The sequence below is a fragment of the Coregonus clupeaformis genome, chromosome 13 (assembly GCF_020615455.1).
Source record: "Coregonus clupeaformis isolate EN_2021a chromosome 13, ASM2061545v1, whole genome shotgun sequence".
In the NCBI taxonomy this organism is placed as follows: Eukaryota; Metazoa; Chordata; class Actinopteri; order Salmoniformes; family Salmonidae; genus Coregonus; species Coregonus clupeaformis.
In genome coordinates this window covers 34,110,117-34,172,878 of record NC_059204.1, presented here as the reverse complement: position 1 = coordinate 34,172,878, position 62,762 = coordinate 34,110,117, and the positions used below count along the sequence as shown (strand labels likewise).

Here is a 62,762-nt window from a genome sequence, read left to right as displayed (position 1 = left end):
AGTAAACTAGTGAACAACAACGCTTAGGCCTCTACTTCCAGCTTATACATACTATATACATTTTATGGACACAGTCAATTTTACAATAATTATATTTTGTTTGTTTTTACTCCTGAACTTCCTCTACCCTCAACCTCTCCGATCATTTTCATGTTATCCATCCGGTTTGCTTCTATATGCCATATCTTTCTAACTGTGCTTTCACAAAAGCTCTCAACCTATAACCTATATACTTATTATGGACACAGTACGCTTTACATTAGTTATCTTGTTATTAGTTGTTATTATTCCCATCCTTCACCTCCCACCTATCTGTTAACACCATCCATATCGGATTTCTATTTTTCAACTGTACTTGGATGTTTCACAAAAGTTCTGAACCCTTCTATTCTCATTGTTTCTACAGATTGTAAATTGAAAATAAACATTTTTGCTAAAAGTATTATATTATTGATCGATTGACTATGACTTTTCAGATCACCCAGTAGTGCTATCTGCAGGGTTAGCTCCAGGTAAATATTGCAATCCTTCAGCCATTCCTGGACCTGTGACCAAAATCAAGCTACAAATGGACAGTACCAAAACAAATTATCTAATGATTCTGTCTCTTCAAGCTGGGAAGATTGTATCCCCCATATAAATAACATTCTATTGGTTGCAAGAATTTTGTATAATAATTTAAATTGAAGTTTTGAATCCGGCGTCATTTTGCGTATCAGTTCATAAGCACTATGCCATGGAATCGGTACGTCAAAAATCTCTTCCCAACTATTTTGCAATCTATATGGGACGTCTGTCAATAATATAATATGCCATTTAGCAGACGCTTTTATCCAAAGCGACTTACAGTCATGTGTGCATACATTTTTACGTATGGGTGGTCCCGGGGATCGAACCCACTACCCTGGAGTTACAAGCGCCATGCTCTACCAATTGAGCTACAGAGGACCACAATCCTGGTATACTTTATTACAGTTTTCTTTAACCAATTATGTTATTTAATGCAGGGCCGACAGACAAGTGCCTTACTTTTTCCCCCTTCCACTTTCCTCTTCCATTTTTGCGGTAATGCTGCAATTATTTGGTTGTAATTTTGGGTAGAGCAGACATTTCCATTTGTTTTTGTTACCTGCATGTGCGACATAACTCCACCAGTCCTACCTATGATATCATTTACGAAGAGTATACCTTTTTTTTTTTTTTATTCAAAAAATGTTTTTTAAATCAATTAGTATATTTGAGTTTAACCACAATATTTGTTGCATTATTTGTCCTGTTGTTTCTGGAGGATTAAATTGAAATTGCAACCAACTTTCTATGGCTTGTTTTAGGAATAGTGATATTTGGGAGATTATTTCCTTTTCAAATAACTTAAAGTGAGAGGTTATTTCCAACGCAAACAGGGGGGAGTGTGTATATAATACAGGATCAAAGCAGAAAAAGGAATTGATAACACTGGGCCCAGGGAAATTTGGCTTGAATAAAATTAAAGGGAAAATGAATAAAATAAAAGAATAGACAAGGAACTAAGGAAAAATTTATACTAATTAGGACGTCGCTGATCTACGGAAGCCCTCAAACGAGGCGATCATTAGATGGGCCACAAATCCTGTGAAGTCACTAGGTGAATTTTCGGGTCAGTTCCAAGGGACTGTGAGTTTGTAGAATATACATTCAATTGTATGTTACCTTACGAGGTATATAGTTGACGAGGTATATGTCCGAAGTAGCCTCTCATTGAATATCTGCAACTCAAGGTAGCACAAATTTAGGAAGGAAAATAATAATAATAATAATAATAATAATATAATATGCCATTTAGCAGACGCTTTTATCCAAAGCGACTTACAGTCATGCGTGCATACATTTTTGTGTATGGGTGGTCCCGGGGATCGAACCCACTACCTTGGCGTTACAAGCGCCGTACTCTACCAGCTGAGCTACAGAGGACCACAAAATAAGGAATAGGAGCGACGGAAGCATGCTTTTGGAATTGTATGAATGGATGCATTCTGGTTGATTGAATAGTTTTCATGTGTGTGTGAGAGAAAGAGTGTGTGTGTGCGAAAATAAAGATGTCTCTGCTGTGTTTCAGCTGTGTGGATTGTATAGAGTGTGATGCCACGAGAGGCTACCGCTTCCAGCGGGGTTGCCCAAGTAGTGCAAGGAGTCCAGGTTCAACCAAAACAAGGATTTTTATTAAAGGTCTTCGGCAACTAACGAAATTATAACACAATTCTCTTCTTCCCCGAGCCCACCCTCCAGACCGTGTCTCTTCCCTTCCAAAACAACTCCAGCCTATCAGCCCCTGATTGGTTTCAGCTGCGTGGGAAGATTGGCCACAGAGGGTTGGAGTTCCCGACCATACCAGCAGATGGAGCCATAGCTGTCTGGGTTTGCAGCCACCTCAGGGGATGTAACGTCCCTCCAGGACACAGCCTCTCGTGACATCACACATCCCCCCTCCTCGGGACCGACGTCCTCGTCGGGGTAAAGGCAGTGAAGAAGGCATCACGCCGGGAGAGGGCGTCCGCATTTCCGTGGTGCTTGCCAGCCCTGTGGACAACCGAAAAGTTAAACGGTTGCAAGCTCAAAAACCATCTGGTTACTCTACTGTTTGATTCCTTGTTCTTGGCCATCCACTGCAGAGGGGCGTGATCAGATACCACCATGAAACGTCGGCCCAGGAGATAGAACCGAAGGGACTCCAGGGCCCAGACTACAGCCAGACATTCCTTCTCCACCGTTGAATAGTTCTTCTCTCTTGGAAGTAACTTCCTGCTTAGGTAGAGAATGGGATGTTCTTCCCCGTCATGTGCCTGGGTGAGGACAGCACCCAGACCCATCTCCGAAGCATCCGCTTGGACCATGAATTCCTTCTTGAAGTCTGGTGCCACCAGGATCGGACTGGAGCAGAGTGCTCGCTTCAGGTTGCGGAAAGCCGCCTCCGCCGCAGGGTTCCACTTCACCATTCGTGAGTGGCGTTTGGTCGTCAGCTCCGTCAATGGTGCCGCTATGGTAGCAAAATCTGCAATAAAGCGTCTATAGTAGCCAGCGAGGCCCAAAAATGACCTTACTTGCTTCTTGTTGATGGGCTGCGGCCAGTCCTGTATGGCCCGCAGTTTGGCTTCCTGTGGTTTGACCAACCCCCGCCCAATGGTGTACCCCCAGGTAGTTTGTCTCACTGAAGGCCACCTTGCACTTCTTCGGGTTTGCCGTGAGCCCTGCTTCCCTGAGCGAATCCAGCACCGCTTGTACCCGGGGTAGGTGGCTGGCCCAATCCTGACTTTGTATAACCACATCATCCAAATAAGCCGCTGCGTGCCTCTTGTGGGGCGCAAGGACTCGATCCATCAGGCGTTGGAACGTGGCAGGTGCCCCGTGGAGACCAAACGGAAGTCGGGTATACTGGTAGAGCCCCTCCGGGGTGGCAAAGGCTGTCTTCTCCTTAGACGCCGGGGTCAAGGGCACCTGCCAGTAGCCTTTTGTGAGATCAAGAGTGGTTATGAAACGAGCATGCCCCAAGGAGTCTATTAAATCATCGGCTGGTTTCCCACACTGCCAGGAGATATGTCCCATCTCCCCACACCGGTAACACTGTCGAGTTTCCCCCTCCTGGTGTACTCTTCTTGGACCCGCCTGGTTTCTGGCTCCCCCTGGAGCCGGGATAAGTCCTGACGTGGCTGGGTTCGAGACCTTGGGGTCCTTTGGACGGGTTCTTCCCATTTGTGGTGGGGCCGCCCTCCTGGGGTCTTTTCGGGAAGCATTCAGCATCTCCGCTGTGGCCTGGTACTTTTCCACAGCTTCCACGGTCAGATCAGCCGTGGTCAAGGCCTGTTGACTGATGAACCGTTTTGCCTCATAAGGCAGGGCGCGTAGGTAACGATCCACCACAACGGCCTCCACCACCGCCGCTGCTGCATTCCTCTGCGGATCCAGCCATTTCCTTGCGATTCGGACAAGTTCATGCATCTGCGCCCGAGGAGGTTGGTCTGGTTGGAAGGTCCAGCTGTGAAAGCGCTGGGCCATACCAAACTTTGTGAGTCCATATCTGCTGAGGATCTCAGACTTCAGGGCATCATAGTCAGTAACCTGGTCAGGGCCCAGGTCCCGGACAGCATTCAGCGATTCCCCGGTTAGAAAGGGGGCTAACAGACCAACCCACTGTTGCTTGGGCCAGGCTTCCCTAGTGGCCGTGGCCTCAAATGCATGCAGGTATGCCTCAATGTCATCGGTAGCTCCCATCTTAGATATAAAGTCACTTGCCTTTATTGGGCGGGTATTTTGGACCACCCTCTGTCTCTGCAACTGCAATTCCTCTGCCTTCAGAAGGTTGGCTTTCTTTTGCTCCTCCAAGAGAGCCACGGTTGCTTGCATCTGGGCTTGCTGGCCAGCAACAAGGGCTTTCAATATGTCCTCCATTTCAGTCGGCGGGGAGCCTACGGCCAACTTGGAAAACTGGGTGATCAAACCTTCGGTATCCTCCTCTGACATGCACTATTAACGCTTGAGCGTGCCTGTATTCTCCACCATCTGTGATGCCACGAGAGGCTACCGCTTCCAGCGGGGTTGCCCAAGTAGTGCAAGGAGTCCAGGTTCAACCAAAACAAGGATTTTTATTAAAGGTCTTCGGCAACTAACGAAATTATAACACAATTCTCTTCTTCCCCGAGCCCACCCTCCAGACCGTGTCTCTTCCCTTCCAAAACAACTCCAGCCTATCAGCCCCTGATTGGTTTCAGCTGCGTGGGAAGATTGGCCACAGAGGGTTGGAGTTCCCGACCATACCAGCAGATGGAGCCATAGCTGTCTGGGTTTGCAGCCACCTCAGGGGGATGTAACGTCCCTCCAGGACACAGCCTCTCGTGACATCACAAGAGATATATGTTTTGGTTGAGAACAGGGGTTTTAGTTTTTTGTAAGGAAATCTGTTAATTACTGTTAAAACCTTATTAGTCGCCATTTGAGAGAACGTTTTCAAATTTGTTAAAATCTATGAGCCCCCGGGAGGACGTTATGATTGTATAGAGAGGATTTGTAATGGATAAGAAAATAACTATACATCTGCAGATTGGAGTAGAATGGGTGAAGAAAGAGGAGAGAGAAAATAGACTAAAGTTAAATTAAGTAACTTCGAAGTAGGATTTGTGTTCTATGTTTTGTGTTGGTTTGTGCGTTTTGTTCAGTGTTACTGTTTGTCTGTGTTGGAAAGAACGGAGGGACAGCTGGTCTGTCTGCTGTTTGACTTAGAGAAAAGTTACTTGCGGGAGCGCTCCTCTCACCCTGAAGTCGCACTAATAAATGAACTGCGCATGTGTGGAGTTCTAGGATTTTGTAGTTAACCAGAGCGAGTATGCCACTCCCCTGCCTGCACTGAGCTGCTGTGACACGCAGATTTATAGCTGAAAAAAGAAAGGGGGAGACTTTGAGTACACACAAATAAAGTATTCTGTTTGTTAAGTGGCTGTTCCATAACTATGAACCTATTTGATTGAGATCCATTGAATTTATAAATGAGAGCTATGTTGACGGATTAAAAATAAATAAAAATAAAAATGTTATTGCGCTATTTATAATATTCCTGAGTTAAGCTGTTTGCTTATTTCTTAGCGCGATATGTGAACATAGGTATGTCTAAAAGGGTATTGTATGGTTGAAATAACCCAGTAAGTACATCAAATACTAAATTATTGTCTGTTTCTTTTGTTCTCCTGTGGTGTGAGAGACGAGAGGGAGGAGACAGAGAGAGAGGAGGTGCTGACCAGTGCGTCACGCGACAGCATGGGCTGTCCCGGATCCAGTCCAATTAAGGCCAGTACTGTTCTATCCACAAACTTACTTTCCCTTACAGGATATTATAGATGAAGGGCATTTATCTGTTTGTGTATGCCTAAAATATTTCATGTTGTGACCATTTAACAGGGACTTGGCAACAGACTGATCAATTGATGTAATTGAGAATTGCACATTGAAGTTTTTTTGTGCATGGGTTGTTTTGATTAGAGTTGTGTTGGAAATCCAGCACTGAGATTATTCTGTAAAATTAAGGTGATTGGGTGTTTATTAAGCAATTGGTTTGTGGGTGCTGTAGTGTTGCTGGATTACAGGTCTTTCTTTTTTGATTGCTCTGAAGTTGACTAGTTTCCTTTACTTTTCTTTATCGGATGTGGTAAGATTGCCACTAATCAATAATTTGGTACAGAAAAAAAATTAAATAGGAGGGAAAGATAAGCAACATAGCTTAAAGTATTTTTTGGTTTACAAATTAATTAGTTTAAAATAATAATTAAAAATAATAATAATAATTCACAATAAAGGAATATAAAAAAGTTGTTACAATGGGGAAAAAGCACATAAAAACTATGAAAGTAATTACTCCTGTTGATGTAGTACAAAATAGTAATCCTTTAGTTAATGGTATTGCAAGGTTATCTGAAAAATTGAATAAATGTTGGCCTGACATTGAACAACCATGGCCAGTGGAAGGGACTCTTAACCCAGACGTAATGCAAGTGCTTGTGTCCAAAGAAGGGGAAAAAAGGGGAACAACATAAAGAAAAGAGACAAAGAGAGCTGGGTGTTCTTAAGTTGTTTGAAAATGAGGGACAAAAACTGATAAAAGATACAAAAGATAAAAGAGACAGAGGTATAGAGAAAATGGCAAAAGAGGCGAAGGTAACAGAAAAAACTAATGGCAGAAGTCAATACACCTTTCTCACATAAGGATTCAACAAAAAGACCCCCACCTTACGAGGAAGAAGTAGAGTTTAAGGACGTCTATCCTCAGCTTCCAGTGATCATTCAGGAGGGTGATTATTGCATCAGAGATGAAGATGAACGAATAATAGAGAGAGGACAAGCAGAAATGACCATAAAGATGAATCCAAACTCCAAAAGTAAGAAGAAAACGACATGTCTGGAAACTAAGGGTAGAGTGAGGTTCAGGAGGATGGAATTTGAAGATGATGATGATCAGAGTGATTCAGAAGAGATCATGGGTGGATATGACCCTGTGATCAGACGGAGGTTGGCTAGAGCGGAAAGAAGGGGTGATGGAAGTTGGAAGAAGAAGGATACAGGAGATTCGATCTCTGATGAAAGTGAAGATGGAGACAGCGATGAAGATTTGGAGATTAAAGGTGCTTCATGTTCAAGAGGATTTTATTCTACAATGACTAGTACAGAAGAAATAGAAAGAGATATGGATCGATGCATATCATGCTTGGATAAGGCGAATAATTTAGAAGAAGTAAGAGAATTGGAAGAACAACTCAAGAAGCTGAAGATACAGAAGGAAAAACTGCTGAAAAAAGGATCCCAAAAATTGGAGAGGAAGTATACATTGCGGACAAGAAAAGGGAGCACAAGTAAGAAGATGATGCCAGTGATAATTCGAGGACAGAACCTGGAGTATAAGCCTTTGCAGAATACCGATATGTCAGATACAGTGGGGAGAACAAGTATTTGATACACTGCAGATTTTCCTACTTACAAAGCATGTAGAGGTCTGTAATTTTTATCATAGGTACACTTCAACTGTGAGAGACGGAATCTAAAACAAAAATCCAGAAAATCACATTGTATGATTTTTAAGTAATTCATTTGCATTTTATTGCATGACATAATTATTTGATACATCAGAAAAGCAGAACTTAATATTTGGTACAGAAACATTTGTTTGCAATTACAGAGATCATACGTTTCCTGTAGGTCTTGACCAGGTTTGCACACACTGCAGCAGGGATTTTGGCCCACTCCTCCATACAGACCTTCTCCAGATCCTTCAGGTTTCGGGGCTGTCGCTGGGCAATACGGACTTTCAGCTCCCTCCAAAGATTTTCTATTGGGTTCAGGTCTGGAGACTGGCTAGGCCACTCCAGGACCCTGAGATGCTTCTTACGGAGCCACTCCTTAGTTGCCCTGGCTGTGTGTTTCGGGTCGTTGTCATGCTGGAAGACCCAGCCACGACCCATCTTCAATGCTCTTACTGAGGGAAGGAGGTTGTTGGCCAAGATCTCGCGATACATGGCCCCATCCATCCTCCCCTCAATACGGTGCAGTCGTCCTGTCCCCTTTGCAGAAAAGCATCCCCAAAGAATGATGTTTCCACCTCCATGCTTCACAGTTGGGATGGTGTTCTTGGGGTTGTACTCATCCTTCTTCTTCCTCAAAACACGGCGAGTGGAGTTTAGACCAAAAAGCTCAATTTTTGTCTCATCAGACCACATGCCCTTCTCCCATTCCTCCTCTGGATCATCCAGATGGTCATTGGCAAACTTCAGACGGGCCTGGACATGCGCTGGCTTGAGCAAGGGGACCTTGCGTGCGCTGCAGGATTTTAATCCATGACGGCGTAGTGTGTTACTAATGGTTTTCTTTGAGACTGTGGTCCCAGCTCTCTTCAGGTCATTGACCAGGTCCTGCCGTGTAGTTCTGGGCTGATCCCTCACCTTCCTCATGATCATTGATGGATGCCCCACGAGGTGAGATCTTGCATGGAGCCCCAGACCGAGGATGATTGACCGTCATCTTGAACTTCTTCCATTTTCTAATAATTGCGCCAACAGTTGTTGCCTTCTCACCAAGCTGCTTGCCTATTGTCCTGTAGCCCATCCCAGCCTTGTGCCGGTCTACAATTTTATCCCTGATGTCCTTACACAGCTCTCTGGTCTTGGCCATTGTGGAGAGGTTGGAGTCTGTTTGATTGAGTGTGTGGACAGGTGTCTTTTATACAGGTAATGAGTTCAAACAGGTGCAGTTAATACAGGTAATGAGTGGTGAACAGGAGGGCTTCTTAAAGACAAACTAAACAGGTCTGTGAGAACCGGAATTCTTACTGGTTGGTAGGTGATCAAATACTTATGTCATGCAATAAAATGCAAATTAATTACTTAAAAATCATACAATGTGATTTTCTGGATTTTTGTTTTAGATTCCATCTCTCACAGTTGAAGTGTACCTATGATAAAAAGTACAGACCTCTACATGCTTTGTAAGTAGGAAAACCTGCAAAATCGGCAGTGTATCAAATACTTGTTCTCCCCACTGTATACTTGAGAAGCTGCCTACTCTTCAAGATGGAGCATATCCTTGGATTTCAAAGTTGGAAGAAATTACAGTGGGAACACAGTCTGCCATAGGAGACATTAAGAGACTTTTGGCTAATCTCCTTGGGATTCCAGGTATGGAAGACATTTTTCAGAGAGCTGGACTTAATCGATATATGGGGACTGCGGTGAATGACCTGATTTGTTAGCTGCAAGTAGAAATAGGCTGTGGAGAGCACTGAAAGATAAGTTTCCAACAAATGTGCATCCTGACAAAATTCTGATTGACCCACTAGGACAACAAGAAAATCATAGAGCCTATGTGTCAAGAGCTCATCAAGTGTGGAGAAATATTACCGGAAATGATCCAGATGCGAGTCAAATAGAGCAGTCAATTTTGCGAGCTAAACTGCAGATGGGGCTGCCCTCACCAGTAAGGAGCAAACTGGCAGAGGTGGTTGGACTTGGATCCACCCCCATGCTTCATAGTAGGTATGGTGTTCTTTGGATGCAACTCAGCATTCTTTGTCCTCCAAACACGACGAGTTGAGTTTTTACCAAAAAGTTCTATTTTGGTTTCATCTGGCCATATGACATTCTCCCAATCCTCTTCTGGATCATCCAAATGCACTCTAGCAAACTTCAGACGGGCCTGGACATGTACTGGCTTAAGCAGGGGGACACGTCTGGCACTGCAGGATTTGAGTCCCTGGTGGCGTAGTGTGTTAGTGTGTAGATTTTTGCTCACCGTTCTTGTGATCATTTTGACCCCACTGGGTGAGATCTTGCGTGGAGCCCCAGATCGAGGGAGATTATCAGTGGTCTTGTATGTCTTCCATTTCCTAATAATTGCTCCCACAGTTGATTTCTTCAAACCAAGCTGCTTACCTATTGCAGATTCAGTCTTCCCAGCCTGGTGCAGGTCTACAATTTTGTTTCTGGTGTCCTTTGACAGCTCTTTGGTCTTGGCCATAGTGGAGTTTGGAGTGTGACTGTTTGAGGTTGTGGACAGGTGTCTTTTATACTGATAAGTTCAAACAGGTGCCATTAATACAGGTAACGAGTGGAGGACAGAGGAGCCTCTTAAAGAAGTTACAGGTCTGTGAGAGCCAGAAATCTTGCTTGTTTGTAGGTGACCAAATACTTATCTTCCACCATAATTTGCAAATAAATTCATTAAAAATCCTACAATGTGATTTTCTGGAGAAAAAAAATTCTGTCATAGTTGACGTGTACCTATGATGAAAATTACAGGCCTCTCATCTTTTTAAGTGGGAGAACCTGCACAATTGGTGGCTGACTAAATACTTCCCCCCCACTGTAACTATAGAGAACATACAAAAATAATATGGTAATACAAAATGTAAGTTTCCACACTCCCAGGAATGTCATACATGATGGATCATTAGCTTATACACTACCTTTCACACATCTAGATGGCCGGGCGGGATGGGTGTGGAGCCAGAGACAGCAGTGGTGCAAACTGTAGAACCCAGTTCCTACATTTGAGTATAAAAATGGATTCATCAAACAAAACTATGCTACATTTTATCTCTGGGAACCCTTAGTATGACAAATCAGAGCAAGATTACTGAATGCAAGTACATTAATTTACCTTCAGATATGAATGCATCAAACCAGTTGCCGTGATAAGTTGTTGTTCTGCACTCTCCTCAAACACCAGCATGGTATTTTGTCACTAATAGCTACTGTAAATTGGACAGTGCAGGTAGATTAAGAATAATTTAAGCTTTCTGCCCATATAAGACATGTCTATATCCTGGAAAGTTTGCTGTTACTTACAACAGTCATGCTAATCACATTAGCTCAACCGTCCCATATACTGGGAAACCGATCCTGCAGAGGTTAAAACCTCTATACATCAGCTAAGTAACAAAATGATATGCAGTAATTTGGTCAGAGTACATTTTGTATCCTTGATATAACATCAAGTCCAGTCTGTCTTGAGATCATGGGAGTTCATTCAGAATTAGGTGTGCCATGTCTCTGCAGACTAATTATACAAATATTTGATTTACAAATATACATTTAAAAACAAGATGCTACAAAAATACTATACATTGAAATCAAGCCTAAACAACGTAAATCTCAATTCAACAATTAACCTTCAATTTGAACATGCTCTTTTCAAACAGTCTGCATGGTTTGTCTGAATATTGAATCAAACTACTAAATACACTGACATCAGCCATTTAAATGTGATTCATAAATGATTCTGATCCCAATCCGACAACTTCATTGAAAAGTTACATCCTAGTTTTAAAATACATCTGCGTCACTGGTGAGCAGTTAAAACCACTTGAGACACAAATTAGATCACTAAAGTTAGTGTAAAGATTACATTTTATTAAAAAGATACCGCCATTTACATTGAAATAAAACCCCAAATCATTCAGAAAAAAACAAAAAAATGGCCACTGACAAACTGGATTAAAACGCACAGAATGCAAAAAAAAATTATCCTCAATGCTGTAAAAGGAGCCATTGAAATGTACATGATGGGAAAAGGACAGTTTGGGAATCCGTTGTACATACAGATTAAATAATAATGCCAAAGCCAGAGGATGAAAACCAAGGGATACATTTTTAAAAAATGACAGGAGGAGAAAGATATCAAATACATTGACAAAGGTGTAAAATGGCTTCAAGCCCCGAGGCAAATAGGGACAGCGGAACAGAAGAGGGCTGGGAGCGGTCTCACCCCCATGGTCAGTCGGCATCAGGTGTAGGGCTTTTCCTCTGGCTCGGAGACCTGGATCGGCTGAAATAAGGCAGGAAGACAGTTAGCATTTTCAGCGGAGCATGACCTTTGAAACAAAGGAAGAACATTAGCATAGCTATTCCTTCAGCACAGTGCACCAGGCAGTGTGGAGAGCTCTCAAACCACTACTCCTAATTGAAATGATCATCATGTTTCGATACTGGGGACAAAAAAGGTAGAAACCGAAAATTGCACAAGCATCTGGAAATCCCCATTACTACACAATAGCAAGTAATCTGGGATACGAACTGGAAAAAGAGGACCACATCTGTGGTGCAGAAGATGGAAAAGCAGTGTAGACTGAAGTTTAATACCTGTCCCTCTTGGCGGTGGCGGAGCGGGACTTGGACCGGGAGCGAGATCTGGAGACGCTGCGCGCCCTGGGGCGGGACACCGACCGGGAACGGGAGCGAGATCGGGAGCGACTGAAGAGGAAACAGTATGGTTGTCAGTAGGCAAGGAGGGGCCTCTAAATCCTCAATGCAATACTGGTTATTTTTTGTACTGGCAACAGTTTTTATTCCATTTCAAGCACTAGCTAGGTTTCCATAAATTTTTAAAGCAAATATTATAATATTAGCATTTTACCGATAGCGTTGTTTACATCAAACTGGCTTCTTGTGAATAAAAGGCTGTGCGTAATGACGTAGTGAACAAAAAAAGCACTTTAATATAACTTTCATTTACTGAATAAAAAACAAAGGCAATGAGTTTCCATCCCCTTTTTTACTTTACATTTTAGTCATTTTATCCAGAGCGACTTTCAGTTAGTGAGTGCATACATATATATTTTCATACTTTGTTCAATGTTCTGCCACAAAAAGTATTTGATACACAGCAAATGTGCACACTGGTCTTGGCATGCGCTCTAGCCAACAACTAGCAGATATGTGTAGAGGGTAGGCTAAGAATGGATAAGATCATTTGTATTTGTCAATTGGCAGCCAAACACAGATAAACATCCATCTATTGGAAAGGAGCATCAAGCTCATCACAGTGCACTTTCACCACCCTGTGAAGTTAATCACAATTTATTGAATCTGTAGCCTAATATACTGTGCATGCTTTTAAGTCGAAGTGAGAGGACCACACTGCAAATTTACCGCAACAGTGTTATTCTATCAACAATGGCAAAGACCATGGCTAAGATGGCGCGAACAGAGGGCGCCTCGAGCTCCGATAAAACATTGCAGGTTTCTATTTTGTGTTTTTCTCTAATTTTCTTAATCAGTTTGTTTCGTGCATTACTACAAACCCACACACGGGTAGAACTATTGGAATACGAATCACTGGATACTCACCGTCCACCCGACCTCCCAGAAATCCCTGACTCAACAGAACAATGGATTAGCTTCTTCGGCGAGGAGCTTGGGAGTCCTACCCGAGAGTAGGAAGTGAAGATGCCAAAGGAGAGGCAGACGTGGCGGGGTCTTAGTGAGATTAAGACGACGGGCGACCCATCCTCTATTACCAATTATACTACTCGCCAATGTTCAATCATTAATGACCAAACTTTAAGAACTCCTTCCAAAGGGACATCAGATCCTGCAACACACTTTTTTTCTGAGACTTTGCTTTCCTCCGACATCCAGACGGATTATATACAATCAGCGGGTTTTACAGTTTTTCGAGCTGATAGGAAGCGGACTCTCTGGCAAGAGCAAGGGTGGTGGGCTCTGCTTTATGACAAACACATGGTGCGACAGGGGAAACTTACATGGAATACTTGGTCATAAAATGTAGTCATTTTTACCTTCCGAGAGAGTTCAGCGGGATTAACCGCCATGGCTGTGTACATCCCGCCCCAAGCAGACACTAAAAAGGCTCTCAAAAGGTCTTCATTGGACCCTGAACAAACTGGAGACTGCATTCCCGGAGCCAGCTTTCATTGTGGCGGGGGACTTTAACTTAAGTTATTTGAGAACCGTGCTCCCAAATTATTACCAACACAGACTGTCTAACTCGCGGAAATTCGACTCATGACCATTGCTACACACCTTTTCAACACGGGTATAAGGCCCTCTCCCGTCCTCCTTTCGGAAAATCCAACCATGACTCCATCATGCGTCTCCCCGCCTACAAACAAAGACTCAAGTTCCGGTGATCAGGTCGGTACAGCGTTGTTCTGACCAATCAGAATTCACGATCCAAGACTTTTGATCACGTGGACTGGAATATGTTCCGGGTTGCCTCTGGAGATAATATCAATTAATACGCCGACTCAGTCACCGGATTCATAAAAAAATGCATAGATTATGTTATACCGATAGGATCTTTCACAATGTACCCAAATCAAAAACTGTGGATTGATAGCAGCCTTGCAGGGAAACTGAAAGAGAGATGCTGCTTATAAACTGGGCAAGGTGACCGGGGACAATACTTTGACTTACGCAGATCAATCAAGATGGCGAAACAAGTATAGAGAAAGTGGAGGAGCAATTCAGCGGGTTGGACAAGGCGTATGTGGCAGGGGCTCCTAACAATCACGGATTACAAAAAGAAAGCCAGCTACATCACGGTCACCAATGCCACCCTACCAGACACGCTAAACATATTTTTCTCAAGATTCGAGCACAATATCCCTGAGCTGCCGAGGAGAGCCCCCGGTGACAATGTGGGCTACACACTCAGTCTCTACTGGGGACATATGTAAGTCATTCAAACATGTTGCAAGGCTGCTGGCCCAGATGGCATCTCTAGCCGTGCCCTCAGAGCATGTGTAGACCAGCTGGCTGTTGTGTTCTCTGACATTTTCAATCTCTCCCTAGCGTAGGCCTCTATACCCACCTGCTTAAAGATGTCCACTATCATCCCTGTGCCCAAGAAAAGGAAAGTAAACCAACTGAATGACTACCGACCAGTAGCACTCACGTCCGTCATCAGTGCTTTGAGAGGCTAGTCAAAGACCACATCACTTCCTCCCTCCCAGACACTTGAGCCTTTCCAAGTCGCCTACCGCCCTGACAGATCCACGGACGACGCAATGGCCATTGCCCAGCACACGGCCCTTACCCAGCTGGACAAAGGGAATGCATATGTTAGAATGCTGTTCATCGACTTAGTGCCTTATAAGCTCATTACAAAGCTCAGAACCCTGGGTCTGAACTCCTCCCTATGCAACTGGATCCTGGACTTCCTGACGGGCCGCCCCCAAGTGGTTAAGGTAGACAACATGACCTCCAACACTGATCCACAACACGGGGGCCCCACAAGGGTGTGTCCTCTGTCCCCTCCTGTATTCTCTGTATACCCACGACTGCGTTGCCTCACAGTTCCAACTCCGTCATCAACTTCACTGACAACACGACAGTAGTAGGCCTGATCAACAAAAACGAGACAGCCTACAGGGAGGAGGTAGGCACTCTGATGGCGTGGTGCCAGGTAAACAATCTCTCCCCCACTGTTAGCAAAACAAAGGATCAGATTGTGGACTTCAACAGGAATCAGGCTGGACATGCCCCAATCTTCATCGACGGTCAATAACTTCAAATTCCTTGGCGTACACATCTCAGAGAAGCTGAAATGGTCTAACCACATGGACACTGCAGTGAAGATGAAAAATGTATGCACTCACTAACTGTAAGTCGCTCTGGATAAGAGCGTCTGCTAAATGACTAAAAATTTTAAAATGTAAAAAAAAAAAAAAAGACGGCACAACAGCAACTCTTCAACTTCAGGATGCTGAAGAAATTCAGCCTGTCCTTGAGGGCCCTCAGTTTTCTACAGGAACACCATCGAGAGCATACTGTCGGGCTGCATCACAGCCTGGTACGGCAACTCCACCGTCGCGGACCGCAAGGCTCTTCAGAGGGTGATATGTGCAGCCGAACGCTCCATTGGGTGCCCTTCAGGACACCTACAACACCAGGTGTTGCAGGAAGGCCAAGAAGATCATCAGGGACCCCAGCCACGTCCTGTTCTCCCCGCTTCAATTACTCATGCAGGCTGTACAGGAGCATCATGGCAAAAACTGAAAGACTGGCCAATAGTTTCTACCCTCAGACCATCAGGCTGCTGAATAGCCACCACTAGTCAGCTACCTGCTCCTCCCTCCCATGGACATTTCTCTCCTGGTCCCCCCATTCCACCTTACCCCCGCAACAGTATTTACTCTGCCTCCACCCCAATGGACATGTATTCATTTATCACTGCCACAGTTATTATGTATATAGTGTTATGTCCATTTATATAGTTTCTTTATAACCATTCATTATTTTCACTAGCCCTGCATGTTGGAGCTCGAAGCCTAAGATTTTCACTATACCCTGCAAATGTGACTATTAGACAATCTGAATCTGAAACAATTGCACACGCCTCAATTCGTCGCATAATCTAATCACCAACAAAATATTATCCACCCTCGTCTAGCATATTTTGTTTTGTCGACATTTAACAATTTTACAATTTCCATCAGGGCTGTCTTGAGTTTATCCAACAGGTATTGGCATACATTGGTTATTGGTATACATTCAACATATAGCAAATAACATCTCAGGTCTTCTAGTCAGATTATGTCTACTTTAACCTGTGCCAAAATCCTGTATTATTCTCCCAAGGAATAGATTTTACGAGGAAGGTGCCTCTGCCATGACAGTACAGTCTCGGGTGCAATATAGGTTGATTTTAAGATTGATGAAAACCACCTTAGAGCGGTGCAGTGGCGACACTACACCATGTTTAATTTCTAGGGCCACAGTGTCCGGTCAATAAATTGAAAGTAGCACTTACAATCATCCATTGTTTATCAGTCATTACTTTCAGTTGCATCATCTATCTCAGTAAGAGTTGGATGATGGGCTACCATGTTGAAAGACCACTTCATTACTGACTTTATCGTGTATAGGAGCCGTACCTGGCTGCTCTGCGCACTGGAGTCCTGGACCGACGAACTGGGGTCCTGGATCTGCGCACAGGACTTCTGGATGACCTGCGCACTGGACTTCTGGACTTGGATCGTGCTGGGGATCCAGATCTACTGTGCAAAGACAATACCCTCGGCGTCACCATGTCATCTATTCAAAGCTGCTCTAGCCACTATAAGCAAACTAAGGGTTGGGATGACTAAACAGTGCCTTCAGAAAGTATTCACACCCGTTGACTTTATCCAAATGTTGTGGTGTTACAGCCTGAATTTAATATGGATTAAATTGTGATTGTATCTCTGGCCTACACACACAATACCCCATGTCAAAGTGGAATTATGTATTTATTATTAATACAAAATATGAAATGTATTGAGTCAATAAGTATTCCACCCCTTTGTTGTGGCAAGCCTAAAGTTCTGGAGGGAAATGTGGTTAACAAGTCACATAATATATTGCATGGACTCTGTGTGCAATTCTAATGTTTACCATGATTTTTGAATGACTACCTCATCTCTGTACCCCACACATAAAATTATCTGTAAGGTCCCTCAGTCGAGCAGTGAATTTCAAACACAGATTCAACCACAAAGACCAGGATGTTTTTCCAATGCCTCGCAAAGAAGGGCACCTATTGGTAGATGGGGGAGGAAAAAAAAGCTGCCATTGAACATTCCTTTGAGCATGGAGAAGTCATTACACTTTGGATGGTGTATCAATACACCCAGCCAGTACAAAGATACAGGCGACCTTCCTAACCCAATTGCCGGAGAGGAAGGAAAACGCTCAGGGATTTCACCATGAGGCCAATAGTGACTAAAACAGTCGACAGTTTAATGGCTGTGATAGGCGAAAACTGAGGATGGATCAACATTGTAGTTACGCCACAATACTAACCGAATTGACCGTGAAAAGGAAGCCTACATAGAATAAAAATATTCCAAAACATGCATCCTGTTAGCAATAAGGCACTAAAGTAAAACTGCAAAAGATGTGGCAGAGAAATTAACTTTATGTCCTGAATACAAAGCGTTATGTTTGGGACAAATCCAACATCACAGAGTACCACTTCATGTTTTCAAGCATGGTGGTGGCTGCATCACATTATGGGTATGCCTTTCATCGGCAAGGACTAGGGAGTTTTTTGGGGGGATAAAAATTAATGGAATAGAGCTAAGCACAGGCAAAATCCTAGAGGAAAACCTGGTTCAGTCTGCTTTCCAACAGACACTGGGAGACAAATTCACCTTTCAGCAGGACAATAACCTAAAACAGTTGCTTACCAAGATGAAATGCAATGTTCCTGAGTGGCCTAGTTACAGTTTTGACTTAAATCAGCTTGGAAATCTAAGGCAAGACTTGAAAATGGCTGTCTAGCAATGATGAACAACCCACTTGACAGTTTGAACCATTTTTAAAATAAGCTCTTAGAGACTTACCCAGAAAGACTTACAGCTGTAATCACTGCCAAAGGTGATTCTAACATTTGACTCAAGGGGTTGAACACTTATGTCATGAAGATTAGTATTTATTTTTTTTTACAACGTGATAAAACGTTGCTCCTTGTTAAAAAAAGCGAACGAGTCTTCGGTTGCCCAGGCAACACCCCACACAGAAATATAATTAATAAAACAGGCTTGGAACCTCTAACCCTGGCAATTTGGCTGTTAAACTCATGGGTACAGTGGCAGAATTCATCTTCCACTTTGACAAGAGTATTTTGTGTAGATCGTTCACAAAAAAAAGACAATTAAATCCATTTTAATCCCACCTTGTAACAACAATGTGGAAAAATTCAAGGGGTGTGAACACTTCCTGAAGGCACTGTAGTTGGGACAGTAGCTACAAACTAAGTCAGAAAAAATACAATAAAGAGATAAAAATATGTTCACCGATTTCTGCAGTAGATTAAGTCTTACCTGCTTCTGCGCTTTGAGTATGATGGGGATCTATAACGCCTGTTGGAGGGAGATAAGGGAACTCATAAAGCTATTAATAGCAATTAAGAGAACACTGATCTGAATCAGTCAGGTCGGTCTCTTCGAATTTCAGACAGGTTCAAATTCGGCTAGAACAATAAAATGATCAAATAAAAATAAAGACACTCCAAGTTCTTCAAAAGATAGTTTGACCCTTCGAGTCAACTTGCAGGGGTCCTTTTGTGACACAGAACCACTCACCGGTCGCGGCCGTTGCTTCGGCTGCGTGAGCGGTAACGCCTTCCCCTGGACCTTGACCGTGAGCGGGACCTGGGAGTGGATCATTTATCAAATGTGTGCAGTATAAAGGTATAGCATTTAAAGACAACAAATATGTATGATGCCTCCACAAAAATTACATTCTCTAGGAGCCACCATGTCGTTGAATATCATTCAACGAAAGTGACATTCCAATAACAGTGAAAGAGACATTCTGGAGAAGACAGCCTCAACACTGTACCTGCTGCGGCGGCCGCCCCCCCTCTTGCTAAAGCGATAGCAATCATATGCATAATGGCCGTTCTCGCCACATTGGTAGCAGCGGTCGTTGGGGTCGAAGTGCCGGCGGCTGGGGCGGTCGTGGCGTGACTTGCGAGACATGCCTGTTGACAGCTCCACTCTTATGCGGGCACCACAGAGCACTCTGAAACATGACAATGGTTTAAGAATAGATGGCATATTGGGATATATAGTCTTCTGTCAGTTCTTGTAAAGGTGTAACGCATGCAATTGAGGAAAAATCTGAAAAATATTTTACATTGAAGTCCAAGTGTCAAAGATTGAGCCCTATGAATCCACTCAGAATACCGTGCTGCTGCAGTAAGCAATGCAACCGCACGTGTACTCACTTGCCGTCCATGCCCTTCGTCGCATCCTCAGCATCTCTGGGATCTTCGTACTCAACAAAGGCAAAGCCAGGTGGGTTCCTGGCCACCCAGACGCTGCGCAGAGGTCCATAGTAGCTGAATGCCCGCTCCAACTCCCCCTTGGCAGCACCGTTGCCTAGGTCACCCACATACACCTTGCAGTCAGTGTTACGCGAGGAGCTTCGTGACGACGAGTAGGACATCTTAAAATCTGAAACCAGATAAAGGAGTGGCAAACATTGAGACCTTGTGAAACACCATACAGACCTTCAGAACTAGCATGGCCTTTTGCAGTGGGTAGGAAATAACCACCAATTTATCCAAAAGCTCATTATCTTATGGGAACACCCTGTCAACAATCAAATAGTTTCAGCACAAGCTACAAATAAGAGGCGGAATCAAGGTGAGTTAGCTAGCCACAACATTAGCTAACATTAAAAGGGCGACTGCACTTTAGGCTTCTTTTATTAAATAAAACATGTAAATTCACATGTGGCTGCAGGCAGCCTGATGTCCGTTGCTTTAGATTTGGTTAATTAAGAAATGCTGTGTGTTGGTTTTGGGTGTGCACACCTTTTAGTTCTCGTTAAATGCTTTTAATATTTGTATACACATTTCTACAATCTATGTTTTAGGTTAAGTCATTGAAATTTTGAGCTATTGGAATGTTATATAGTCCCATGTACACTAATTTACCAATGGCCCCTAACTAGCCCCAAAAGGATATGCAAAGTCAACCCAAATTTACCACAGGAATTACGATCGGGGTCGCGTGCAACTGCACTCCAAATTGATGACTATCTGTGTGGTGCCAGCTGTGGGCAGGATTGAAACAAACGCAACCAGGGTTGCTATGTCCGCGGTTTTCACGCCACATTGGGCTACTTTGAAAACTATGCTGCAGGTGAAAATGTATTGGTCACAAGTTTGAGCTATTTCTAAATTGCACTGCGACCATCATGGCATGTCTAATTATTATTATTTATTTGATCTATTATTTTCACTGTGACCTGCTGCTGTTGACTATCAGAAGTGAGGCAGGCTGTTGCTGAGTGAGTGAGTGGTGGGGAGGGCTGTGAGTGTTGAGCACAGTCATTGGTGTTGAGAGAGCGCTGCAGCAGTCAAGTGCGTGAGAAGAGCAGCACGAGTTATATCCTGACCGCCCCCAGTCCTACCAATCATTACTAGAGCCAACACAGCAAGGGAGATAAACAGAAATATCATTCAACAGTTCCAGAGAGAGGATCGAATTATGTGCTCTCTCTCTGGGTATACTATATAGTCGGGGACAGTTCAAACAGACTCAAGGACGATAGAGCCTAAATTCATACAACTAGGCCTACTGTCCATAAAAAATAATAATATTTAAAAGCAATGAGGCTGATACAACAGATCAGAACATTTAGCTTAAAATGTTGATATCAACTATTATTTTTTCACATTACAAGCGCAGCAATGTGCACACAGGTGTAGGCTATGCACAAATGTTCCTAAATGCAATTAGTGGGAACACACCGTTCTAAAAAAGGCACCGCAAACGCGAGCAGTTTCAATGTGATTGAGATGAAAATATCTGCTAGAACTTTAGAAAGAGGGGAGATCTACAGATGCAACAAGGGTTGCTAATATGACTAGGATTGTGAATGCCGACTGCCTTCACTCAGATTGCAAAGTCGGTGATGTGTGCCGGTGCGCAACAGGCACCGGACTTTCTCTCCGCTTGTGACCATTTGATCTGAAGAACCTGTGCCTCGAGTATGTCAACAGAATCAATACTTTAGACGTTAATGATCCTACATTATAATTGTAAAACATGACTGCCGTTTAGCGTATATGTATGTAATTAAAAGTCTAAAGTTTGGTTAAATTTTCTGGCGCATAAAACCTAGGCTACACTTTTACATGTAGGCTAATTAATTATGTACATTTATGCAAAAAAGATTGAAATACTATTCCAATGTTGGCCTTTTTAGCGGCAATCTTTTAAATGTCAATTTCTGACTCAGTTGACAGCCCCATTTATCAATTTCAGTAGTAGGCAACTCGTATTATTATTTTGGGACGATTTAAATTGCACTTTGGGACAGTGATTAAAAAAGTTCGCCTCGAGCCCTGTATGTAGCACCCTAGCTAGCCAACATTGGCTAGAAAGTTGAAGCCAGGAGAGAGAGAGGAAAAGATTAACTTCATTACTGGCTATCAAATTATAGTAGTAGTGACTGATTAATAGTAATATAAAACTTGATGTAGTGGACTCATGAAATCTTTCCATCTAGCTCCAGAGGGATGGATGACTGGGACGTCAAGCTACATGTACATATTACCTCAATTACCTCGACTAACCTGTGCCCCTGCACATTGACTCTGTACTGGTACCCACTGTATATAGCCTCGTTACTGTTATTTTATTGTTGCTCTTTAATTATTTGCAATTTTTCTATTTTTGTTCATATATAAATAAATATTTTAGTATATACGTTCTTAACACTTATTTTTCTTAAAACTGCATTGTTGGTTATGGGCTTTAAGTAAGCATTTCACTGTACGGTCTACACCTGTTGTATTCGGCGCATGTGACTTGATTTGATCAAGCTGCCTGAAGCCACACATTAATTTAAAATGTTTTATTTAATAAAAGCCAAAAAGCAAACTGTTGGGGCTTTTCGATTTTTATACTTCATTTTTCAAATCGATTTTAAAGCTATGTGACTTAACACCATTTCACAATGTTTTCTGGAAAAAATATACGTCTTAACCATTCACTTCTATAGTTCAGATGAAATAATTTATGTGATGAACCAATAACAAAGGGATAAATGCTGAGAACAAGGTAAAACAATATTACCAGTTGTATTTGGATTGTCATTATCGAGACACTTGGATAAATGTCGCAACTCTAGCGGTGAAAAATGTTGGCCTAGTTTTCAGGCCCTGTGGTCGGATTTTGAGTAACTAACTAGCCAGTCATGTAATTTTTGTAAACTACCGTTAGCTAACAACTGTAACTAATGTATTACAAGTAGCAGTAGTTAAATATATTGTTGTTACCGGTAAATGTGTAATTAAGCCGAGACCAACTAGCTAACTAGTTAGCAACAGTGTGAGAAGTACAAAAAAAAAGTGCGCGTATTGCGCTTGCTAGAAAGGCTAGGCCGCACATTGGTTTCATACGGCTTTGTTCACCAAATAAGGCTATACAAGTAGGAGAAATATCACGATGTCAACACAGACTGCGTTAAACTTACCCCAAGTATGTTTGATTCTTGCCTAAATTTGATCTCACACAATTCACCGAAAACGCAACTTGGACCACAATATACAACGGCTGCCATACTCACTTGATGCAGATAGTTATGCTAACGCTAGCCGCCTCAATTCAGCGAGTGAATGAACACCGTTTCCCGGTTGGCCTCAGTCAGACGTCAGCTGCAAACACGAGTAAGAAAGCGTGATTCTTTTTACGAGTTTATACATTTAATTTATGTTGTCTTCATTTCCTTAGCATAGTTACAATCCATGCCGGGCACTCACCTTTTCCACGGTCCACCCTTTCCCGTATTGACCTAGCTAACGTTAGCTCTTCACACAGAGTAGCAGCACGTTTTACAGATAACCCAGGGTAGGAAATACCGCCAGCCTTCCCGGCCAACCGGAGAGCGCTTCTTCTTTCGGTTTCAGGGAGGAGGGATTACCTGAATAGTAACATCCAATTGGTTCCTACAAATACGATATACGGTTTTCACTAGAGCGCACAGACACAAACTCAACATTGACATAAAAATTCATGAAAACAAACATTTGATATTTGGAACCAGTGACGACCACTAGTCACGGTAAATACCACGGGCGCGTGCACACGCCAATCATACATCGACATTGAATGGACTATTCAAATAAACAGGTTCACACAATATTGTCTGGCTCCAGCCTTTGATCATGACTCTCAGTTCTATTACATTACACATAAGTCATTGGACGAATGCGTCTTCTGTAGGTGTGGGGGTGTTTTGTTAAGATCCAAGACACTTGGTCTGAACATGAACACCAATCGCTTGCGGTAGTTTTGGAAGCATAAGAACCTTATCTTGCATATCGGTGACATTTTTGTTTTTTTAACTAAAGGTTAAATTGACACGAACCTTTATAGGGTTAGGGTTCCCACAGCCATATTTCCATGTTACAGCACTTGGCCACTTAGCAAATTTCGGGTCTGCCGAGTGCAAACTTGAACTTTGTGAACATTCGGTGCAACTTCCACGTGCGTTTAACGTTACTGTGAACACTGAGGCTGTACACACTTTAAGTTACAGTTTCAGACAGTGGTCAAATAGGCTACTGTGGTTATTTGATCATAATGTAGGCCTACCAGAGTGGCCTACCAGAGTGGCCTACCATCAAAAACAATGGAGAAAATGCATCCCATAACATTTTAACATGAAAATAGCTGTTCTATCATTCAGCTTACAGAAGCAGCCAATGTGTGGTGTTTATAATATTTATAATAATAATAATAATAATATAATAATAATAAAAATATAATAATATTTAATGTAGGCCTACATTCCATGAGACTTTTGAAAAAAAAACATGCAGGGCTTGACATTAACCTGTTTATCCTCTTGTCCTTCAGACAAGGAGGTGACTGAAAATGTTGTGTTATTTGATGCAAGAAACCACTTTACAAAATACAATGCATTATTATTCCCATACCGTGCATGTCAATGAAATAGAATCCTACTCCGATGCATTCTGCCTCCAACAAAATCTCTTGCATAATTTGTTTTACATACTAATTCTTGCATAGTTGGTTTTGTTTCGGTATGTTGCATTGATGGTTAATATTGCGTTTATTCGATCACGATTCCCACAGTAAAGGGAAACATTGATTAAGGGGGAAAACTCTAGAAAGTTGAGTGAAGTTCAATCTCGTGCTTCTCGGTGCGGGCTGATATTTCTTATACGTGGCAGTCCCGCGCACGCACGCAGTTTAGAGGGAACATTGGTGTGGACTACCTGTGCTAAATAGCTACAGTGCCTTCGGAAAGTATTCAGACCCCTTGACTTTTTCCACATTTTGTTACGTTACAGCCTTTCTCCCATTCTTCTCTGCAGATCCTCTCAAGCTCTGTCAGGTTGGATGCAGAGCGTTGCTCCACAGCTATTTTCAGGTCTCTCCAGAGATGTTAGATTGGGTTCAAGTCCGGGCTCTGGCTGGGCCACTAAAGGACATTCAGAGACTTGTCCCGAAGCCACTCCTGCGTTGTCTTGGCTGTGTGCTTAGGGTCGTTGTCCTGTTGGAAGGTGAACCTTCACCCCAGTCTGAAGTCCTGAGTGCTCTGGAGCAGGTTTTCATCAAGGATCTCTCTGTACTTTGCTCCGTTCATCTTTGACTCGATCCTGACTAGTCTCCTAGTCCCTGCCGCTGAAAAACATCCCTACAGCATGATGCTGCCACAACCATGCTTCACCGTAGGGATGGTGCCAGGTTTCCTCCAGACGTGATGCTTGGCATTCATGCCATAGAGTTCAATCTTGGTTTCATCAGACCAGAGAATCTTTTCTCATGGTCTGAGAGTCTTTAGGTGCCTTTTGGCAAACTCCAAGCGGGCTGTCATGTGCCTTTTACTGAGGAATGGCTTCCGTCTGGCCACTCTACCATAAAGGCCTGATTGGTGGAGTGCTGCAGAGATTGTTGTCCTTCTGGAAGGTTCTCCCATCTCCACAGAGGAACTCTGGAGCTCTGTCAGAGTGACCATCGGGTTCTTGGTCACCTCCCTGACCCAGGCCCTTAGTCCCCGATTGTTCAGTTTGGCCGGGCGGCCAGCTCTAGGAAGAGTCTTGGTTGTTCCAAACTTCTTCCATTTAAGAATGATGGAGGCCACTGTGTTATTGGGGACCTTCAATGCTGCAGAAATGTTTTGGTACCCTTCCCCAGATCTGTCAACTGTGGGACCTTATATAGACAGGTGTGTGCCTTTCCAAATCATGTCCAATCAATTGAATTTACCACAGGTGGACTCCAATAAAGTTGTAGAAACATCTCAAGGATGATCAATGGAAACAGGATGCACCTGAATTTTCTGAATTTCTAAAAACCTGTTTTCGCTTCGTCATTATGGGGTATTTATTATGTGTAGAATGTTGAGAAAAAATACATATTTAATCCATTTTAGAATAAGGCTGTAACATAACAAAATGTGGAGAAAGTAAAGGGGTCTGAATAATTTCCGAAGGCACTGTATCTGATTCTCCGAACACCTGTATATAAACGGAAGACAGACACCACAAACATGTTGTCACTGAAAAATACTGTCAGCTGCAACTGTGTTAAAAATTGTTTAAAAACGGATTAAAACAGCGTGTATTTTGTATTTGTGAAATTATTTTGATGTGATATGAAAGTAGAGGGATTTATGTTTCTAGGACTGTACCGTAATTGAGAATCAATTCACGTTTAGATGGAGTATTTGGCTGTTTTGGCTTCCAGAGCCAATTCACCCTTTAAACAGAATATGAAAGGTCCTTGGACTAAGGAGTAATGTTACGCTCCTTTAGTCCAATATTGAGCTAGCTCCAGCAGATACTTCCTTAGGCCTTCATTACAATACTACAATAAAATTTGAGATTGATCAAACAGAGACTGAGAACTGTGATACATTTTCAATGTAATTGTTACAACTTGAAATAAATGACAATGTCATATACATACATTTATTGACAGAATTCATGAATAAATGGTTGATAAGACTACTCGTTTTGAGTTGGATAAATTATCTCTGTCACATTGTCACTAAATGGCAGATACTCAGTTATTTCTCTATAATTTACAGTATTTAATGTCACAGCAGCTTCTCAGCATTTTCAACAGCATGCAACAGCATGCTACTAAACAGCATTGAGCCCATAGTCTTTGGTTGTTGTTGCTATGAAGACTGGGGTGAGCCCAAAATAAAGAGGATAGGTGCATTATATTAGCATTTTGCCTCTTGCCACATGATGACATAATAGAGAATAGAGATACAACTGTTTCCAAGAGAAATGTATAATACAAAAGCTGGGGAAGAGGTTGTTGTGGGTGTTGGAGGCAGCTGTATCCATTGAGCCATACAGGACAATACGGGAGAAAGGGAGATGCTTTTCTGCCAAGTGTAGTTTACATTGTTCTGTTCATCAAGTTTATCTGGGTCAGCCTCCGTAGATGCCCTCGTTCAACTAAGGTAGGTAGGCCATAAGCAGCAAGATGAAGACCTAGACTCAGACCAAGACTCTTATTTGACCTTACAGTCAAATAAGGCATCTTCCCCAGTGGGCAACACTGGTTGAAATTACATAATTTCAAACAGTTTGCCCAATGGGTCCTCCTAAGTGTTAGCCATTGCATTCCTACCCGGCTCCCACATTAGGGAATTAACATTGGGGTGCTGATACTTTGCCGCCGGCAAGGCAAGCAGAACAAGGTGCCCCCTCAGTGTTGTGTTAGTCCTACTTGGCCACTAGCTCTGGTCCATCGCGTGATGACAACAACGAGTTGCCTCTGTAGAGGTAACTCGTTGTCATTGCACGATGGACCAGAGCTACTTGGCCAAATTAACTCTGACAAGAGATGGTATTCAGTGAAAGATCTTGACCACATGAGTTGAGAGACTACCAAAGATCATGGCCTGGTCCAAAACTGTAAAAATATACCCAGACCTCAGGAGCTGAGGCCTAGACAGTCCCAGACCAGAATCATGTCGATGTGGTCTCCAGTGGTGTCAAGATCCAGACTTCACACTCCGTCCAGACTCTATCCATGTCTTTTCTTTTAACCTGATCTGCCTATTTTAAAGAGTGTCTTTGCACTGTGTCCCCTCCACTATTTATACCAGGCATATAACATCCTGTGATTGTGATCATCACATAGTCCATCACCACCACATTCCTCTACTAATAACCAGCTTTTCCTTCTACATTTCCTTCGACACACTAAATTGTGTGTGTGTGAGAGAGAGAGTGTGTGACATTCTCTCTGTGAGCAGTGGCAGTGAGTATAGAAGATAGACATTTGCATCATTACTCCTGGTAGCGGAACTTCTGCTAGATGTCGAAGATGTGTCGCTGCAGTGGCAATGATGATGATGATGATGTATGTGTGTGTGTGGTGTGCTCACACGTGTGTGTGCATGTGTGCGTGAAAGCATGTATGCACATGTGTGTGTGTGCATGTGTGAGTTTCTCAATCTACCCATCTAGCCCTGTGCTCCCTCAGAAGCCCTTTACATGGCAGTAGGCCTCCAGGCTGGAAAAGAGGATGTAGATGAACCAGAGGCCAAAGAAGAACAGGGTGGTGAGCACTTTGGTGACCTTGGGGCCCCCCAGCTCACCCCCTACAGACGGCCGGCGGCGGAGCATCAGCACCCCCATGTTGATGAAGGCGAAGATGGTGAAGAGCGTGACCGAGAAGGCCAGGGAGCCGGGGTCCACGCGGAAAGCTTGACCTTTGGTCTCCCAGTAGATGGCAGCGATGGACCACGCCACCCCGATGCCCAGGAAAACGTTGACCGCATTGCTACCTGTCACGTTGCCCACCGACGCGTCGGCATACTGGTCCTGGGTGGCAGCGACTTTACTGGCAAAGGTGTCTATGGAAAGAGGTTGAATATGGGGATGGGTTGAAAATAAGGTTAGGACTAGGATGACTAAGGCTGGGAGAGGTTTAAATAGAGGTAGGGAGGTATGGTTTTGGGTTATAGTTAAAATCAAATCAAATACGTGAGAGTTAGTTCAAGAGTTAGGTTTAGGGTAAATAGCTAGCTTGGATTGAAGATAAAGTAACTTAAAGCAGACACTCAATCACACACACACACACACACACACACCTCCAACCCAACACACACACACTCACCAGGGATGGAGGTGCCCAGAGCCACAAACACCACAGCAGTGACACTGTCTTTGAGGCCCACGGTGCAGCCGAAGTGGGAGGCCAGGTCCCCGATGACGATGGTTAGTAAACCGATGACAATGATGGACACCACAAAGCAGGCCCAGCCGTTCCAATACTCGGTAGGCGGCACACAGGCAAATAGAATCTTCCAGAATACCGTCACAATGTGCATGAAGTAGTCAAAGCAGTTGGGCAGTCGCCGCTCTACTCCATCTTCCTCGTCACCTGGCAAAACAAGGCAGGTAGACAGTGACAAACAGCGTTTATCGATGAGCATTTAGTATTTATCGATTAGCATACATTTGCCGGAGAAAAGACCAAACCATGATACAAACAAACCGTACAGACAAACAAACACGCAAGCACACACACACGATATACTGTATCATATACACATTATATATATGTATCAGTACATATGTGAATTATACACAGTACCAGTCAAAAGTTTGGACACACGTACTCATTCAAGGGTTTTTCTTTATTTTTACTATTTTCTACATTGTAGAATAATAGTGAAGACATCAAAACTATGAAATAACATATATGGAATCATGTAGTAACCAAAAAAGTGTTAAACAAATCAAAATATATTTGAGATTTGAGATTCTTCAAAGTAGCCAACCTTTGCCTTGATGACAGCTTTGCACACTCTTGGCATTCTCTCAACCAGCTTCATGAGGTAGTAACCTGGAATGTATTTCAATTAACAGGTGTGCCTTGTTAAAAGTTAATATGTGGAATTTATTTCCTTCTTAATGCGTTTAAGCCAATCAGTTGTGTTGTGACAAGGTAGGCGTGGTATACAGAAGATAGCCCTATTTGGTAAAAGACCAAGTCCATATTATGGCAAGAACAGCTCAAATAAGCAAAGAGAAACGACAGTCCATCATTACTTTAAGACATGAATGTCAGTCAATCCGGAAGATTTCAAGAACTTTGAAAGTTTCTTTAAGTGCAGTCGCAAAAACCATCAAATGCTATGATGAAACTCGCTCGCATGAGGACCGACACAGGAAAGGAAGACCCAGAGTTACCTCTGCTGCAGAGGATACATTCATTACAGTTAACTGCACCACAGATTGCAGCCCAAATAAATGCTTCACAGAGTTCAAGTAACAGAAACATCTCAACATCAACTGTTCAGAGGAGAGTGCGTGAAAACAGGCCTTCATGGTCAAATTGCTGCAAAGAAACCACTACTAAAGGACACCAATAAGAAGAAGTGAATTGCTTGGGCCAAGAAACACGAGCAATGGACATTAGACCGGTGGAAATCTGTCCTTTGGTCTGATGAGTCCAAATATGAGATTTTTGGATCCAACCGCCGTGTCTTTGTGAGACGCAGAGTAGGTGAACGGATGATATCTGCATGTGTGGTTCTCACCGTGAAGCATGGAGGAGGAGGTGTGATGGTGTGGGGGTGCTTTGCTGGTGACACTGTCTGTGATTTATTTAGAATTCAAGGCACACTTAACCAGCATGGCTACCACAGCATTCTGCAGCGATACGCCATCCCATCTGGTTTGTGCTTAGTGGGACTACCATTTGTTTTTCAACAGGACAATGACCCAAAACACACCTCCAGGCTGTGTAAGGGCTATTTGACCAAGGAGAGTAATGGAGTGCTGCATCAGATGACCTGGCCTCCACAATCACCCGACCTTAACCCAATTGAGATGGTTTGGGATGAGTTGGACCGCAGAGTGAAGGAAAAGCAGCCAACAAGTGCTCAGCATATGTGGGAACTCCTTCAAGACTGTTGGAAAAGCATTCCTTATGAAGCTGGTTGAAAGAATGCCAAGAGTGTGCAAAGCTGTCATCAAGGCAAAGGGTGTCTACTTTGAAGAATCTCAAATATAAACTATATATTGATTTGTTTAACACTTTTTTGGTAACTACATGATTCCATATGTGTTATTTCATAGTGTTGATGTCTTCACTATTATTCTACAATGTAGAAAATAGTAAAAAGAAAGAAAAACCCTGGAATGAGTAGGTGTCCAAACTTATGTAATGTACAGTACCAGTCTAAACACAGGTTACAGTGAGGGAAAAAAGTATTTGATTCCCTGCTGATTTTGTACGTTTGCCCACTGACAAAGACATGATCAGTCTATAATTGGTAGGTTTATTTGAACAGTGAGAGACAGAATAACAACAAAGAAATCCAGAAAAACGCATGTCAAAAATGTTATAAATTGATTTGCATTTTAAATGAGGGAAATAAGTATTTGACCCCTCTGCAAAACATGACTTAGTACTTGGTGGCAAAACCCTTGTTGGCAATCACAGAGGTCAGACGTTTCTTGTACTTGGCCACCAGGTTTGCACACATCTCAGGAGGGATTTTGTTCCACTCCTCTTTGCTGATCTTCTCCAAGTCATTAAGGTTTCGAGGCTGACGTTTGGCAACTCGAACCTTCAGCTCCCTCCACATATTTTCTATGGGATTAAGGTCTGGAGACTGGCTAGGCCACTCCAGGACCTTAATGTGCTTCTTCTTGAGCCACTCCTTTGTTGCCTTGGCCGTGTGTTTTGGGTCATTGTCATGCTGGAATACCCATTCACGACCCATTTTCAATGCCCTGGCTGAGGGAAGGAGGTTCTCACCCAAGATTTGACGGTACATGGCCCTGTCCATCGTCCCTTTGATGCGGTGAAGTTGTCCTGTCCCCTTAGCAGAAAAACACCCCCAAAGCATAATGTTTCCACCTCCATGTTTGACGGTGGGGATGGTGTTCTTGGGGTCATAGGCAGCATTCCTCCTCCTCCAAACACGGCGAGTTGAGTTGATGCCAAAGAGCTCGATTTTGGTCTCATCTGACCACAACACTTTCACCCAGTTCTCCCCTGAATCATTCAGATGTTCAGTGGTCCTCTGTAGCTCAATTGGAAGAGCATGGCGCTTGTAACGCCAGGGTAGTGGGTTCGATCCCCGGGACCACCCATATGTAAAAATGTATGCACACATGACTGTAAGTCGCTTTGGATAAAAGCGTTTGCTAAATGGCATATTATTATTATTATTGGCAAACTTCAGACGGCCCTGTATATGTGCTTTCTTGAGCAGGTGGACCTTGCGGGCGCTGCAGGATTTCAGTCCTTCACGGCGTAGTGTGTTACCAATTGTTTTCTTGGTGACTATGGACCCAACTGCCTTGAGATCATTGACAAGATCCTCCCAAGATCCTGGGCTGATTCCTCACCATTCTCATGATCATTGCAACTCCACGAGGTGAGATCTTGCATGGAGCCCCAGGCCGAGGGAGATTGACAGTTATTTTGTGTTTCTTCCATTTGCGAATAATCGCACCAACGGTTGTCACCTTCTCACCAAGCTGCTTAGCGATGGTCTTGTAGCCCATTCCAGCCTTGTGTAGGTCTACAATCTTGTCCCTGACATCCTTGGAGAGCTCTTTGGTCTTGGCCATGTTGGAGAGTTTGGAATCTGATTGATTGATTGCTTCTGTGGACAGGTGTCTTTTATACAGGTAACAAGCTGAGATTAGGAGCACTCCCTTTAAGAGTGTGCTCCTAATCTCAGCTCGTTACCTGTATAAAAGACACCTGGGAGCCAGAAATCTTTCTGATTGAGAGGGGGTCAAATACTTATTTCCCTCATTAAAATGCAAATCAATTTATAACATTTTTGACTTGCGTTTTTCTGGATTTTTTTGTTGTTATTCTGTCTCTCACTGTTCAAATAAACCTACCATTACAATTATACACTGATCATTTCTTTGTCAGTGGGCAAACGTACAAAATCAGCAGGGGATCAAATACCTTTTTCCCTCACTGTATGTCTGACCTCCTGAACTGACAGTGACCGCCTCAATGAACTGTTCTCTCCAGGAATGAGTTCCAATCACCACGGCCAGATTGGTGTCCTTCAAGAGTTTGTCCACGGTGCTCTATCAAAACACAAAAAAGATTAGCAATGAGAGTGGGCAAGTATTCAACTACAAAAGCAGCCGATAAAAGCTGACACGGCATGCTCTGAAGCACAAACTCATAAAATGTCACACACATTCCGTTTCATGACTTCTGTTCTTATCAAAACTGAAGTCAGGATAGACATGAGGGTAGAAGGGTAGCATCATTACATTACATAAATGTCCTGTCTCGTCACGTACAGGACAGTTTGTGTGAAAAGGTTTCTTGGCTTTGATATACTGTACATTCTATCTACATCACAATACACTGTTTCTATTCCAGTGTTTGTCGACCTGGTCCTCGGACAGCCCCACCGAGAGATTACCCCAGCGATTCCACACGTTTTTAGAACTAGCTCACTTGATTAAACTAGTCATCTAATCACCATGCCCTTGATAAGTTGAATCAGGTGTTCTGGTGGTGGAATAGACCAAATATGTAATGGCTGGGAGGGGGCAAAACTAGGTTGAGCAACAGCACTGCTTTATTTAATTTTATGTTTAATTTTGTTAGTTTTTTACCACTTCTTGACATACTGCTCGCTTAACCCGGAAGCCAGCTGCACCAATCTGTCAGAGGAAACACCGTACAACTGGCGACCGTGTCAGCGTGCATGCGCCCGCCCCGCCACAGGAGTCGCTAGAGCGCGATGGGACAAGGAAATCCCGGCAGGCCAAACCCTCCCCTAACCCGGACGACGCTGGGCCAATTGTTTGTCGCCTCATGGCTCTCCCGGTCGCGGCTGGCTGCAACACAGGCCGGGATCGAACCCGGATCTGTAGTGACGCCTCAAGCACTGCAGTGCCTTAGACCGCTGCGCCACTCGGGAGGCCCAGCACTGCTCTATTCTGAAAGATGAGAAAGTGTAGTAGGAAGTAGAGATCATCCAGTTCGAGAGGCTCTCAGTAAAGAGACACCTCAATCCTGTCTAATCAATCCCAGAGAACACTACGTGCTAGTGGCTACAATACCGGGTATAGTATCCCATTTGGAGTCATTCCCTGTCGGATCTGTTGGGTGAGAGGATGCCACAGTGGGAGGGGTTAATCAAACATAACACAACACACATACAGACACGGACGCACACACTGTATATATGACACAGACACATGCATGCACGCACGCATGCGTACACACACACACCTTAAACTTGTAGGACTCCTCTATGATGACCTCTAGCCTGCTGTGCTCCCCTAGAATGGGCTTCCCCATCTCTGAGATACGCCTGGCGTCCTCCACTTCTGGAGTAGGGTTCCCTAAAAGGGGAGAGGAAAGGGGAAAGTTATCTTACTACAATACATGATGGGACTATTATAAATGGAGTTAAACAAATACATATTTTGTAGTTATGATGGGGTTAGACAGTTGAACTAAGCTCATTATGCTTTTATAAGCGATATTGTTAAAGAATCAATGGGTATATATAATTGTAATGTTCAAAAACGTCTGTAAAAATCACAGTGGGCCTTTCAATTGTGTGCAAAACTTATGAGATCTTACCCTGGTTGAGCAGCAGAGCTGCAATAGGAAGAGAAAACAATTAATTTGTGATTTTGAGATGTGATTACTTATCATGCTAATCAAGCTAAAGTGATTTTTGTATTGAACCTTTATTTATTCAGGTTAGTCTTGAAATCAAATGTATTTTGCAAGAGAGGCCTTGTCAAAATAGCAGCAGTCGACAAAAGACAGAAGTGACCCACCTTAATACACAGTACACATGCAATGATTTGATCAACTGAGAGACATATACTTTGCACAATGTACAAACAATAAATGAATGACAGATTTATCAGATCACAATGAGCATTCTGAAAGCAACCATGCAGTGAGGACAGAATCAATACAAATTAACCGACAACAAATAAAAAATACATATATATTCCTGCTTCTCCCTCTGCTACTAAATGCAATAGTCCAGTGAGCACATCCAAAGAGGAATAGGCTTGACTTCCATCCATGTGAAAACAAATGTGGTGGTGCTTTTTTCAATGGGAGGCCATGGGAGAGGCTGGAGCTCGGTCAACATAAAAAAAAAGCTCATTCACTATGTGAGGCCTGTTTGATTGACTAAGAGGTGCATAATGCTTACGTTGTTACTTTGGTACTGGTATGAGTGAACGAGCTTGACATCACTGTTATGTACTGTCCGTCGTATTGTGCATTTGTTATGGTTTACGACAGTGTGCTGCTTTATATATGAATGGTTGTCAGAATGAGTGGCACATGTCATTAAACGTCAGAGTGATTTACAATGTGAAACCGTGCAGACGTGCATTCTTCTACAGCAAAGCTAGATGTAACAATATCGCCGAATTTGAGAAAAACAACTTTATATCAGAGACGTGCCTACTGTGCACATACACAGTCTTGTTCTGCCTAGTGACAAACCTCTCTGGCATCTTATTGGCTAAGAGTTCCAGCCTTTCCTCTGACTTCATGGACAACGATTCCCATGGCAAGTCCCTTATCTTGTCAGTATAGTTTAAAATCTTTGGCACATCTCCCAGCCTCACTACATTCTCCCTTTAAAGATGGGCTGAACTCATTCTTCTTCTTCTTCTGTGGATTTTATATGGTGGTTGGCAACCAACTTTAAGGTGCATTACTGCCACCAACTGGACTGGAGTGTGGACCAGAGACAGTGAAGGTCTAAATCCTACCCAATAATCTTGTCTCCCTAAGGAAAGGAAATACATAATTAAATACTACATCCCCTGAACATTTCCCCAGCAGTTCACTTAATCCTGGCTCTTCAACCCCATTACTCCTCAAATCTATTAACAATCGCTTCCTTTCTCTCACATATTTCTGGCACAAATAGAACATGTTCCCATCTCCTCCTGACAATGATCACACCTCCCAGTCGGATGTTTCCCCACCACTTTCAATGTACTATTTAGCCTTGTATGTCCCAGTCTCAGCCTTGTGACTACTATTTCCTACCTGCTCCCACCTTTTCCTGGATCTTATACAGGTATCTTCCCTTACTCTCCCTGTTCCACAACTCTTGTCACTTATTGTTAACCACTGTTCTTATGGGCTGAACTCATTGATTTGGCCTAGTATTTTAGCCTGCTGATTAAAAATGCAAGAAGCCATGAGCGAGAGCTGTTTTGGGGGTGTGGTTTGATGTGGGTGTGATATCCCAAACAGCCACTGTACCAACTGCGTGACGCAGCATGACACCGTGAACGTGATTGGTCAAGAATCCCAAGCTCCGAGTGTTATGAATTTCCTCTTCTCTAGAGTAGTATCTTTGACTGTGCTTGAATCTGAAAGTGCGGCAAGTGAACTGTGACAATAAATCGAAACTAGTGAAATCAAAGAATGGAACAAACCGAGCAAAAGCTTTAATAGAAGACAAGGACCGGTCCAATAATGCATTTCTTATTGGACTTCGTTTTTTGGACAAGGAGATTCATTTGGGAAATCCATTTGTAATATCGAAGAATGAAGAAAGCAATGGGAAAGGTGGATTCAATCAATGTGACTAGAAGCGGCCTTGTTTTGGTTTATTGTGTCGATGAAGAACAGAAGAAGTGTGCACTGGATCTAGCAAAATTGTCCACGTCAGAAGTAACATCTATTGATCTTTGGAGCAGGGCACCTGCCAAAGGAGTTATAGCTGGAGTCTCGTTGGATATAGATGAGTACCTTGGTCAGAAGATCCTAGGAGTGCACGTCGCCTGACCCGTATGGTAAATGGAAGGAAGGAGAAAAGCCTATCGATATTATTGTTGTTTGAGGAGACTCTACCTGAATATATGAAGCTAGGATATGTGAGGTATGCGGTGAGAGCATCTGTGTCCAAACCATTATAGTGTGGGAATTGTAAAGGATATCAAATCAAATGTTATTTGTCACATGCACCGAATACAACAGGTGTAGACCTTACCGTGAAATGCTTACTTACAAGCCCTTAACCAACAATGCAGTTTTCAGAAAATATTTACTAAATAAACTACAGTAAAAAAATGTATATTGAAAAAAAGTAACACAATAAAATAACAATAATGAGGCTATATACAGGGGGTACCAGTACCAAGTCAATGTGCGGGGGTACAGGTTAGTTGAGTATATTTGTACATGTAGGTAGGGGTAAAGTGTAGGTAGGGGTAAAGTGACTATGCATAGATAATAAACAGCGAGTAGCAGCAGTGTAAAAACAAAGGGGGCGTCCTGGATGGCAGGAAGCTTGGCCCCAGTGATGTACTGGGCCGTACGCACTACCCTCTGTAGCGCCTTATGGTCGGATGCCGAACCGTTGCCATACCAGGCGGTGATGCAACCGGTCAGGATGCTCTCGATGGTGCAGCTGTATAACGTTTTGAGGATCTGAGGACCTATGCCAAATCTTTTCAGTCTCCTGAGGGGGAAAAGGCATTGTCGTGCCCTCTTCACAACTTTCTTGGTGTGTTTGGACCATGATAGTTTGTTGGTCATATGGACACCAAGGAACTTGAAACTCTCGACCCGCTCCACTACAGCTCTGTAGTCCACGATCATCTCTTTTGTCTTGCTCACGTTGAGGGAGAGGTTGTTGTCCTGGCACCACACTGCCAGGTCTCTGACCTCCTCCCTATAGGCTGTCTCATCATTGTCGGTGATCAGGCCTACCACTGTTATGTTGTCAGCAAACTTAATGATGGTGTTGGAGTCGTGCTTGGCCACGCAGTCGTGGGTGAACAGGGAGTACAGGAGGGGACTAAGCACACACCCCTGAGGGGCCCAAGTGTTGAGGATCAGTGTGGCAGATGTGTTGTTGCCTACCCTTACCACCTGGGGGCGGCCGTCAGGAAGTCCAGGATCCAGTTGCAGAGGGAGGTGTTTAGTCCCAGGGTCCTTAGCTTAGTGATGAGCTTTGTGGAAACTATGGTGTTGAACGCTGAGCTGTAGTCAATGAACAGCATTTTCACATAGGTGTTCCTTTTGTCCAGGTGGGAAAGGGCAGTGTGGAGTGCGTTGAGATTGTGTAATCTGTGGATCTGTTTGGGTGGTATGCAAATTGGAGTGGGTCTAGGGTTTCCGGGATGGTGGTGTTGATGTGAGCCATGACCAGCCTTTCAAAGCACTTCATGGCTACTGAAGTGAGTGCTATGGGGCGGTAGTCATTTAGGCAGGTTACCTTCGCATTCTTGGGCACAGGGACTATGGTGGTCTGCTTGAAACATGTAGGTATTACAGGTAGGTATTATATGGTCACGTGTCACATTTGTAGACGGGAGAAGTATGGTCTTGAAGAATCTGTGAATGGAAAATGTTGCAACTGTGGTGGGGATCATACTCTGGACTTCCTTGAGTGCCCTGTTAGGGTGAAGGAGGTTGAGGTGTCAGTTGCTAGTGTTTTAAGTCAATCGAGTGATCTGAAGAAGGTGGATTTTGTGGCATTTATAGCCACAGTGATTCATTGTACAGCACAAGTGTCTAAGAAGACCAAGAAGCTGGATATCATTATATCTGCAGCCGAGATGTTTTTGGGGCTCAAAGACTTTACGGCAGAAGCATTGCTAAGGACTATTGTCGCTGGGAAATGTCTCGCCCTCACAGGAGTCTTCTGAGCCTGTGTAGGGACCTGATTATAATTGTTGTTTTTACAGAAAAGCAGGTTGATTTTGTTTAGTAATTATTTGTTTGTTGTTGGTAGTTTGTATATTATTTTAGTTATTTTTACCCAATTAAATTTTCCTTTTTGGGATCCTTAATATCCATCCGCACAGTAGGTGGCGGAATGCACATCCAATTGTTGCAAACGTCATTATACCATAGAAGAAGAAGAGTAGTATCTTTGATGACAGGTGTGTTTGTAATGCTAACGTTAGCTAAATAATGTGAGGATGTTTGAGTTGGAAAAAACCCAAGCTGTTTATGACGAACAAGTCTTGTTCTTTCAACATAACATTGGCGACAATGTATCTCTCGTTCTTTGTCTCATGTTATGTCAATCAAACTAGTCCAGAGACGCTGTGTGCGAATGCCTCAATTGGTGCCAATGAAAAAAAGGGCGGGCTATAGGTTTGTTTCTACTGCTACGATTGGATAGCATGCAGCTGTACTGTAGGTTGAGCCTGTACGAAGGTTGGGGGTTATGGACACTGGTACGAAACGCACTGCATATCAATTACCCAGAGCTCTTAACGGTGTACCTGGCACTCAGGCGCTTCCCCCTGCTTTTCTCTAGCCGGCTTGTGCTGGTCAGAACCGACAATATGTCAGTGGTGGCGTGCATTAAAGCAATATGAATGTCTAGTTTTAAATGTGGTACTTGGTAATAATGCTCATTTAACTCTAGCAGGGGTATATCGCCCCCCCTCAGCTCCTCCTTGTACTCTATGCAAATTATCTGATATACTGTCTAATTATGCAAACTCTGAATTACTGATTTTGGGATATTTTAACCTGGATTGGCTTTCACCAGTATCCGATAAATTAAAATATATTTGTACTGAGCTAAATCTAACTCAGCTGATAACTAAACCAACCCGTCCCAACTTTAAGAATCCAGTAAAATCTACTCTACTAGACATTATTCTAACAAACACCCCCCATAAATACACAGCCAGAGGGGTTTTTTCAAATGATATCAGTGACCACTGCTCTATTGCTTGTATTAGAGATACCAGGCTGAAACACTCTGATCCCTGTATAATCTCTAAGATAAATTATAAACATTTCTCACAGCAAGCTTTTATCCTTGATTTATATCACTCTGAGCTTTTATCCACTTGCTGCTTTCTGGACCCGGTTTTAGCCCTTGCTTTTTTCTCTACTATTGTTACCTCTATGTCTGATAAACATGCCCCGCTTAAGAATCACAGAGTAAGAAACCGAACCAGTTCTTGGTTCTCTCCTGAATTGTCAGGTCTTTTTCTGCAAAAGAATCGGGCCTGGGCCTTGGTGAGGAAAACAGGTACTCCAGCTGATTGGCTGTTTTTTAGGCAATTGAGAAATAAATGTACTGCAGCTGTCAAAAAGGCAAAATCAAATTACTTCCTTAATGCTATGACAGATTCTGCAGGAGATCCTGCAAAATTCTGGAAAACCGTTAATTCACTGAAACGGGGGAATTCTGCTGTTTCTCTTCCTAAGCAAATTATCTCAGACTCCTGTATTCTAAGTGAAAAAAATGATATTTGTGATGCTTTTAATAAGCATTTCATCTCTGCTGGTTTTTTATTTGAAAAGAAAAGTGGCCATTGTGGTACTGGCCAGTTAGTTGATTTTTCGTCTTGCTTTTCAACCGTTACTCTGAAAAATGGTAACCCTGTTTTTAGTTTCCAGAAAATAACTGAAGCAGAGGTTCTAGCTGCCCTGTGTGCCATTGATACTAAGAAATCCTTAGGCGCTGACAATTTAGACCCGTACTTACTTAAGTGTGCTGCACCTATCATTACTGGTTCAGTGACACACATTTTGAATCTAACATTAAGCACAGGAAATATCCCTAAGGTGTGGAAAGCAGCTTTTGTTGTGCCATTACATAAGGGAGGTGACGGTAGTGATTTGGATAACTATCGACCCATCTCTAGGCTCCCTTGTCTGGCAAAGATCCTAGAATCTATAGTCAACAAACAGTTACAATCTTTTCTTTCTGTTAACAGTATTTTTTGCCCCAATCAATCTGGTTTTAGATCTAAACACAGTACCACATCGGCCACTATGCTTGTTGTAAATGATATTGCAAATGCCTTAGATGATAGAAAGCACTGTGCTGCGTTGTTTGTAGATTTGTCAAAAGCTTTTGACACTGTAGACCATGCTATCCTTTTGAGTAAGCTGTCATCTATAGGACTGGGCACTGATGCCTGTCGATGGTTTTATGACTATCTTAAAGATAGAACTCAGGCCGTCATGGTCGACGGGGTCAAGTCTGACCCCTTACAGTTACTTAAAGGGGTCCCTCAGGGTTCAATAATTGGCCCACTATTGTTCTCACTTTATATAAACAACATTGGTGATGATGTCAGATATTGTAAATTCCATTTATATGCAGATGACACAGTGATGTACTCTATTGCTCCAACAACGGACCAAGCTTTAATGCAGTTGGAGTCTGATTTTAGGATACTACAGGGGTCTCTTTTACAGCTTAAACTTGTTTTAAACGCTAAGAAAACAAATGTCATGTTTTTTTCTAGGTCTAAACTCTCAATTAGAAACACTTTTGTAATCACTAGCTTGGATGGTATTCAAATTAAACAGGTCTCTGCATATAAATACTTATGGGTATGGTTAGATGATAGGCTTTCTTTTAAAAACATGTTACTGAATTGGGAAAAAAGCTCTAATTCAAGATAGGGTTCCTTTACAGAAACAGGGCTTGTCTGTCCTCCGTAAATAGAAAACAAATTGTGCAGGCTACTTTTATGTCCGTTTTAGATTACGGTGATATTATCTATATGCATGCATCGGCAAACACATTAAAACCACTGGATGCTATTTACCATTGTGCACTCAGGTTTATCACGGGTGATAGTTACAAAACTCATCACTGTTTCCTATATCAACATGTGGGTTGGGCCTCTCTATCTGTGAGGTGAGAGCAACATGCTCTCTTGTTTATTTATAAAGCACTTCTTTTAAAACTACCTCCATATAAATCATCATTAATTTCCACTAGATATACTAATTTTAAAACCAGATCACAGATGTGGATTACATTAGACTTCTGTGGTCTCCACAGAGTTGGGTAGGACTGCCTTCAGTTCCTTTGCACCTTATTTATGGAACAAACTGCAGATCCAACTTAAGTTAGACACTCTGGTGTCCCTTGCCCATTTACATTTTTTTATGGAGGATCAATATGATGTTGTCTGTGATTGTTTCTGTTGAATTGTGTTTTTGTTTTGTATGTTTGAAATGTTCTTGTCTGTATGTTGTGATGTCACGAGAGGCTGTGTCCTGGAGGGACGTTACATCCCCCTGAGGTGGCTGCAAACCCAGACAGCTATGGCTCCATCTGCTGGTATGGTCGGGAACCCCACCCCTCTATGGCCAATCTTCCCACGCAGCTGAAACAAATGAGGAGCTGATGAGCTGAAGGTTGGGGAAGGGAAGAGACACAGTCTCCAACCTGGGCTCTCTGGAGAACAAGAGTGCTGCACGTCCACTTCCATGAGGAATATAAGGATTTGGGGATACTTACCTTTGGGAAATACTCACCTTTGGATATATGCACCTGTGGAAATACGTGAGAGACATTTGGAAGGACTTTTTGCTGGGTTGGCCACTAGCTGCAACGTGGACTACAGTAAGGCTGGGGAAAAGTTATCTGAGCGAGTGAGAATTATGACTTTGGATGTGGAAGAGACATCCCTGAACTGTTAACCCTTAAAGAGCCACAAGAGAACAGAATTTTGTTATATTTTCGTTAATTTCCCAAGACCTATAATAAAATCCTTGTTTTGTTTGAACCTTGTCTCCTTGCACTACTTGAGCAATCCCGCTGAAAGCTGTGTAGCCTCTCGTGACGTCACAGATGGTGGAGAATACAGGCACGCTCAAGCGTTAATAGTGCATGTCAGAGGAGGATACCGAAGGTTTGATCACCCAGTTTTCCAAGTTGGCCGTAGGCTCCCCGCCGACTGAAATGGAGGACATATTGAAAGCCCCTTGTTGCTGGCCAGCAAGCCCAGATGCAAGCAAACGTGGCTCTCTTGGAGGAGCAAAAGAAAGCCAACCTTCTGAAGGCAGAGGAATTGCAGTTGCAGAGACAGAGGGTGGTCCAAAATACCCGCCCAATAAAGGCAAGTGACTTTATATCTAAGATGGGAGCTACCGATGACATTGAGGCATACCTGCATGCATTTGAGGCCACGGCCACTAGGGAAGCCTGGCCCAAGCAACAGTGGGTTGGTCTGTTAGCCCCCTTTCTAACCGGGGAATCGCTGAATGCTGTCCGGGACCTGGGCCCTGACCAGGTTACTGACTATGATGCCCTGAAGTCTGAGATCCTCAGCAGATATGGACTCACAAAGTTTGGTATGGCCCAGCGCTTTCACAGCTGGACCTTCCAACCAGACCAACCTCCTCGGGCGCAGATGCATGAACTTGTCCGAATCGCAAGGAAATGGCTGGATCCGCAGAGGAATACAGCAGCGGCGGTGGTGGAGGCCGTTGTGGTGGATCGTTACCTACGCGCCCTGCCTTATGAGGCAAAACGGTTCATCAGTCAACAGGCCTTGACCACGGCTGATCTGACCGTGGAAGCTGTGGAAAAGTACCAGGCCACAGCGGAGATGCTGAATGCTTCCCGAAAAGACCCCAGGAGTGCGGCCCCACCACAAATGGGAAGAACCCGTCCAAAGGACCCCCAAGGTCTCGAACTCAGCCACGTCAGGACTTATCCCGGCTCCAGGGGGAGCCAGAAACCAGGCGGGTCCAAGAAGAGTACACCAGGAGGGGGAAACTCGACAGTGTTACCGGTGTGGGGAGATGGGACATATCTCCTGGCAGTGTGGGAAACCAGCCGATGAACCTATGCCCACTGCGGAGTCCTCCAGCTCAGCACCCACACACCGTTTTGCCTCGCTCTTGGGAGTCGTAGATGGCGGCCCAGATCGACCCCCCACCTGCCCGGTAACTGTGAATCACCATGATGTGGAGGCCTTACTGGATTCTGGTAGCCGGGCCACCCTGGTGCGTAAGGATTTGGTGGGCCCAACGTGTCTGACCCCGGGGAAAGTCCTCCCAGTTTCCTGTGTCCATGGGGACACCAGAGAATACCCCATTACTGAACTTACAATGACCAGCACACGGGGAACCATACACACGACGGCGGGGTGGTTGATTCCCTCCCCGTCCCTGTCCTAATTGGACGAGACTGCCCAGCCTTTTACCCACTCTGGAGAGAGTCTCAGGAGAGGATAACCCGAGTACCTCGGAAACGGAGAGGCAAGACTCATCCTGGGAAGGCTCCGGTGCAATCCTCCGAATTACTCACTCCCGCCCGGGCTCTGATAGGGATGGCAGGTGCCCAGACCGACACAGAGACGGAGCTACAGAATCTGGACAAAGAACTGTCTGGTCTGAAGGGGACCGCTGAGAGGTATCGTTTGTTAAAGCAACAGTTAGACATGAAGACAGAAGAGTTAGATATCCTCCAGGCTAAACTCCAACAGAGCTCCTTCCATAAGCAACAGGAGGAGCTGGAGAGGCTGCGCAGGACCATCGAGGAGTGTGAGGAGACCCTGCGCAGTAGTAAGGAGGTCCAGAAGAAGGCAGAGGAGAAGTACAAGGTGTTGGAGAACAAGATGAAGAATGCGGAGGCAGAGAGAGAGAAGGAACTGAAAGCTGCTCAACAGAAGCTAAACTCTGCTAAAACCAAGGCTGATGCGTTCAGTAAGAAACTCAAGGAGAGACAACAGGAGGCTGAGTCCCTGGTCCTAGAGGTGGAGGAGTTGAAGAGAGAGCAGGCTGGCAAGCACCACGGCAATGCGGACGCCCTCTCCCGGCGTGATGCCTTCTTCGCTGCCTTTACCCCGACGAGGGACGTCGGTCCCGAGGAGGGGGATGTGTGATGTCACGAGAGGCTGTGTCCTGGAGGGACGTTACATCCCCCTGAGGTGGCTGCAAACCCAGACAGCTATGGCTCCATCTGCTGGTATGGTCGGGAACCCCACCCCTCTATGGCCAATCTTCCCACGCAGCTGAAACAAATGAGGAGCTGATGAGCTGAAGGTTGGGGAAGGGAAGAGACACAGTCTCCAACCTGGGCTCTCTGGAGAACAAGAGTGCTGCACGTCCACTTCCATGAGGAATATAAGGATTTGGGGATACTTACCTTTGGGAAATACTCACCTTTGGATATATGCACCTGTGGAAATACGTGAGAGACATTTGGAAGGACTTTTTGCTGGGTTGGCCACTAGCTGCAACGTGGACTACAGTAAGGCTGGGGAAAAGTTATCTGAGCGAGTGAGAATTATGACTTTGGATGTGGAAGAGACATCCCTGAACTGTTAACCCTTAAAGAGCCACAAGAGAACAGAATTTTGTTATATTTTCGTTAATTTCCCAAGACCTATAATAAAATCCTTGTTTTGTTTGAACCTTGTCTCCTTGCACTACTTGAGCAATCCCGCTGAAAGCTGTGTAGCCTCTCGTGACGTCACAATGTCTAAAACTGTACATGTCAACATGTTTTACACAGGGCACAGCCGTAAAAGAGATCCAGGTCTCAGTCTGTTTTTCCCTGTTAAAATAAAGATTTAAAAAAATATATATAATAATAAAAAATTAACAGACAGGGAGAGACTCTAATCTTGGCTCACTCCCTATTGCTGGGGAGCAGTGAGCACATGCTCTCGCTTCGGGTGAATCATGTCCCCAGTTGACTCAACTCCGGTGTAGATCTTTTATCCAGGTGGAGTGGAGGCTACACCCCTCGGTGGTCTCCCTAATTTGGGAAATGTTTGGCAGAGCCAACGTAGATCTTTACGCATTGCAAGAAAATGCCCAGTTTCGTTTTTTTTATACAGCAGTGTATACGCTGTGTGTCCAGGATGATTTTCCCCTAGGGACAATAAAATTAAAGGGATACTTCATGATTTTGGCAATGAAGCCCTTTATCTACATCCCCAGAGTCCGATGAACTCGTGGATACCATTTGTATGTCTCTGCGTGCAGTTTGATGGAAGTTGCTAACGCACCTAGTATTAGCGCAATGACTGGAAGTCTAGGGTAAGTGTTTGCATGCTAGTTAGCATTGGCTGGCGAAACGACCTCTAACTTCCTTAATATTGGCTGCAGAGACATAAAAATGGTATCCATGAATTCATCTGATTCTGGGAAAGTAGATACTGTAAATCCCGAAGTATCCCTTTAATCTTATCTTATTTTATAAAACTCTTCCAGAGAGATTGCAAGTGTAGTGGTAAAAGGGTTCTAACAATATGTGCCAAACGTCTATTTTCGCTGTGTGTAACAGTGGATAGTAGGTTGAACAAACCTTTTGAGATGGCCATTTTATTCACTAACACTAACCCTCACACACAACATACCCAACTGACCTGAGATTCCTCGCTTTAGCCATTTGGGCTCTTCCAGCACAATGAAGAAGTTTTCCTGCTTCTCATATTCCTCCACATTTACAATGCGTACCTGTAGAGTCTGACTGTGGAGAGACATGCAAGCATGTACCCACACATGTGTACACACACACACACACATGCATGCACCCACACACACACAGAGATAGAGAAGAGGGTTGTCATCAATACACATTGTTATATTTGCAGACTTTTTAAACACTTTTGATGAGGATAAAAGGAAAACATGTTATGATCACAACAATCACAGGACACCAACGATAAATATTTTGTTGAATAATACAACTACAAACACACACACGGGCGCATGCACGCACACACACACACACATTTAGCAGACACTTATCCAGAGCGACTTAGTTAGTGCATTCATCTTAAGATAGCTAGGCGAGACAACCACATATCTCAGTAATAGTAAGTACAAATTAAGAGTATTTCCAAAACGCTATATCCACACATTTTTCACGTGTTTTTTCATCAGAAATGATTGCTTATGGGTACCTTCATATGTGTGTAAAATATTAATGTTCTCAGATTTTCTTATTCATAGATTTTAGATGTGTTCTTTTGCTAAACACTATACAGTATATCCATTGTTTAGCTGGAATGGAATGTTCGTATCCTGTATATTTGACTGTGACATGTGGTTGTCTCGCCTCTCTATCTTAAGATGAATGCACTTACTGTAAGTCACTCTGGATAAGAGCATCTGCTAAATGACAAAAATGTCAAATGAAAATGTTTTATATCCAGATCTCATAACTGTATTGAATTATTATTTATTTATTTCTGTCACAAATGTGTAATTTGTACAGTTCTTTATTAAAAATGTAGTTATTTGTTACAGTTGACTGTGTAAAACCTAGCAGTACTACTTATTTCTCTGAGAGTGACGTGGATATATAGCATAAAAATAAAATAAAAATATTATTTGTCTCTCTGAAATGAAACGATCAAGTAACAGATTTTAAACAAATACATGTCTGACATTGAACAACCCTATGCCATGATTAGACAGTGAAAAAACACACCAATCTCTTTCATAATTTCTTTAAACAATAAAAGCTAATTTACAAACATTTCTGAAAATGGATATATAGCGTTTTGGAATGAAACTCTTCAATTGTTCCTCAATATTATTATTATTATTATTATTATTATTAATAAGTGCGAGTGTTAGTTCACAAAATGCAAGGGTTTAATTTCTGCTGCTCCATAGGCAAGCACCATGTAGTGGACACAGGCTTCGACTGGAACCAGTGGAATGTGCAGAGGAGCGGGGTGACATGGGAGAACATGGGCATGTTGAACACCAGGCGGGCTGCCGCGTTCTGGATAAGTTGCAGGGGTTTGATTGCACAAGCGGGGAACCCAGCCAACAGAGAGTTGCAGTAGTCCAGACGGGAGATGACATGGATTAGAACCTGTGCCACTTCCTGTGTGAGGTAGGGTCGTACTCTATGGATGTTGTAGAGCATGAACCTGCAGGAGCGAGTCACTGCTTTGATGTTTTCGGAGAACGACAGGGTGTTGTCCAGGATCACGCCAAGGTTCTTTGCACTCTGGGAGGTGAACACCTGGAGTTGTCAACCGTGATGGAGAGGCCTCGCGACAGTCCCGTGAAGCAAGCAAACAATAATTTCCTACCCTCTGAAACATTAACAAACACCCTGCCATTTAAATCACATCAGTAGCTGAGGTGGAATAAATAATTGTACACATAGTGGAGGCTAAATAATTCACAGTGCATCACATACACAACACACACACACACACAAATACACACATGAACTAAACAACAGATAAACAGTACCTTAAACACTCATATTGGCATGAGAACATGGGCTAACATGTGCTAACAAACCTTCCATCTGGTGCTTTAGCGGAGAGAGTAGGCATTAGGCAACCTTGTTTTGGAGCCACAGTGTCTACTGGATTTCTCAGCTCCCTGTCTGCACATCATTGATTTGTTTGTGTAACTAAGTGCACACAACTGGTTTTCCAGGTGTAATAAGACACCATTTAAAAGGAAAGAGCAGCAATCAGTAGATACTGTGGCTAGCAAAATCCAGAGTAACCCTTCCCTGGTCAAACCTCATGTACCAGGCTATAGGTTCTTGACTGTTAAAAGAGACTACCTAGCATAGACATCTGGTTGAAAATATGTAATTACAACCAGATTATAACTAGTTTACAACCAACAGGTTGTAATTTGGTTGTAATGACGCCGTTTCAAACAGTTTTTCCCGCTGGGTACCGTCCCCCTACTTTAGAGAGTTGGCATAGCCTCACCTGGTCTGTTCGTTGGAGAACTCAAGCTCGCCCTTGGTCTCCTCGTAGTCCACGCCGGCACGGGCGCTGCCGTCCTCAGTGCGGTAGGGCAGCATCACGGTGCCCCGCGAGCCCGAGTTCCGCACCACCGTCAGTACCATCGTACCCGAGCTCTCGCTCACTCGCAGCACGCGCTCGCCGAACGTGAAGATGCCAGCGTGGTCGTCGTCCAGAATGATAACCATGGCGACTAACGGCTCCACCAGCCGGCCCTTGGGCGGCGTTCCCGGTGAGACTTTGTTGCCGCCCTCATCCAGACGGAGGTTCTGCAGCCGCACAAAGAAATGCTCGTCTTCCTCAAAGACGTCGTCGTCCAAGATGCCCACCTGAAAAGGACAGGGGACACACAAAAGTTGTGATGGGGATTACTGTATGTATTGAGACAATCTTATTTAAAGGCCCAGTGCAGTCAAAAATGTGATTTTCCTGTGTTCTATATATATTTCCAGGGTGAAATTGTGAAAATGATGATAATGCCCTTTTAGTGTAAGAGCTGTTTGAAATGTCACCCTGTTTTGGTGGGATGGAGTTTTAGCCTGACTGTTGACATACTCCAATAAGAAAGAGAGTTCCAAACCTCTCTGCCAATAACAGCTAGTTTTCAGTTTTCCCCTCCCCACTCAGACCACTCCCAGACAGTCCTAGCAAAATTCTTGCTTGAGAAATTGCTCTTGCTAAGAAGGTATTTTTGTTTCTTTTTGAGCATTTTGATGGAAAACAATCACAGTAAGGTACTTCATTGTTACCCAGAAATGATTTGATATTGAAGTAAAAACAGCTGCATTAGGCCTTTAATCTAATCTCATCTGAAATTATTTAAACTAATCTCTAATCCATCCAAGAGCAAATTGTCCCTTGCCACTGTCGCCTCTTTTCGCTCTTTGGAGGTGCAGGCCCTGACAAGTTGCTAACAAGTACTGTACTTTTATTTGTAAAAAGTACTGTAGCGACCCGCACAGACAGCTGTGTGTTATGTGTTAGGCTAGTAGATGGTTGTGTTGTACCTACCAGTACCCAGTGTTCGCGGGGTCCGACATGTCAATCAACCTGCTATCTGCCAATCACGGGAATGCCTGGAATGTTCTGATGCCGGGCATCCTGGCGGTTGGCGGAGTGGCGTGGAGGGGGGTTGGGCAGGGGATGGAGCATTGGAAGTTAAGACCAGGTTTAGCCTTTGTTCTCTCTTTTTTTACGTCTGGGCTTCACAAGAGAAGGTCACGATTGGCTTGTGGGTTATCTTTCATTTATTTGGCGTGGGCTACGGCCAAACAGTAGCCTGTGTAAAGTTGGTTTAATAAACCGTCCATTCGTAAACTCAAACCTCTGTCTGGACAGTTGTTCTTTTATGATCTAGTCAGGTCATTACATTGGTGTCAGAAGTAAAAACGTTGATAAAAGTTAGCCAGCTAGCTAGCTGACTTCTGTGGCTAGCTACCGTAGGTGAGAACGGGGTTGAAGATGCTTCGAGGGAATCCGAAAGTGAAGGTGGAGGTAGGGGACGATTATGGCCAAGGAGGTGCGTGTGCATGGACGTCGGGGGGTTCTGGCTGAGGAGATCGCCAGGGCATCGGAGCCCAGAGGCCGCTTGAGGGAGGACGTTAGAGTGATGGCGGCTGAAGCGGGCATGAGTGCTTCGTCGACTGTGTTTCGCGCGATTCTGGTGGGCGGACCGAAGGGGTGATGTCGACGCGGCGGGACGAGGAATCTGGGGCTCAGGATGTAAACAAACATGGCGGCGCCCAGTTCCCGGCTGCGTCCGTATCCGTTAAGACCCCCGAAGTATTCCGGTAAGGCGGATTGGGAAGCTTTTCATGCTCAGTTTGAACTGTTAGCTCATTTTAGGGGGTGGTCGGATGAAGATAGGGCACTGCAGTTGGCTTTATGCCTCACGGATGAAGCTCTGGCCTGTTTGATATTGATTAGCCCCGAGGACAGACGTGATTATGGTGCTTTAGTGGGAGCACTGAGGAGGCGCTATGGACAGTGTGTACAGCCCGGGCTACTGCGCTCCGAACTGAGTAATAGACGCAGGCAGCCTGGAGAGCCTCTACGGGTGCTAGCTAATGACATTGAGAGCCTCTCTCGGCGGGCATATGCTCACATGCCCCCCTCCGTGCAGAGCGAGCTAGCACGGGACCAGTTCATACAGGCGCTCTCTCCTACGGAGCTGCGCATACAGACCCAGCTGGCTCATCCTGAGTCATTGCAGGTAGCCTTGGAGATGGCTTTGGAGAGGGAGCTGGCGTGGGCTGGGGCTTCAGCTGGGGCTTTGGTGGGGGTGCAGGGAGACAGACCCTCTGTGCGAGCTGGGGGGCAGAGCAGCCCGGAGCCGGAAAAGCCTGCATGGGTGGCTGAAATGACAGAACTAATTCGTGCTGTGTCGCTACAGGCGGCACGAAACACACGCCCCTGGTCCCACGGTCTGCTGGGGTTGTGGCCAGCCAGGCCATCTGCGCCGAGATTGCCCCATGTCCCCCAGAGCTCAGGGGAACGGCTCGGGGTCCGCATAGACCGGGTAGTGCGGACCCCTGGCTTTCTATCCCAACCACCATCTTCTTCAGGAGGAGCCCACCGGCACAGACGGGAAGCAAGGCTCCACTTCCCCCAGAAGCAGACGAGGGCAAGCGGATGGAGCCTGTTGTTGTGGTGGGCCGGACCTGTGTTGGGGACTTTTGTCATGTCCCTGTCACTGTGGAGGGGGTGCCCTGCTCCGCCCTGGTGGACACTGGGTCCACAGTAACCCTGGTGAGGCCAGATATTGTGCCAGGTTGGACTCAGTGTGAGCCTACAACTGTGCAGCTCCGCACAGTCACAGGTGAGCTGGCACCCATGAAAGGGAAGGGAATAATGACTCTGACAGTAGGGGGCAGGACTGTGCGTCATCCTGTGTGGGTGGCGGCTGTGCAGGACCCTTGTATCCTGGGGTTGGACTTTCTTAGGAGCACAGGCTGCCAGTTAGACCTAAATAGGGGCACACTGAGCTTCCAGGGAGGGCCGGAGGTCACCATGGCCCCTAATGTCACATTCACTCAACCCAACAAACCCTTTACTCCAACAGTTAAAGCAGCAGAGACTCATGGCTGCCCCCCCTCCCCCACATCTGGGTGTGACTTTTCCCCAGCCCCCCTGTCACCTACGGCGTTGCGTTACATTCCCCCAGCTACCTCCATGACACAGTCCTCTGTGAGCCCGGGCCGCGGCCCCCCAGCCCAGCTACCCCAGATGGGAGGGGAGAGGACACTGTCTGCAGTGAGGGAGATATGGGGGAGGAACTGTGTTGGTCTTGACCCCGAGCAGCAGGAACGGTTGAGGCAGTTGCTGTTTGAATTCAGAGACAGCTTTGCGCTGAGTGAGGAAGAGGTGGGTCAGACTCATCTGGTGCAGCATGAGATCGACACAGGTGATGCTCGACCTATCAAGATGCGTCCCCGCCGTATCCCGCTGGCACGCCAGGAGGTGGCAGACAAGGCTGTGTTGGAGATGCAGCGGGCAGACTTCATTGAGCCCTCAGACAGCCCCTGGGCAACGCCAGTCGTCATGGTTCCGAAGAAGGGGGGCAAGCTGAGGTTCTGTGCGGACTACAGGCGGCTGAATGAGGTAACCAGGAAGGACTCATACCCCATACCACGTATCGATGAGTCGCTTGACCTGGTTAGGGGGTCCTCCTGGTTCTCCTCACTAGACCTCCGCAGTGGCTACTGGCAGGTTCCCCTCTCCCCAGAGGCCAGAGCCAAAACTGCGTTCTCCACTAACAGAGGACACTGGCAGTTCAAGGTCCTGTGCTTTGGCCTGTGCAACGCTCCAGATACTTTTGAGCGTTTGATGGACAGGGTGCTGGATGGCATCCCCCGACAGCAGTGTCTGGTATACCTCGATGACATCCTGGCCCATGGCAGCTCCTTCCAGTCAGCCCTGGGGGCGCTACGGTGTGTGCTGGAGAGGGTGGCTGCCGAGGTCTGAAGCTCCACCCCGAGAAGTGCCACTTCATGAGGAGAGAGGTGTCCTTCTTGGGCCACCGAGTGGGGAAGGAGGGGATCAGCACCATGGAGGACAAGGTAGCGGCTGTCAGAGACTGGCCCACCCCCACAGACCAGCGTCAGCTGAAGAGCTTCCTGGGCCTGGCCTCGTACTACAGGAGGTTTGTACGGGGGGCTTCTCAAGCGTTGCTGCTCCACTGAACCGCCTGCTGCCGAAGGACAAGGCTTTCACTTGGACAGTGGAGTGTGAGGAGGCGTTCAACACCCTCAAACGTGCACTGATCGAGGCCCCCGTGCTCGCCCCCTGACCTCACATTGCCCTTTATCCTGGACACAGACGCGAGCAATGTGGGCATGGGTGGGGTGCTGGCCCAGGTGGGGCCAGAGGGGGGAGAGAGCGGTGGCGTACTTCAGCAAAACATTTGACAAACATGAGCGCCGCTACTGTGTCACCCGGCGGGGAGCTCTTGGCTGTTGTGGCTTCCGTCAAACACTTCAAGTACTACCTGGGTGGTCTGCCCTTTACTGTAAGGACTGACCACTCTGCTCTCCAGTGGCTCATGTCTTTCAGAGAGCCAGAGGGGCAGGTGGCACGCTGGTTGGAGGAGCTTCAGCCGTATGACTTCACGGTGGTGCACAGGGCAGGGGCACGCCACTCCAACGCCGACGCCATGTCCCGTCGGCCCCTGTACTGCAGACGGCTGCCGCCACTGTGAACAGAGAGAGGGACGGGAGAGAGAGCTGTGTGCAGAGGAGGGGTCTGTGCCACAGTGTGTCGGGCGAGCGGGCCTGTCTGCTGTGAGCTGCAGACTGTCGACGTGGCTGAATGGGGGCAGCAGCAGGGACGGGACACAGACCTACAGCCAGTGCTACAGTGGGTAGAGGCGCAGGTGAGGCCACCATGGGAAGAGGTGACAGCGCTCTCACTCGCGACCAAAGGGTTGTGGTCAAAGTTTGAGCGACTGCGGCTGGCTGATGGCGTGTTACAGCGGGCATGGAAGGAGTCAGCTACGGGGAGGAGAGGTGGCAGGTGGTGGTCCCAAAAGCATTGCGGGAGGCTGTGCTCCAGAGTACTCATGGGGGGTGGGGACTGGACACTTTGGGGTCACAAAAACACTGCGCCGCCTCCGTCAGGGCTTTTACTGGGGGCAGCACAAGAGGGATGTGGAAGACTTTTGCCGCCGCTGTGACAGCTGCACAGCGAGAAAGGGCCCCCAGGCCGCTCTCATGCTCAGCTCCAACAGTTCCCAGTGGGGGGCTCCCATGGAGAGGGTGGGAGTGGATGTAGTTGGGCCGTTCCCCACCACAGACAGTGGAAACCGCTGGGTGCTCACGGCCATGGACTATTTCACAAAGTGGCCCGAGGCCTATGCTCTGCCTGACCAGGAGGCAGAGACCATCGTCGACCGCCTGACAGCGGGATGTTCAGCAGGTTTGGAGCTGCAGAGTCCATCCACAGCGACCAAGGCAGAAACTTTGAGTCCCGTGTGTTCGCCACCATGTGTGAGAGGCTGGGTATGCACAAGACCCGCACTACTCCTCTCCATCCTCAAAGTGATGGCCTTGTGGGCGCTTCAACAAAACGCTTGGACAGCAGCTGGCCATCGTCTCTTCCAAACACCAGCGTGACTGGGACAAGCACCTGCCTATGGTCCTCATGGCATGCCGCTCCGCTGTCCAAGACTCCACCTCCTGCACGCCTGCCCTCCTCATGCTGGGGAGAGAGATCCGTACCCCTGCGGAGATGGCGTTTGTCGGCCCCTGGATAGCCCTCATGTTTCCCCGGGGCCGGAGTATGCCCGGAGACTCCAGGACCGCCTGGAGACAGCCCACACCTTCGCCAGAGAGCAGCTGCTGAATGCAGGTGTGAGGCAGAAGAGGAACTATGACGTGCACACCCGGGGAAGGCACTTTGTGGCTGGGGAGCTGGTCTGGGTCTACAGCCCGCTAAGGAAAAAAGGCAGATGCCCCAAGTTGGACAGTCACTGGGTGGGACCCTGCAGTGTCCTGGAGAGGGTAGGGGAGGTTGTTTACCGGGTGCAGCTTCCTCCCAGGGGGAGAAAGGTGACACTGCACCGGGACAGGTTATCCCCATATAGAGGGGCCTCTTCTCCCCAAACCCCAGGAACCCCCACAATTCCCCTCTCTGGCAATGATATTCTCCAGGCACCCACCCCCAGGTGCCGCAGACAAGGCTCCAGACAGCCCACTCCCCCTGTGTCACCGCGTGGTTCCCCAGAGCCACGGACTGTATTACCCGTTCCCGCTTCCTTGTCCCCCATGTCATTGCCTTCATCCCCTGGTTCCCAGAGGGGCACTCTGCGGCCATCACAGCCACGCAGGCAAAGGAGACCTCCGGGTCGCTTCAGAGACTTTGTTTGTTCCCTCGGGGACGAGGGACTTTGTGGTGGGGGCTGTGTAGCGACCCGCACAGACAGCTGTGTGTTATGTGTTAGGCTAGTAGATGGTTGTGTTGTACCTACCAGTACCCAGTGTTCGCGGGTCCGACATGTCAATCAACCTGCTATCTGCCAATCACGGGAATGCCTGGAATGTTCTGATGCCGGGCATCCTGGCGGTTGACGGAGTGGCGTGGAGGGGGTTGGGCAGGGGGATGGAGCATTGGAAGTTAAGACCAGGTTTAGCCTTTGTTCTCTCTTTTTTTACGTCTGGGCTTCACAAGAGAAGGTCACGATTGGCTTGTGGGTTATCTTTCATTTATTTGGCGTGGGCTACGGCCAAACAGTAGCCTTGGTTTAATAAACCGTCCATTCGTAAACTCAATCCTCTGTCTGGACAGTTGTTCTTTTATGATCTAGTCAGGTCATTACAGTACTGTAAACAAATACAAGTCAATTAGTTAATTGATTGATTATTTGGTTGACTGAAGTATTACTCAAAACTACAGTAAACAGCTCCTATGCATCTCCCTCCTCCTCTCATCGTTTCCCTCTCTCTTTTCCCCTCTCCTTCCTTCTCTCTCCTCGCCATCTAACCTTAATCTCCTTCCGACTCTCCCCTGGTTTGAACACCAGCATCCCCTCGCTAAACTCATAGTCCGCCCCGGCGTTTGCCGAGCCATTCTCTGTGTGGTAGTCCACATAGAAGGTGTGCTGCCCCATGCCACCCTCACAGATCACCGCTAGGCTCAGGGTGCCACAGTTCTCCGTGCACTGGTACTGGGCACGCTCAAAGGACAGGTGGGCGCACGTGGCCCTGTCGTCTTTCTCCGGGGCTCCGCCCTCCGTAGCGGCGGCTTTGCATCGCGTGTGCTCGGCGGCATGCTTCTTGAGCACGTTGCCGGCACGGATCATCATGCGTGTGGCTTGGATGCGGTAGAAGGCGCGGCTCTTCCTCTGCTGCACCAGGGCTGAGTAGTTGGCCATCTCGATCAGCTGCTCCAGGTCTTTGTCCGGGTGCTTCTGTTTCAGGTCCTTCAGGATGCGTACCACCTAGGTTAGGTCACAACGTTAACACAATATTAACTAAATGTTAATACCAGGCTTATACAAGGCTAGCAAAATGATACCGCAATGTAAACACAATGTTAACACAATGTTTGAAATACAACGTTAACACAATGGTTGAAACACAGACAGGAATATTTTTTTTTTAAAGACACGGAAAGGAACAGCACCAGGGCAAAGACACGTAAAGGACCACAATCATCTCCCTGCCCACTCCACTCTCCCATATTGCTAAACTCTTCTGACTCGTCCTGACCATTCTCTCTCCCTGATCCCCTGGTTCAGCCTACCTCATCTCTGTTCTGGTCCAGCTCCTTACCAGTCTGAACAGAGACTGTGCAGACACTGGAGGAGTTTCCAGTTGTGGAATTGCCATCCGAGAACTTAGCGTCCATGATTACATCGATCCCCTTGGGCGCCAGGTCACCTTCCGTTTCCACAACGATGCCATGCTGCTTGTCGGCACGGTAACGCTTGTGCATGTACTTGTAGAAGAGCAGGCGGCGGTCGGCGATCCAAGCCAAGATGACACACACAGGGAAATAAAGCAGAGTGACCAGAGCCTCCCATACCTGCAGAATCAACACACAACATTTGTATTAAAAACAACACACACAAATGCATACAAAATCTGTCTAGAAACCCCCGCTGACACACAAATACACACACATGCAAATAATACAAACACCCACAACTCACCCCCCCCTCCCACACAAACAAACAATGCACACAAACACACACAGACCTCCACTACTCCAGGGGAGATAACGGCTAGGATAAGGTAGAGCCAGATGTAGGCGAAGATGCTCCAGAAGGCTGTGATGAAGAACACTCGCAGATGTTTGATCTTTCGCGACTCCCCGTCGGGGATGACCCACACACACACTCCGATGATCACAAACATGTTGAAGGCAGCGCTACCCATGATGGTGCCTGGTCCAAGCTCCCCTGCGTCAAAGTTGTGCCCACACACCTGCCGTCAACAAGACAGAAAATAAATCAAGTTGAATAACAAAATAAGCTCGGGTTATGCTACTTCCATTACGGTATCTGTCAATGGGGAACCCAGTCGAATTTAAGCAAATCAAAGGTCCCTCAGGTGTAGCATGTAGTACAAAGGTTTTGTGGGGACACTCAGGGGTAGTGTGTAGAGCCCTGCACTGGCATGAATTTTAAGCCTGAGCCCTACCCATGCCATTCAGGCCCTACCAGGCCGATTGCTTCTGCCAAATTGAAGGCCTTGCCCTGCCCGAAACCCAAAATCTGAAATAACTTCCTCTATTAGTAAATGCATTAGCTGCTCCTCTCTGTCTGTCACTCGCTTCCTGCGTGCAGCTCGCTCTGCGCTCTGCTCATGGTGCTCTGAGTCTGTGAGTATCCATAGCAACGGCTCCTCTTGGGCTGCTCTGCTCAATAAAGAGACATGAGAGAACAGTTAGCTGTTAGCTACTTTGCGTCATTCTAAACTCCAACAAAACTCAAGGAACATTAATATTTTCTGTGAAATAATCTCTCCTGTCTTATATTTGAAGAGGTTGAAGCACTTCCTACACCATGTTATGATCATAGTCAGATATGACTGTACTGAGCAGCAGAGCACGCACAAATGGCTAAGCTTCAAAATGTTAGTGATCAATTTTGTGATACCTGAGCCCTGCCCGTACCCTAGTTATTGATGAAAAACAGGCCCTACCTGGCCCTAACCCGATGTATAATGCATAGGGTTTGTGGGGAGTGGGGACACTGGGGTAGTGTGTTGTATATAGGGTTTGTGGGGAGTGGGGAAACTCTGGGATGGTGTGTAGTGATGAAGGGTTTGTGGGGTCACCGGCGTACCTCGATGACAGAGAGAAGGATCTCTGGTGCAGAGGAGCCCAAGGCCATGAGCGTGAGGTTGGACACAGTCTCGTTCCAGATCCGCACAGTGGTCACTGACGTCTCCCCGTTGGGTTTGGTGATAGTCACCTCTTTCTCCTACAAAGACAACGATTGAAAGACACACATCAAAGTTAGGGGAACATGTAGCTAGTGTTTTACCAGCAATTCAGTGATATTGCCTATGCTCTGATGCTAAAGGACAGTATTCCAAAAGTTCCAGATACTTCACCAAAGTTCCCAGGTTTTTCAGAAATCCCGGTCGGAGAATTCCCAGAACCATTTCTAAAAAACTTCTGAAAAACCTGGGAACTTTGGGGAAAGTTTTCAGAATCACCACAGGATGGGAATGACTGAAGAAGGACAAAACAAAGAGAGAAGTGGTCACTGGTCACCTGGGAGGTGATGACCTCGATGGAGGCCATGAAGCGATCGGCGATGATGGACACGCCCAGGAACATGTACATGAGGCAGGCGAAGTAGACTATCGCCCTCCCCGTCTGCTCCGCCAGTGGAGGTCTGAGTGGCAGCCACACAGGTAGCACGATGCCAGGTCTACACATCACCTTGTCCGTGCACGCCCGCTTGCCCCCTGTGCTGTTACCAGAGGGGGGAGATGGGGTGCCTGATACAGATGCCCGCTCCACCACCTGAGGCTTGGAGTGGGAGGAAGAGGTGGCCGGGTGGGGCAGGAGGAGGAGGATGGAGAGGAGGAGGAGGAAGGATGGGAGTGGGGGATACACAGGGTGGGCTCCCATGCTATCCCTGAGTTAGGTGGTGCCTGTGGTCACCGGAGGAACAGCTGGGTAGAAACACTCTCCTGAGAGAACATTGAGAGAGAAAGAGAGCGAGAGAGAGAGAGAGAAAGAAAGAGAAAGAGAGAGCGAGAGAGTCCAAAAGAACAAAAGGGGTTGAGGATGTGGCTCTCTAAAATGTTCAATAGGGTATGTTAATAAGGTCTACAATACATTCAACTGTGCCACTCTCCACATACATGAATGCCATAGCGGTACTTTTGAGATTAATTAAAGGGATAGTTCACCCCCCCAAAAAAAATAATGTTTCCTGACCAACCTACTTTAAAGTCGTTTATTTTAACATTCTGAATGTCAGCAATGCTGCTGTAATTACAATTGTATTACTATTAGTATAATATTTATTGCAATTTTTTTTTTTTTTTTTAACTGTTTCTGTTTCTTGTGCTATTTTTTGTATGATGCCTTGGTGGGGTGGATTAAGGACTGGGGATGTTGTACTGTTGTCGATGTCTCTATGTTCAACTTGAAAATCTACAAATAAAGTTTAAACAAGTAGTTTGTTTCATATTTGTTTACTTAGCTACAGTCACCAACGGTTAATATTAGCAGCTAGGACTAATACACAATGGAAGTAAAGGGACCTGAGTTAGCATGCTCTACATTGTCCAACATTACCTTACAGTAACTTCAAACCCGAGTTCTCCAGAAACGTACCATTGTTTTACAGTCATCAATGCCAATGCTAGTGGTTGGGCACTGGAGCTTAGTAAACAAAACCCAAAGCGTGGATTGCAGTCTCTTCTGGCCCACAGACCACTCTCAAGGTAAGGAAATATAGACGTCAAAATGAAAAGAACAAGGACTAATGAGTGTGTCAGTGAATATGCATGTTACCTCACTCTGGCTGTATCAAATGCCAGTCTAGACAAATGCAGAGTGTTATCAGTCAGCAGCGATCTAATAGAGAGGAGAGGAGACAGAAACAAGAGAGAGGGGGAGAGAGAGTGAGGAGGGGGAGAGAGAGTAGGGGCACAAACAAACACAAACTGAGAGAGAAGGTATAAAGACACTGATATAAGACCACTGCAGGACGCAAACAGTAACAATGACATAAACAAAAACATGAAAGAACATTCAAACACAGAACGATATGAGGCCTGCATAGTGCTAAAGGTGGTGCAGTGGTAACACTTCATTTACGTACCATTTAAAGGAAGGTTTTACATCTAGGTTATAGACTGTTAATTATAGCTTTAATATGTTTATAAATCATGAACTAATAACTAAATATCTAAACTTCTTTTAAAAGGGAAAACCCTTTACCACCCCCCTCAAACAGTATCTTAATGTAAAGTCTTGCCAGAGTACCTTTGAAGGTGGAGGTCAGATGGAGGTGGGGTAACACTAAACTAATCTGACTTCAACCCATCCTTACCCCAGAGTGGAGCTGCCCACTGGCCATGGGGGTCTATGTCACAGTGTGAGGCCACCTATAGGGTCACCTGTCACCAACCCCCCCACCTACCTCTGCATAGGTAATCCTAGGGTGGTGTGTGTGGCACCATGTGTTATTCATTGAGAACTTAAGGTCATTACTTGTTCAATTAGTTATGCCAGGCCCAAGCCTGGCTGTGACTGGTCCCCAATAAGCATGCATTATGAAAAATGGGTCCTTACAATGGAAAGAATCTGGCTATTGGCAGGTCAAGCATGCTGCCACAATCACTTTGAAAAACAAAATGGAGGCAGACTTCTTAATGGTTCTTGATGATACTTTTCTGTAACTAGCTACAAATACATGTATATTTATCTACACTACTAAATACGGGGTACATTTTCAGGGCTAGAACAAACAAGACCTATGCTTTAGGCTAATGCTAATTTTAACTGTTAATAAGTAAGAACTTTAATACCCATGTATGTCACCTAGGCAGTGGTCCCCACACTGTGGGTCAGGAACCACTTGTGGGTTGCGGCAGGGGTACAGATGAGTCGCAGGATGACTTTTTTTTGTGCACTGTTACAAGTCAATTCATTAAAATTGGTCACAAGAGCGCATAGTCAAATCTACATACAGTTAAATATTTTAAAGAGGATGATTGTATAATTACTTTTTACTTATTGTCTGGTCTGGGTATGTTTTTTCACCACTCGACCCTTATGGTGGGTTGCAACTCAAGACACCTAAATTGGTGTGTCAGTACGCACACACACTTACTGTATTCAAAATGTGCATGCATGCTTGAAAAAGAAAACTTGGCTTGACCACAAACCCAAGGGCTCTTTTAAATGTAACCAGTGCAACCATTGTAGAAATATTGCACAGAAAAAGTATTTTGTTGACACAGATTCCAAAATGGAGTATGACGTCAAGCATTTCATTAACTGCAAAACCACTCATGTCATCTATAGATTGGAATGTCCTCAGTGCAAGGTGTTCTACATTGGACGGACAAAGAGACGCCTTCAAGACCGCTTAGCGGAACACAAGTACGCCATACGGGTAGGCAATGAAGACTACCCCATGGCAAGGCACTACAAGTCCTTACACCATAGTAACCCTGCCTCCCTACAAGCTATGGGTACTGATCATATTCCGGCCTCTATTAGAAAAGGGGACCGTCTGAAACAGTTAAACCAAAGGGAACGTTTTTGGATTTACAAACTACAGGCCACTAAATACCCTGGTTTAAATGAAGATATGGATTTCTCACCCTCCCTGTAGGGTTGTGATAGGTCCATTTGCTGTCATCTAGTGGACATAGTGCTCAATTGCCCTCAGCTATGTTTAGACTGTTGTTGTTCATGTTTTGCTGGTTTCCTAGTGTACTATGGAATATATTGCTTTCTTATTTTTGACACTTTTCCCAGTCATATTTAAGGTTAGAACTACCTTTCTAAGTGTTCTGATACTTCTAACTTGGAGTTGTATTTGTATGATGACATAGTTACAGTATTTCACTTTTTAATGTGTATAGTATTGCTTACTAGGTGTGTCCAATCAACTTTGTAACCACTCCCTCTTCAAAAAAGATTCTAATTGGAAAAGCTGTTCAAAAGAGGACATTGTATTATTTCTTTGTACTCCCTGACGAAGGCCATACAGCCGAAACGCATCAGATTAAAAAAAAATCGTGTTTCTATTGAACATGCCATAGTAATAAAGGCATTTTAATTAATTATATGAAGAGTGCCTTGGTCCTCCTTTCTTTTTGATGACCAATTCACCCCTTTGACCAAAGAGCACCTTCTGTCTACCAACATTTACTATTGTGTACCTTAGTAGCGCTTCCCTTCCTCCTCTTTCTACACACTAACTGTATTCAAAATGTGCATGCATGCTTGAGTGTATGTTTGTGTAAGTCAGTGCATGCGAGGTTGTGCATGCATGCATGTAATATGGATCATATATGCATGTATGTGTGAAGAAAATGTGGATGGGTCATCTATGGACTTTAAAGAATGTGTAGAGAATCAGCTTGTGTGTTTGTGGGGTCAAGGGGCCCGAACCAAAAATATCCCACCGACTGTTCACACCTGGACAGGAATACTGCACAGGTGACAGAGCACAGCAAAGAGAGATGTAGTAATACTAATCAACAGACTCACAAAATACATAAACACACAAGGAGTTTAATACTCCTTGTGACTCTTCGGCTGTCCTAATATGGACACCATACACACAAATAGAGGACACCGCTATGACACCCTACCAGAAAACAAACCTCATCGACAGACAGCTAGCTGCCTGCGAACTCAAACTCTGAGGCCCGGTCCAGAAACAACCCCTCGCCCGTAAAACCTATACACTTGCAGTGCAGATCTGAGAGGATTGAATAGATATAAACGCAATATACACTGAGTAAACCAAACATTTGGAACACCGTCCTAATATTGAGTTGCACCCCCGCCCCCCCCTTTTGGCCTCAGGACAGCCTAAATTCGTCGGGGCATGGACTCTACAAGGTGTCGAAAGCGTTCCACAGGGATGCTGGTCCATGTTGATTCCAATGTTTCCCACAGTTGTGTCAAGTTGGCTGGATGTCCTTTGGTTGGTGGACCATTCTTGATACACAAGGGAAACTGTTGAGCGTGAAAAACCCAGCAGTGTTGCAGTTCTTGACACAAACCGGTGTGCCTGGCACCTACTACCATACCCTGTTCAAAGGCACTTAAATCTTTTGTCTTGCCCATTCACCCTCTGAATGGCACACATACACAATCCATGTCTCAAGGCTTAAAAATCCTTCTTTAACCTGTCTCCAAATACAGGTGTGCCAAGCTTGTAGCGTCATACCCAAGATGACTCGAGGCCGTAATCGCTGCCAAAGATGCTTCAACAAAGTACTGAGTAAAGGGTCTAAATACTTACGTAAATGTGAGATCAGTTTTTATTTTGTATAAATTTGCTAAAAATCCTAAAAACCCGTTTTTGCTTTGTCATTATGGGATATTGTGTGTAGATTGATGAGGGGGAAAAAACAATTTAATCCATTGTAGAATAAGGCTGTATTGAAACAAAATGTGGAAAACGTCAAGGAGTCTGAATACTTTCCGAATGCACTGTAGTTCCCTGGCTAGAGTGTGTTTTAAGATCACAATGGGTGTGAGCTTTTATGGGCTTATGACTTCCGTTGTGTTTCAGTCTCTCTGCTCAGCAGATGTGGTCTCCGATCTGCAGGGGGCAAACTGTTGGGATTGTGGCTGCTGCTGCTTAGCTGTTTGCGCCTCCTTGTTTAGATCTGTGAGACCCTGACTGTGTTTTAGTAGTCTTATGTGGCCAAATGCAGCCCACTTATGGAGTGATTTCAGTGCTAACAGAAATTGTATTTGAATTCCATAATTTTGAATTTGTATTAGGATATTGTATTTTAATGTAATATTATTGCATTTGTAATGCACAAATT

The 62,762-nt window shown here is 45.0% G+C and overlaps 2 protein-coding genes across 7 annotated transcripts; both read right to left on the bottom strand.

The window, feature by feature from the left end:
• Positions 1 to 11,393: 11,393 nt before the first annotated feature.
• Positions 11,394 to 23,298, bottom strand: LOC121579288 (serine/arginine-rich splicing factor 7-like). Of its 5 annotated transcripts, none has more exons than XM_045224335.1 (9): positions 23,068 to 23,298; positions 22,875 to 22,990; positions 19,519 to 19,747; positions 19,131 to 19,313; positions 18,872 to 18,940; positions 18,611 to 18,649; positions 16,682 to 16,804; positions 12,144 to 12,254; positions 11,394 to 11,829 (listed from the first exon to the last, which is right to left on the bottom strand). In XM_045224335.1, exons 3-9 carry the CDS (start codon positions 19,737 to 19,739, stop codon positions 11,778 to 11,780), a joined length of 798 nt encoding a protein of 265 aa, XP_045080270.1. In that variant the 5' UTR covers positions 19,740 to 19,747; positions 22,875 to 22,990; positions 23,068 to 23,298; the 3' UTR covers positions 11,394 to 11,777. The 5 variants fall into 5 exon arrangements, with proteins under 5 accessions (XP_045080270.1, XP_045080269.1, XP_045080271.1 ...); XM_045224334.1 differs by having other exon boundaries at positions 22,875 to 22,962; XM_045224336.1 differs by having other exon boundaries at positions 16,682 to 16,801; positions 22,875 to 22,962.
• Positions 23,299 to 26,233: 2,935 nt separating this feature from the next.
• On the bottom strand, positions 26,234 to 58,814 carry LOC121579285 (sodium/calcium exchanger 2-like). 2 transcript variants are annotated; one of them, XM_041893750.2, is made up of 13 exons: positions 58,750 to 58,814; positions 57,493 to 57,917; positions 57,059 to 57,196; positions 55,968 to 56,195; positions 55,513 to 55,794; positions 54,752 to 55,207; positions 47,740 to 48,104; positions 45,409 to 45,512; positions 33,899 to 33,916; positions 33,542 to 33,654; positions 32,274 to 32,376; positions 28,421 to 28,687; positions 26,234 to 28,157 (listed from the first exon to the last, which is right to left on the bottom strand). In XM_041893750.2, the coding sequence occupies exons 2-13, from the start codon at positions 57,853 to 57,855 to the stop codon at positions 27,781 to 27,783; spliced, it is 2,814 nt and encodes a 937-aa protein (XP_041749684.1). In that variant the 5' UTR covers positions 57,856 to 57,917; positions 58,750 to 58,814; the 3' UTR covers positions 26,234 to 27,780. The 2 variants fall into 2 exon arrangements, with proteins under 2 accessions (XP_041749684.1, XP_041749685.1); XM_041893751.2 differs by lacking the exon at positions 33,899 to 33,916.
• Between the last annotated feature and the right edge of the window lie 3,948 nt (positions 58,815 to 62,762).

Bases quoted from the DNA above. Each gene is read 5' to 3' on its own strand.
- LOC121579288 (XM_045224335.1), bottom strand. From the start codon at position 19,739: ATGTCCTACTCGTCGTCACGAAGCTCCTCGCGTAACACTGACTGCAAG. The intron at 18,941-19,130 runs GTACAGTGTTGA...ATCCACTCCCAG, and splicing joins GGGGGCGGCCGCCGCAGCAG to GTCCCGCTCACGGTCAAGGT. The intron at 18,650-18,871 runs GTGAGTGGTTCT...TCCCTCCAACAG, and splicing joins CGAAGCAACGGCCGCGACCG to GCGTTATAGATCCCCATCAT.
- LOC121579285 (XM_041893750.2), bottom strand. From the start codon at position 57,855: ATGGGAGCCCACCCTGTGTATCCCCCACTCCCATCCTTCCTCCTCCTC. The intron at 55,795-55,967 runs GTCTGTGTGTGT...TTGATTCTGCAG, and splicing joins TCTCCCCTGGAGTAGTGGAG to GTATGGGAGGCTCTGGTCAC. The intron at 28,158-28,420 runs GTGAGTGTGTGT...CTCTTTCCATAG, and splicing joins TCTGGGCACCTCCATCCCTG to ACACCTTTGCCAGTAAAGTC.